The sequence below is a fragment of the Salarias fasciatus genome, chromosome 14, assembly GCF_902148845.1.
Source record: "Salarias fasciatus chromosome 14, fSalaFa1.1, whole genome shotgun sequence".
Lineage (NCBI taxonomy): Eukaryota > Metazoa > Chordata > Actinopteri > Blenniiformes > Blenniidae > Salarias > Salarias fasciatus.
In genome coordinates this window covers 19,997,586-20,056,947 of record NC_043758.1, presented here as the reverse complement: position 1 = coordinate 20,056,947, position 59,362 = coordinate 19,997,586, and the positions used below count along the sequence as shown (strand labels likewise).

At 42.7% G+C, this 59,362-nt stretch overlaps 4 protein-coding genes and 1 long non-coding RNA gene across 12 annotated transcripts in view; 1 reads left to right on the top strand and 4 right to left on the bottom strand.

Annotated features, from left to right (window-relative positions):
* Positions 1–10,390: 10,390 nt before the first annotated feature.
* Positions 10,391–24,698, bottom strand: LOC115400796 (uncharacterized). Its single transcript, XR_003932821.1, has 2 exons — positions 24,657–24,698; positions 10,391–10,746 (listed from the first exon to the last, which is right to left on the bottom strand). It is a non-coding gene; the product is annotated as an uncharacterized LOC115400796 (long non-coding RNA).
* Positions 10,391–29,339, bottom strand: slc6a4a (solute carrier family 6 member 4a). Of its 3 annotated transcripts, XM_030108826.1 has the most exons (15): positions 24,435–24,602; positions 22,098–22,630; positions 21,713–21,989; positions 20,298–20,432; positions 19,654–19,876; positions 17,555–17,693; positions 17,065–17,199; positions 16,783–16,886; positions 16,508–16,635; positions 15,937–16,049; positions 15,220–15,351; positions 14,241–14,340; positions 13,921–14,021; positions 13,653–13,820; positions 10,391–11,500 (listed from the first exon to the last, which is right to left on the bottom strand). In XM_030108826.1, the coding sequence occupies exons 2-15, from the start codon at positions 22,182–22,184 to the stop codon at positions 11,426–11,428; spliced, it is 1,917 nt and encodes a 638-aa protein (XP_029964686.1). In that variant the 5' UTR covers positions 22,185–22,630; positions 24,435–24,602; the 3' UTR covers positions 10,391–11,425. The 3 variants fall into 3 exon arrangements, with proteins under 3 accessions (XP_029964686.1, XP_029964685.1, XP_029964684.1); XM_030108825.1 differs by lacking the exon at positions 24,435–24,602 and adding an exon at positions 29,298–29,339 and having other exon boundaries at positions 21,713–22,630; XM_030108824.1 differs by having other exon boundaries at positions 21,713–22,630; positions 24,435–24,603.
* Positions 29,340–33,191: 3,852 nt separating this feature from the next.
* On the bottom strand, positions 33,192–50,016 carry blmh (bleomycin hydrolase). Its single transcript, XM_030108972.1, has 12 exons — positions 49,862–50,016; positions 47,690–47,887; positions 46,879–46,988; positions 45,856–45,997; positions 45,681–45,769; positions 45,506–45,598; positions 39,427–39,582; positions 39,166–39,324; positions 38,283–38,350; positions 37,607–37,724; positions 37,272–37,338; positions 33,192–33,495 (listed from the first exon to the last, which is right to left on the bottom strand). Exons 1-12 carry the CDS (start codon positions 49,869–49,871, stop codon positions 33,347–33,349), a joined length of 1,359 nt encoding a protein of 452 aa, XP_029964832.1. The 5' UTR covers positions 49,872–50,016; the 3' UTR covers positions 33,192–33,346.
* Positions 50,017–52,320: 2,304 nt separating this feature from the next.
* On the top strand, positions 52,321–54,677 carry LOC115400843 (uncharacterized). The gene is made up of 5 exons (XM_030108892.1): positions 52,321–52,601; positions 53,314–53,655; positions 53,745–53,978; positions 54,057–54,103; positions 54,189–54,677. The coding sequence occupies exons 1-5, from the start codon at positions 52,550–52,552 to the stop codon at positions 54,324–54,326; spliced, it is 813 nt and encodes a 270-aa protein (XP_029964752.1). The 5' UTR covers positions 52,321–52,549; the 3' UTR covers positions 54,327–54,677.
* Positions 54,678–58,463: 3,786 nt separating this feature from the next.
* Positions 58,464–59,362, bottom strand: part of rap1gap2a (RAP1 GTPase activating protein 2a) — a 90,192-nt gene continuing 89,293 nt past the window's right edge. For all 6 annotated transcript variants that reach the window (XM_030108043.1, XM_030108044.1, XM_030108041.1 and 3 more), the window contains 3 exons: positions 59,214–59,316; positions 59,012–59,085; positions 58,464–58,661 (listed from right to left, as the gene is read on the bottom strand). In XM_030108043.1, the coding sequence (XP_029963903.1) occupies positions 58,653–58,661; positions 59,012–59,085; positions 59,214–59,316 (186 nt within the window). In that variant the 3' untranslated portion in view covers positions 58,464–58,652. The remainder of the gene's footprint in view (positions 58,662–59,011; positions 59,086–59,213; positions 59,317–59,362) is intronic.

Genomic DNA, 59,362 nt, shown 5'->3' with positions numbered 1-59,362 from the left:
GTTGTGCCTTTTAGTCACATTGAAAGGATATGCTGAAATGTCCAGTTTAACTGTATCTGAAGGCTCTTGAGGGGTCAGATAGCCATTGTGACCACAATTTGCCTCATGTAGTACAATACATCTCCATCAAATTTATCAGGTTATTGATTGTGCCCTGTGGAATGTTGAGCCACCAAACAATGAACCTGTGTTCATTGTCCATGATAAACTCCAACCCAAACCATGGCCCCACTCAATTCACAACAGTGACATCTGCAGACTGCTTGCATGCATGATGCTGTACGCGTACACACTGTCTGCTATCTGGCCTGTACATTGAAAACTGGGATGCATCCATGAAGAGAAAGCCTCACAAAAGTGCCAGATGCCATCGGATGGGAGCATTTACCCACTCAAGTCAGACACGAAGATGAATGGCAGTAAGGTCAAGACCCAGATGAGAATGTCGAACATGCAGATGAGCTTCCCTGAGATGGCTTCTAATAGCTTGTGCAGAAATGTTCTTGGCTATGCAAACTGATTACTGCAGCCGCTGTGGGTGGCCGCCTGGTCTCAGACGACCTTGGAGGTGAAGATGCTGGATGTGGAGGTCATGGGTTTGTGTGGTTCCTCATAATCTGCAGAGGCCGGTTGAATTTACTGCCAAAATCTCTGGAAGTTTGGAGATGGTTTATGAAATAAACATTTAATTCATGGGCAAATGACTCTAGTGGACATTCCTGCAATCGACATGCCAATTACACACTTCTTCAGAATGTGGCATTGTGCTGTATGGTAAAACTGCACATCTTAGAGTGGCCTTTTATTGTTTCCAGCCTACATACCTTTGCAATAATCCTCCTGTCTAATCAGCATCTTGATGCCACACCTGTGATCTGCATGGATTATCTCAGTAAAGCAGGCGAGCTCATAAACACAGATTTAGACCAATTTGAGAGCAAGATTTTAGAGAAAAGAAACCTTTTGTGTCTACAGAATAAGTCTTAGATACTTGAGTTCAGCTCATGAAAAATGGGAACAAAAAAAAGTGTTGCATTTATGTTTTTCTTCAATAGAATGTCCGATGACTTACTCTGTCCACACAGGGGTGCAGTGGTTAGCCCTCTGGACTCACAGCAAGAGGATACAGGTTCATATCCTATTGCCTATTGATCTTTCAATAAGATAAAACTGAATTTGGTGATCAGTTGAATTGAAAGAAAACAGGAAGGTGAACTATGATTGGTATTTATGAGATCAGATTTTGATTAACCCATTGCTTCAATTCCCAAATAAAACAGCAGACTGATTTCCTACAGCCAGCGAGTTATTTTTCTTTGGCTATTACAAAGAGTAACAAGTAAGTTCACTCCAGGAGTCTACAGTGTTCTCCTTTTATGTTGGCAGAGACTTCCTGTTATTTCTTGCCTTAATTGCATCACTTTAACATGTGATGCTGCCTCGCATGTTTGACTCGCATGCGCAGTGATGACTGTCAAGTCTGATGAATGCTTATGCTCACACTCACCCTGAGGTCACTCCCGATTGATCAACTAAACTGAAAATAATATGCGTCAATGCTACGAGAGAAGGCGGTGCAGTTCCTGTGTGTGTGTGTGTGTGTGTGTGTGTGTGTGTGTGTGTGTGTGTGTGTGTGTGTGTGTGTGTGTGTGTGTGTGTTAAAGTATTAGATAGGTGACATATAACCTCATGAATAATGCATGTGGTTGTTCCCTCAGTTCCTCTCACAATCTGCTGCAGATGAGGACCTGGCTTTACGTGTTTCCTCTGGGAGATGGGATGTGGCATTGCGGGGGGGTTGGGGTGTGAAACCTCGATTGAAAGGAGTCGGGTCAAGATCAGGGTCATGAGGAGGGGAGGGAGCTGACAGATAAGAGAAGACGTGAAGCAGTAACTCAGCTCCACATCTCAGAGATCCTTGAAATCCCTGATGTGAAATGTCAGATCAGAGAAGCAGCGTGTTCCCTTCAGCACCTTCAGTGGCCTTTACTGAATGGACACAGGTGATCTTCAGATTGGACTCGTTCATGGATAGAGCGAATAATGGCGTTAGAAAGGGGTGAGGCCTGGATATGGGCGTGAAGCTGCAGGTTTCTACGAGAACAGGAGGCTCCTTTTTGATTCACTTCATTGCGTTATCTGGGTCATTACCTCCTCCTCCTCCTCCTCCACTTCTCCCCGTCCTCCTCTGTGCTCCCCTCCTCCATCTTTATCCCTCTTTTTTTCATTGATCGCTCAGTGATAAAAAGCACAGAAGATGGGAAACAGAAAGAGAGAAGAGAAAAGAGAGAGACTAAAACCTAATATGAGAGATTTGTTCTTCTAGTAATGGAGACGGAAAAAGAAGCAAGTGTATTACTCAGTAAACAAACTGAAGAAAGAGTGGAGGAAATGTGAGGGAAATAGAAAGCAGCAAATGGAAATAGGAAGAGTAGATGAAAGAAAATATTGCAAATAAAGGAGTGACAGATTGATTGATGACCTGCCCTACACACATACTCCCCCCTTTTCCCATAGCCCTGCATTTTGGGTGTCGCCCATTATCTGAGAGAGAGAGAAAGAAAGAGATAGAGAGAGAGAGAGCAGCTGTGTTTCCAAATCTACTTTCATTAGTCTTCGATTGTATGTTAATATCCCCTAATATCTCAAAAGAATGCAAACAGACTTGCCGTTTCTCTGTTTGTGTGTGTGTGTGTGTGTGTTTCTGTGTGTGTCCCTGCCTCAGCAGAGTTGGACGCCTGCCTTATCAGCACTCTAGCAAATTAGTCAGCAGTTTGACGAACATACATGTCCATCGATCGACGCAGATAACCACGGTTTGCAGAGGAACCGCATTCATGCAGGCACAGAACAAATAACAGGAAATCTAAACAGAAAATGCTCCGCACAGAAACAAATGTCAGTATTCTTGCTGCATGGCAACATAACAACCAACTGAACCACTGTGCCACACCAAATTAAATTAATTAAAAAAAAAACTACACAGTGATAAACTATGGAAATAACTACAGTACATGAAATAGTAGTTCAGGAAGAAATCTGAGTAAAGGTGAAGCCAGAGGGACAAATAGATCCTCAGCGGTCAAACGCTGCAGGCTCAGAGGCTGGGAGAGTGAGTGTGTTGGGGAAAACAAGATTAGGATTAGAAGAGAGGATGATTCTACTTCAGGGACTTACTGTCAACACAGAGGCAATGACACTAAAGACAATCCTCCTTGTAATTAAAGTGCTGCTCTCCAGAAAAGATTGGATCAGAGACCAGTGAGGGAGAAATGTAATTGTTTCCTCATGATTCTTTTTCTGGACAAGTAAGTAAGAAGTCCAATTTAGACTCAATTTTTGCTTTAGGTGAGGATATGCAGCAGTAAAGCAGAACAACGACTTTAAAATATACATAAGTCCACACCAAAAGCCTAAACCAACAGACTCAAACAGCGATACGATCAATGTGAGGCGGGGTCCACTACACCAACATGCTGCCCAGAGTGAAAGTACATCCCTTTTTTCTTATTTAAAAACGTGCAATGTGCATTCCATTGACTTTTTCTTTCTTTCTTTTTTTCTTTAGTCAAATCATGTGAAATGAAAGCCTTCTTCTTCTCTCTGGCAAATACATATCGGTCTCCGATTATTGTTTTTCCCTTGCATCCATGCTCTGGTCTTACTCTTCATCACTCCAGCCCTTCTCCTTCCCCTCTAGCCGTGAGCTTCCACCTCAATGAGCGGCTCCCATCCTCGATACTCTGTAAAGCCAACAGGGGGGGATGTGACCCTGCTGAAAAGCAGTGGTTTCAGTGGAGAGCTCAGAGTCTGGTGAGAAAGCCTTAAACTGAAAAAAAAAAAACATGACCATGCACCCACACAATGCTGCACATATCTTGTCATCTGTTTATCTGTATACTAGTTTTGTTCTGAAACTTTCACACATGCAGAAGAAAACACTGATTTGAGCAAAACAAGGCGATATCTCTGTGTACATCACATTAGATGAGCCAGAACAAATAATCTCTTCCACAATCTCAGAGGCAGCCTCTCACCTTCAGGTCATTAATTTCACCAAAGCATCAAAATCATCTCGGCAACGCTGCTAATATCAGTTTTTCTCACTTCTTTCTTCCATGTTATTGCTTGCGATAACTCTTCCATCTATGAACTACCTGTTATTAATCATATTAGTCACAGTGGGGCTGCTGCTCCAACCTGTGATTTGCATATTCTTTCACCATGAACAGCATTCGCCGACAGAGTGGGGTTTTGTCAATATTGTGCAGTGAGTGGATTAATGTTCAAAGAGGGAGTCGACGCTGAATACTAACAGAGCAACATCAAACAAGTTTAAATTGAAAATAGAAACCCTTCAAAATCAGGAATTTAAAGAAAGTCTTTCGGGTTAATTGAGGCCTGCATGCTTGCTTGATGCTCTGTTTTCCAGGAAATCAGTGAAAGTGAAGAAAAACAGTTGTGTTATTTTTCTTCTCTATGAAAAACTGCACAATATGAACAAGGTTTCCTATTTGATGGTGTTCATACGCATGACTGTGTAAGCAGCGTTGCAGTTGTGTTGCTTCTTTATAAAAGTAGTGAAGTTGATTCACTTATGACTACAAACGGAAATATCATTAGTTACTTAATGAAGTAAGCTGCGCTCTACTGTCGAATGTCTGTTCAATGAAATCAGAATGTCCTAAGACTGTGCAGATCATTATCAAATACCTGAAAATCAAATAGTGGTGCTCACAGGATGTCTTGTATATCGCAACATAACAACAGGTCTTTCAGGGGTAGTCTGGTAGTTGTTGTTTTTTTAAGTAACCACCGATTCCTAGATACAGCAGTGAATGCTAAGTTCATGATCACCAGGCATTATTCTCCCTTTTTCTTGTCATTAGTAATGCTACCCCACACATTTTCAAAAAAATGACCAGTAAATGTGTTTAAGTTATACTTTGTTGAACTTACCCAACATGGCTCAGACGTACATTTTTATCCCCAATTTTCCCACCTCCCAGTAACTCATGAATGCACCCAAAAGTAAACAGATTTTGAAGAGTAGTAACACTGATTTACCACCGTAGGATGCAAACAGCACACAAAATAGGACATTTGCATTCAATAGATTTTCTTTTCTCTTGTAACAATCAAAAATTATTGGAGAATCTGGAAAACGAGAGTCCACACCGACAGCAAACAGAAGCTATTTGTTGGCAAAAGCAAGAAATATGTTCATCCCACAAATGCATGACCCAACAAAATGTAACACAATTGCAGGAGGTAATCTGGTAATCAGATTATTCAAATGAATAGAATTTATTGCCGAGAAGCTTTATTACAACTAAGATGACAAACAAACATCTTCTCGTTTTATTCATAGTTGATTTAAAAATGCTACACTATTTCTCTTCATATTCATTTGGTGCAAATTTGAGCTAATTTGAAAACTACACACCTGAAATCCTTATTATCCTTTAAAGTGTTTCTTGTTGGGTCTTAACGAGTTTCTCAAATTGAGTTCAGCGTCACATCTGTTGCATTTGAGCAGAAATAATAATTTTACAGTGGCAGAATTTTTAAAAGTGAGAAAATCAGGCTTCAGCTGACCTCTGTACTCCTGAGCCCCCAGCAGGCCGCCAGGTGCAGCCTGACACTGCGTGGCTTCCTCCTGCAATCTAAATATACAGAGAGTAAACTTGCATTTTGGCTCGTGTCCTCCATCTGCACAACATGAACCGGCTCAGAGAACTGACAAATCTGAGGAGACCACACATGCTGGGATGTTTAAATCAACAAAAATATTTATTTGTCCAATATTATTGAACCAAAAATAAACCCAAAGATTCCTATCAGTGGTTTATTGTGTGCAGCGGTGAGTAAATGTTGTACATACAACAGGAAAAACTTGTTATCCAACTTCATCTAATCCAGCTTTCAAGTAAAAAGCCGTCAAATAGGAAGAGCAGAGAACTGATGTCTTCAGTTGTTATATCAGGTCAGAGTTGTGGCTACACCTGGACACTCAGCACAGCAGGGCTATATGATCACACATCTTCGCTTCAACAGTCGCCGCCCACTTCACATAGTGTCTTTTATTCATTCGTTCACATAATCGAACAGACCAGGTGGGAACAGGGAGAGGTCAAGAGGTTAATATGAAAATATATCCTACCCTTCTATTATTTCCAAATGACTTTGAAGTGTTTGAGTGTAAACCAGGCACGCACCTCACGGTCAAAACATTTTTGGATTGAGTCCAGTTGAAGGTCTTTCTGTGCGGAGTTTGCATGTTTTCCTCATGCATCAGTAGTTTTTCTCAAGTTTTATTCCCAAGCTCAAAAACATAAAACCTTGAAGGTTAATTGGTGACTAGATGTAGATGTGAATGACTGATTGAATTTGTATTTGAACCTTTATACCTAATTCCTGCTTTATAACAGTACAGCTACCTTAAGCAGAGAGGAGCAGTTTGTACATTTGCTTTACCAGCAGTATTTTAACAGAGAACAAGAGATTTAGTCACTCCGACGCTCCGTCATTTCCACCAATGGGCACCTATTAAACCCAGAATGTGTGAAACTCCACTTACCGTCCTGTAAAAAGGCCCAGCCGGGACACACTTTTTGTTGCGTGCTCATCATTGCGCCACTGCGAGCCCTTCCATTATGAAGTATCACCATTTGCGTGTGTGCTACTTGAATAAAGTGTAACACAAGTCAACAAAAATTGCTGCGTTCTCGTTGAAAACCCATTTCACAGACTCTAATTTCAGTGTTTGTCCAGTCTGCCGTGTTTTTTTCATCCATGATTGCTTTTATCATTTGACTTGTCGCCCATACATTATTGTGATTCATAAACAATGAGGATTTGAGAGAGACTGCGAACGCTTCCCTCCCAGCATCTCCCTCATCTGCTCACCTATAATGAGAAGACAACGGATCAAGGACCTCACAGCGTATCTTGGCAACAATTATATGAACTAAGAGATTGGAGAGGCGAGTGATGGAGAAAAGAGAGAGAGAGGGGGAGAGTGTGTCAGAGGGAGAAGAGGCCTCGGTGGGCAGAGATAAGGTGGTATTCTCCCTTCGTGCAAAATGAGTTCATTAGGGGAGTGAGAGACAGTCATTGCGGGGACGGGAGGCTCTGTGTGATAAAGAGAGGTAGCGGAGGGAAAAAAAGAGTTTCATTTCCTGTTCTTCAGAGGCAGCGGCAGTATCAGCGGATCAGCGGAGGGGATCTGCAAAGGGAGGGGTAATGTAGGCCTGACGGGACAGAAGGCCCAAGTTAGAGAGGTAAATGCCAGGTTTCTCAGCCACGAAAAAGAGGAGTGACCCTCTGGACTGCGGTCAGAAAGTATTCAAATGCAGAAATTGAGTGAAGGTGGACAAAAAAAAAAGAGTTGAAAGATATGTCAAACTCAGCTGTGCTCTGAAAAACGGGACGATAAAGCGAGCCGCTAAAAGCCATGAAGTCCTTGGGTTATCACTTTGCGCCTCTGTGTGGGAGTCCTCAAACTGACGGCGTATCTGAGAACAGAGACGCCGGCGCGGAGTCCGCCTGGGTTGCCCAAATTAATATCAGAAAGAAGAAAATACCAGCGATATGAAAGCTGGGGAAAAGAGATGAAATGAGTAGGAGGTCTTGATAGACACCTGATAGTGGGGGGAGCTGGCAAGAAAGCAGCGCCGAGCTGATGGCGAGATGACAGGTACAGCAGAGGTGGAGGGACACGCCGGCTCTGCGCGCTCTTTAATATAGATCTGTGGCGATAAGAGCCGGCACGGAGCGCAGGATGTGTCCATCAGTCAGGGGAAGGGAGTTCAGAGGAAATTGCCACATTAAAGCATGCACACACACACACACACCACACACACATATCCTTTCACCTTTATTTTCTGTGAATGACTCGAGTGGCAAAACAGGCTGTACAATACTTTATTTAAAAAAAAATGTTTTTTTTTCCTGTCAATGTTTTGAGAGCCGGGAGCTCGTTACACAGCTAAATATAGCTCAAAAACCTGCAAACATTCACACGAAGCAGAGTCACAAAGATTGCAACTTTCCACAGAGGTCCTCAAGCTTGCTGTGAAGCTGATATGGTCTATTAAAAACACCAAAGTTTGAGTGAAAGTGCAAGTTGTTTCCAGAAGATGAGTTGTGTGTGTTGCACAATTTAGGTTGAGAAGTGTTATTAGATGGTGAATATTTCTAAAGCCAAGAGTCTGCAGTGTTAATTCTGCATGTGGAACACTTCCACAAGGCTAACCAAAGATCTTAAAAATCCTACAATAAGCAGTTCTTGAAATTTTTGGCCATTTCTGTGAAAAAAAGGTTGTCAGGCCTGTTGAGAGATGAATACTTTGAAGGCCCTTTGGCGGCCAGCGCTCTGAGTCTTCTCGGATAAGCTCCGTACACCTGGATCTGTGGGGTTTTCATCTTATTATTCCCAGCAAATCCTCAAAAGCGCCAGCAGATTGGAGGGGCAGGATCTGTGAACTGCGGGCTTTAAGTCTCTCCACAGATGTTCTTTGGAGTTATTGTTAGGGCTTCCTCTGGGCCTCTGAGCAATAACTCTAACATTTTTCAGACTTTCTGCACAAGAACAGCTTCTTGGTTGAAAGTATCGACAGGCCTTGATTGGCCGTCCTTCAATTCGTATTTTAACACTTCACTTTTTATTCCTGGAAAAGCTGTTCCACTGAAATGGTCGAGTCAATGATCAACAATTCAGTTGGGATGCAGGCTGATCCAACACTGCAGCTACTGCAGAAATGAATGCTAGTTCATTAACCACACAAGGCACACGTGCACCAATAGGAGCAATGGAAGAAGGTGATGTGGTCTAATTACCATCTTTTTTTTTTCCAGATTATGTGGATGACCATTTTCATGCATCTCTTACCTGGGAACAAGTGTGGCACAATAAAAAAAAAACCTAAAAAACAGCAAGCTAGCAGACGAGTTGTGTTGCTTCGGCTGTATTCAGCTGGTTCTTGGATCCGGCAACCTTCCTATGTCATGGTTTATTTTGAGATCCTGATTCTGTCTCTCCTTTCAGCCCCCTTGACGTCCCGTCGTTGGGGTTATTGCTGTTCTCTGCAGCGATAGCTTTCACCTGTGCCCGAATGCGTGCTTGTCTTCACCTGGTGGCTTTGGGATGATTTGTGCGTCTTCTGTGTGTTCCTGTGTGAACAGAGCTCCAACGACTCTCTGTTTCTGGGTTCCTGTTTTGAACTTTCCAGCATCTCATGGACTTAATTTTTGATCATTGCAATTCAGTATTTTTGCAATTTTGAAATAAGGATGAGCTTTTGTTCCACCTTTGACAGTGTCCGGCATACTGAGGCCTCTCCTGAGGCAAATCTAACCTGAGCATCGTACAGAAAAACCATGTACTGTTAGCTCTTTCTGTGACGACAGTGGCGTCTTTCAGCATGCCAGTGCACTCCACCACAAAGCAAAATGACCCAGGAACAGTTTGGGGCATCAAGTTTTTGGAATCTGGGACTTTCTCTAAGGTTACTGGGTTATAGAAGGGGCTACTTAAATACTTCCTGAATTTCAATCCTTTTTATTTTTCTTTCTTGAACAATTATTGTTGCTGTGGGGTACATTACGTTAAAAGTATGTATGCAGCAATAAAAAAAAAAAAAAAAAGCTTTCTAGACTTCGGGCTTGTTGCGTGCAGTGTTGGTATTCTCCCTGAGTGTGTGAGCTTCAAGCTTACGGTCCTGAAACATGCAAAATTTCAACATTTATTTGTTCGGGAATGAGAATGAATGAATGACAAGAGTTGTGCTTTATTTCCATATATCTTTATTATCTGTTATTTCCCATATATATTTTTTTTATATCTTCATACTTTACAGGTGTATTTCTCAATACAGTCTTTTATTGACATACATAGATCTTACATAAAATTCAGAGGTACGAGCAAAAGAGAGAGGCAAGAGGAATCTTTTTTTTTTACTTTCTTCATAAGATATTTTGGCCTTTGACGAGACAACAGGAGATTACATCACAGACACACACACACACACACACACACACACACTCACACGTCCACACAAACAGGCACGCAGACAATCGAAGTACAATATACCCACATCATCTCATGCATGCATCAAGGGGTTAATCACCTCAAAACCACACGCACACCAGCCCATCACTCATGCTCACGCTCACTCTTTCTCACACATACACACACACACACACACACACACACGGAAGGAGGAGACAGGTATTCACAGGATAGATTACACACCAATACCAGACTGACCAGTAAATACACATGTAGATGTACAGTACTTGCCATGTTTTAAATCCTGTCCCTACACACACACACACGTATACATTCTCACAAAATCACGCACACACATGCATACACTCACTGTAATCATTTTTTTGGTTGAAATTAAAGAGCAGTAATGTTGATTTTTCAGACTGTCATACTGATAATGGTATTAGCTCTGGTCCGTATTTGGCTTGTATTACTGACAGTAATGCAGAACGACAGAGTGCAGGACATCGCTGCAAACAAACAAAGACCATCAGACGGGACGCAGATCAACACTAAAACTGAGATAAAAAAAATAAAACAAAACAGCATGGCTGGATGGTAAAATAAATACATATCTCATATTGCAGGAGGAATATGCATCGGTCCTGTCTGTGGTTCAGTTCCCACGGCGCGTTGTAACAGTCTGTTAAACACATACACAGTCTCACACACACACACACACACACACACACACACTCATGTCACTACTGGACAACGTTTCACAGTGTAGGGACCTCATTGCAAATCTGGCGTTCGTCCAAGATGCCATTAACAAAAAAAAAAGCTGGTGACAGCAACAAAATTGAAAAACCTTTTAAAGTATGAACTGAACATACATCATTTATTTGGCTTCAGTGACAGATTTATTTTTTTTTTAAGATACCTGAATTTTGCTACATATTAAAATGCATAACTTAACAGCTTGATGATGAGAGAATAAAGAATGAGTGTGGAGTGGTCTCCATTTATCTGGCCTTGTTTAACTGAGTTCACTGAGCAGTATCTCCAGTTTGAGTGCATGTTTTATTGTTTACGCCTACATAGATTGTTATCACACTTTATAGAAATACAGAAAATATCTTCTACAGCTACGTAACCTGAAGTTGCTCACCACATAACTTGGGGTATTCAGATCTGGACTTTTGCACTGCAGAGAGTGAACAGGCATAAGGAACCAATCCAAACCAAGATGAAAACAAAGGAACTGGCTCCCAAAGCTCGATTTCTGGTTTCTGGTGGCCGAGCAGATGTATGAGATGAGAGAAAAGAGGCAAAGACGGTGAGAAGTAGCCCCCTTGTCCTGTAGTTTTGCAGTATGGCCAGAAGAGGGTGCTCCAGGCAGTTTGAGGCACCGTCTTGGAGGTGCGGGATTGTTCAGACTGCATTGGTCACAATGAAGTTTCTGTGGTTGTCGCTGCTTGGCTCTGGAGTGATGCTTTTTAACAGGCGCTGCAGAGACAGAGAGACAGAGGCAAAAAGAAACAAGATAAACCCCACGAATACATGAATTACCAATAGGTGATAGAGTACCGAAATATTTTTTTTAAATACATCAAAATAGTCAATAATGCCTTATTTTAATTGCGCGTTTACATTAGCAACAACATATAGAAAAATATAGATCACAATTTCCAGAGAAAATTGCAGCAAAAAAAAAAACTTGTTTGGTCAATTATCCAAAAAGATAAAGGTTTCAAGGTAAGACAAGGAACCAGAATGCTCTGGCCATGCTCTGTATGGAGAAAAAAACCCTGTTAGAAACATTTTCAACTTCGGCAAAAGGGTCATCAAGAGTTTTGCCACTCAGAAGGACAGAAGGGCAAAATTCCTGTACAAATAAGATAAATGGTAGAGAGACGCACGCATCCCTCTGACCTTTGTATAGAGTTGACCTTAGTACAACACTTCAGAAATATGTTGCACTTCAGAAATTTCTGACATTTTATCGAAATAGTGTTTTCTGATATGACTATATATCTGATCACATTAGTAACATCTAGCCTGATCTTTACGTACTGTGCATTTATTTACATAAATAAAACTGTGTAAATTTTATACAGATACTTTTGGAGGGTCTTTAGAATTTCATGTTGTTGTATACAGTCCGTTTTACACTCCATTCTGGTGGTTGCCTAGTTCATGTGCCGTTATGTGTGCTCTGCTTTGATATTTCTGCCACAAGGGGGCACTCCTGTAGCAAGCAACAGCTTTGTGTGGAAAAATGTTGTGAACCTGTTAAATTCTGCTTCCAGTTTCCTCCTAAACTTGTTTTTTTGCAATATGCTATTTACGTTCTGTATTAGAATGCCTCACGTTTTTATTACTGGCATTAAATAATTACTATTTCACATAGCATTGGTCTCCAGCCATCAAGCTGAATGGTTGTTTACAGGTGTATTGAAATATTCATGCATCGATTAAATCCTGACATTGTAACACTTTAATGTTCAACTTGGGAAACGGCAAGTCTGACAATTGTGTTTTTGAAAGTCAATTCATTGTCAGGCTAGTTGAATACTGAAGAAAGTTTAAAATTTTACTGTTAGATGCAAAAAACTTTTAAAGCATTTTCAAAATTTCATTTTCAGGATTTAAGAAAAGCATGAGTGCTTACATTCTGTTGTTCATGTTTGCTTTGAACGACGATTTACGAAGAAAAATTAATTTTTTAATACATCCTTATGAGCTTTAATCCTAAAAAGATCTGATTTCATCAAATTATCGTGTAATATAAAAAAGAGCAAAAAGAGCAATAATTTTATTGAGACCTTCATGAAAACGTCAACAAAAACGCTCGCCTGCACAGTTACAAAGACACATCCTGACCCTGCTCGGCCTCATCTGTTCTGTGGGGGCTGCTGTCTGCTTTCATCCTGATATGTACATAAACACACACACACACACTTACACGACCTGTGTGTGTACATGTATGTCAGTGTCATTGTGCATTTTGGCAGCAGAGTCAATACTGGGCAGCAGCCAGAGGGGCTCGTCTGCCGGCCTCTTTGATGTCCTCCTGCCTTCTGTCAACCCCGCCACAGACTCCGCCAGATAATGTAACAGTGATGATGATTGGGATGAAGATGCTCTTGTTTGTATTCATTATGTAAGTTCAAAGTCTTTGACAACACATTGTGAAGAGCAGTGTCACGTCACCATGCACGGCCCCCCCCAAACGGTAACGTGCTGTGTGAATTCATTGCTGATGATGATGATGATAATGACGATGATGGTGCAGCTTTTCTCTTTTGACTCTTCGCCTTTAAATCTGACAACAGGGACCGTCTGCATTTTGTGTCTGAGTGAGCGAGCGGCGCACGTGTCAGCGCTCATTTCAGTCTTCCTTCTTGCCAATCTTTGGCCTGGGCCTCCTCGCTCCTTTGATCCTAATCTCCTGGATCTCCTGTCATGTGCTCGCAGAAGAGGGTAGACCCTGACTGTGCACGGAAAGACGAGAGCCAGAGTGGATCTGTGCTTTTGGAGACGTGTCAGAGAACAAAGGTCAGCCGAGGATACGGGACAGGACAGCGAAAGAGATGTGTGTGCAAAGAACGAGAGACTGAAAAAGAAGAAGAAAAGGTCAAATAAGACAATTCCATACCTGTTTGAAGGTCCCTTTAGCATTGAGCAAGTGGTAGAACATGTAGGCAGGCACACAGATGAACGAGGACACGCCGATGCAGTAGCCCAGGACAGTGGTCCACGGTGGGTAGTGGTAGTTAAACAACCTGACCTCAGGAGGGAAGGCCAGGAAGCTTATGATGATGAACTGAGGAGGGAAGCAAATCCCACATCAGACGAGAGGAGCTTCGATATGGATGAATTAAGAGCTTCTCAGACTGTTGTGTGAACGTGTCGATGAGGCTAACCAGCAGAAAGCAGGGGCAGATGGCCACCCAGCAAACCCTCCAGAAGCAGCCCGGGTAGAAACCGAGCATGACCTGGATGTCATTACAGAATCGCTGGGTACCTAGAACACATGCAAACACGGTTAAGTTAAAAATCCTTTGAATGTCTCTCACACAAGTCAAATCTGAAACAAAGACGAGAGGAAGATGTTATTGAAATATAACAACACAGGAATATTTACACTCTACATTTCAACAGGTCTTAATGGTAACTAAAAAAGGGAAAAAAAACATGCAGCATCATGTTAAAGCAGTGAATGTGGCAGTTTGGGTTCACTCACCGTAGAACCAGGAAACAGCGATGACTTCGAGCAGCACCACGGTGATGACTGCAGGGCCAGTGGCGTACTCCTCAAACAGCTTCACCACGAAGGCGCCGCCCTGCCACGTCAAAGCAACACGCAAGTTTCTTCAGAAAAAGATGTTTACAGGCGACGTGTGATTGGCCTGGCATCATGGAGGAGTCTAAAACGCCTCTGTTTTATTATTTCTACAGAAGGGGGATAAAATATATCTCTCTTCATTGTGATTAAAGCTGATCGGTCAAATGAGGATGAATAAATGTATTTTAAAATCAAAGTAAAGCCGAACCTCTTCGATTAAAACTTCTGAAATTTACACTAAACTCTACTTCTTCATATTAGGTAATATATTTTGTGCTTAAATTCTAAATTCCCTGTGTTTTTAAGTGAAAATACGTTGCAGTGGCTTTTTCAAGGTTAGAGAAGCTGACTTGGGATCAGAAGCTTGCAGGTTTGTGTGTCATGTCGACAAACCTCAGCGACCTCGGAATGGAAATGGATTAAAATCAAAGTGATAGAAAGAGCAAGAGGGTAAAACTATAGGAGTAAAGGTTATGGAAGAGAATCTAAAGACCCGGCACAACAGCAGTTACCATCTAAACTTCACAGTGATTAAAAGTTGAGAGTTTTAATTTGAATTCAGAAGGTGTGAAAGTTTTTTGGCAACACATGTTAAGGTTGCATAAAGGGCTTTTTGTGAAAGGTTCGGATATATTGCACTGTTTCTAAATTATTGCATTTTCTATTTGTTTTCAATGTGTCAGTCTGTTTTATTATCTCTGTTTGTGAATTTTCTTTTTAGTGTGTCGTTTTAAAACACTTTGAACTGCGCCTGCTTGCCGGTGCTGCGCAAATAAACCTGTCTTGTCTAAATAATCCAACAATAAAACTTCAAAGACAGTAACGCTGGGACGGGCAGGCTTGCTTGTGACAGGTATGTAGCGCATATTCAACTTACGTATGTGAGTGTGGAGAGAGCCCCAAGGTAGCAAACACACACCAGGCCAAAGACAAACCACTCCCGCCTCTTGGCCAGGACGTGAGGGAACTCATCCAGCATGGCTGTGATGACCCCCTCCAAACCTGCAAACTGGACAGAAGAGAAGAACCTAAAGCATCAGCATGAGAACATTTAAAGAAAGTCACAAGCAGTATTTATTTACTGCATTTGGTAAACTATGTACTTGATCACTCATCTGCATGTTTAGTTAAGTTACTGAAGCCGACAGCAGTGTGGACCTCTATGGCCGGCCGGCCGTACCCGAGCCGCCTGATTTTTGCAAAAGGAGACATGTAAGGGAGTTCACGACCGATTCAAGCACACTGACATGTTTTGCCGTAATATCCTCAGTCATTAAATCGAAGAGCGCAGCAGCCTCAGTGTTGATCCGTCAATGATTATCAGTGTGTGATAAGAACCTTCCAGGTCTCTCCAGCTGGCTGCTTCAGAACAGATAAACAAAGGCCGACGGCGACTAGACCACCACACAACAGCGATATCAAACTCCTATCACATTGTTGTCTTCGGAAGAGAGAAAATGGATAATATCCCTCATTTTCATAGAAACACAGGAACAAGTGGCACATACGAGTCAAAGGTTATCAGGGTTAGAGAAAAGGTCTGGGAAAAACTGGAGTGAGTGGATTAAAGGTGGAGGAAAGGGAGCGAACTAACTGTGCTGTCCAGGCCCAACATGATGATCATGAGGAAGAAGATGATGGCGAAGAAAGTGGCGGCGGGCATGTTCGCTATGGCTTCTGCATAAATGATGAACAGCAGACTGGGACCTGGAGGGGCAAGAGAAGAAGCAGGTCAAACAGCAGCAGCTGCTTTGATTCAGTGGAGCAGGTTGTCTTTTGTTCACGGAGTTAAGATCAATCCCTGCATCTGAACATACATCACTGTCTATCCTGTGACATGTCAGTCTGCTAGATGATCTAAATCCTCCTCATATCCAGACAGAATCTGTGCTTAATTTATTCCGTCTTTAAGATAATTATATTGAAACTGGCTCTAAAAATGTGGATTTTAATTAAAATGACTGTTTTTTCAATCCACTTGGGTTTATGAATGGGTTAATGTGATCAAAGCTGTCCAGTGCTTTGAGATCCAGTGCTGTGTGTTAAAATTAGCCTGAACCAACGATCAGATGGAATAAAACTGATCTTCGGTTCATCCAGTCATACTTTTTATTTTCAAACAAAGTGATTTCGTCTGGTGCTCTGCGGGTGTTTTAATGTCCAACCTGCATCTTTGGCCACAGCGTCCACAGACTGCTGCCTCATCTCAGCCATGTAGCCCAGCACGGTGAAGATGACGAACCCAGACAGGAAGCTGGTCAGACAGTTCACGGAGCTGGTGACCAAAGCGTCTCTGAGAGGGACAGAAGTTTGCACGACAAAGTTAGATATTCTCTGCACAAAGTGAGCAACTGGCAATGCTCAATATTAGGTATTTCCATTAAAGTGAAGTCTCTATTTTTTTGTTAGTGATGTGAAAAAGTGAGTTCTGTGCTCTTACTTGTAGCAGTTGTTGTGAAATGGGTTGTAGCTGGCGAAAGCCAGGAGCACGCCAAACCCCGGACCCAGAGAGAAGAAGATCTGAGCTGCAGCATCAATCCACACCTGGGAGAGATTGACAGATTAATGAAGGCGACATGTGGAGACATTAATAAAAATATGGAGGAGATAAAGAGAGCGACGGCAGGATATGAGCTGGTAAGGTGGGTTAAGGATGCTAGAGAGATAATGGACAGTGAGCACCAGGAGGGGGTTGAAGATCTCCTGGTTCTATTTCACTCACTGTCGTGCTGAGCAGCTTCTCCCAGTCCGGTTTGAGGTAAAAGACGACGCCCCTCCAGGCGCCGGGCAGAGTGGCGCCGCGAACCAGCAACACCAGGAGGACCAGGTAGGGAAACGTGGCCGTCACCCAAACTACCTGATGAGACAGAAAGAGCACAGGCAACATAGTTTACAATGATTTTATATTAAAAAAGGTGCAAATGCTAGTCAGTTATTTGTAAATGTTTTGTAGTGCTTTATAACATTCTTACGCAGGTAAGTTTAATTTTTAAAATGTAAACCACAAAGCATTTAACGTGAAGAAAGCTCTGCTAACCAACATTATGCACATGAAAGACGATGATGAAGGCATCGACAAGTGACAGGAGACCCGCTGATGTTTTTTGTTGTTGTTGTTGTTGTTGTTGTCGTCTCACGCCAACCGCCGGTTCATTCATCCGTCCACTCTGACTGACCCCCCCCATCAGCCATGCAGGCGCCTCTTCAGTTACCTTCCCAGACGTCTTGACTCCCTTCCAGATGCTGAAGTAGACGATGGTGAAGATGAAGAGCAGACAGAGGGCCAGTTGCCAGCTGACAGAGCCCAGCTGGTGCAGACCCGGGGAGCGGTGGACCTGCAGCACCTGCCGCCTGAGGAGAGGAGGAGGACAGGAAGTGGTGCACGTTTAGAACTGAGGTAGAACAAGGCGCAAGAAGACCAAGAAGAAAACGGGAAGGTAGAAGGAAGAAAATAAATTCAACCCAACCCAGTAAAGCTGTAATTTGTTGAATCGCAGATTCATAAGACAGTGTGTTTGTAACTTTTCTCCAGTGATTTACCTCCAGGAAGGTATCTATTATCCCCTAACCATTACAGCTGCCTCCATAAGATCTGAAATATCTACTGACCAGACAACGCCACAATTGAGGAACTGTATAAGAAGACGTAGGGCATGAAAATGTCTCTAGAAAAAGTCAAAGCTCAGGCATGTATCTCTGGCAGGGTGAAAAGATCGAGCAAGTAATCAGAAAAAAATTTTTTTAATGGATAAAGCACAGATTGTATCAGTTTGATTGAACTGAGTAAATAAACTTTGTAACTGAGCACAAATATGCAACATATTGCAAACAAAATATCCCTTAAAAAATAGTTACTTGTGCCAAGATGCAATAATCGACAAAAAATGTTTAGTTTTCGGTTCATCAAGTTTTTTTAAACTCAATGCAAAAACAAACACAAAATTTTAACAAAAGTATATAAGGATGAGAATAAAAACTGAAGAACTCTTCATCTGCGCATAAGATGGTTTTTTTTAGAATCTGTAACTGTTGCAACTGTTTTTTTTCCAAAACTAATTCTTTTTTTTTTTACTTGCAGTGACTTAAGTACGGTAAATGTGAGTTATACTAAAATAACAATTGTACCCTCCACTCATTTCCGCCTAGCATGGTTTCGCCTCAAAAACAAAACCAAAAAAAAAAAAAAGATCAAATTGTGAAAAGTGATCTCGTTCTCTCCGAGTTTCTCTCTCTGGCTCCACCTAGAGGAACATCCACTCCCCACTCCAGGCCACTTTGAAAATGTCTGATGTAAAAAAAAAAAAAGAAAAAAGAAAACAAAAAGAATGACAGAGACGATGAGACTGATTTTACAACCCAGAGTGAAACAGAGGAAAAGGACAGACTGTAAGGAAAGAGATATGATACAAAAAAAGGAACAGTCGGGAATACAAATACCTCAAGAGATAAGGAAAAGGAAACTTAAGAGGCAACAAAAGGGTAACAAGACAGTAACAAGAAAGTCACTAAACAAGCCACGAATTAAAAGCAACTTTCAGAAAAATTGCTTCCTCCTCACTGAAATTAAAACTTAGGCAGAACGTACGAGGAAAGTGTCAGTCTGTAATGAGCAGCAGGGTCAACGTCTGGTCACAGGTTAAGCACACAGAGCTCGGATGATAAAACAGGGATGTGATTTATGTTGAAAACAGGAAATTCTGGCGCCAGGCTACATTGTGGAATTTGTTACTTTTAAAACCTTTATTAGGAAAAGTCAACTGTGGATAAATCCTGAATGTGTCTCCGCTGGACAGATGCAGCGTCGAGGGCGGCTGATAAGGCCGAGCCAGTCGACTGTCGAGGCCCAAAGCAGTCAAGAATAATAAAGACATTGTTCTGAAAGGGGTCGGCCTCGAGATACGTGAAAAAGAAGAAGAAGAAGAAAAAAAAAAGAAAAAGCTGACAGCTTAGAATGAGTCTGGGCTGTTGCTCTGAAAAGCTGATGAATAGCAGCAAATGTAAGGCAAACGTTTAAATTCCTCCCAACTACTCTTGGAACTGATACTTGAAAAATATCCAGAGTTTATAATAATATTGACTCCTTTTATCGTTTTCCCTTGGATTAGTTAATTCACCCTGAAATGCTTTCCTTACTGTCCTCCATGCAGTGTTTTTTTTTCTTCTGAAATATACATTTTACTGGATATTCCAGTAAATCTGCCAAGGTTCGGAAACACGACGACAAACTGTTATCGCCCTCCAGAAGTCATCCTCCCTCCGTCCACCTGACATCTCTCCCCTCGCCCTCTACATCCCACTTACATGCACTTACGTATAGAACTCCTCGGCGGGGGACGTGGACCAGTTGGACCACGTCACGTTGTGATCGGACGACATGTAGCGGTGGCAGTTGGCCGTGTTCCAGCTGTTGCTGCAGGTGGTCCAGGGCAGGGTGGGCCGGAACGAGGACAGCAGGTAGTACAAGGCCCAGGCCATGATGGTGTTGTAGTAGAAGGCGATGTAGAGGGCTATGATGCAGATGGCAAAGCCGATCCCTGGATGAGTGAGAAAACAAACCACTGTGACACCGGCGAGCACGTCCCAGGATTGCGTTGAGAAAGCGGTGGTGGTTTCAAGCTAATTCAATTTTTTTCCCCATTTTTCCGATGAAGTGGTTGACATTTCCAGACAACAACAATTTACATACCATTAAAATTCTGAGCATCTGGCATTTGGCATTGAAATGTGACAATTTCCATAACAGAGAGCCAGTCCACCTCACTTAAATGTGCAAAAAAAAAAAACTTTGGATGATCTTCAAGGGAACTACACCGAGGTGAGATGGGGAAGTTAAATGAGCTGTCCGTCATGTTGCACTGACATCCTCATCTCCACTGTTTGTTTTCCTCCATTCGTCTGCTTGAGTTTGTAGGTCGGACTTTCTCTTTACTCCCTGCACCCCCAACCGTCATTTACCTTTGAAGATGGGGCAGATGTGTTTCCAGATGGAGATGCAGCCGCTGCGGTGGAACTGGCCGAGAGCCAGCTCCATGTAGAACAGGGGCACGCCTCCAAACACCGCCATCAACAGGTAGGGCAGCAAAAAGGCACCTGGACAGACGCAGCGACCGGGTGGTGGTGGGGGGGGGGGGGGGGGGGGGGGGGGGGGGGGGTGGGGGTGGGGGGGGGGGGGGGTTTATTGTGGGAAGGATGGGAGGAGGTTAGAGGTGCAATCGGATTCAAGAGTGAAAATGAAAATTACAGTGGTAAAAAGCAACAAAAAATAGAGGGATAATTGGAAGTGAGAAAGAGTTATGGGAGAACGATAAAAAGGCAAGTGCACTCGTGAGAAATGCTTCGAACTCACACACCAGCTATAATCTCTGTGGTCCTCTCAATAGCACACAATCACTGGGAGAGCTCTCTGTAAAAATCATCAAATGCTGCAGGAGCCCCATCATTTACATGACTGCAGTCCGTTCAAAAACAACAGGGTGTGTTTTCCCACTTTTATATATCACTTTGGATTTCATGTGTGCACTGGGAACACAGTAACAAAGTCATTTTCCTTCAAGTCCATGATAAATTACAGCTACTTTAGTGCTGGCTTTGTCACTGCCAAGTTAAGAAAGAAAGAAGAAGCCAGAATTAAAAGCCATATGAACGGAGGAGAAGCCGGACGGACGCCAGATCTTTGGACTCTCCAGTGTCACGTGCAGTTTGATAACACATCTCTGCTTCCTTTTCCCCCCAATCTGATGATAAACTTATTTTATGCGCACATGTTGCTTTTGTGCATGCATACGGGACGGCGCGCTCCGCACGTGCACGCCTCTTTGTGACATGAAAGCAGAGATAAGGGTTGATTGAGCAGCTGCCTGGGGGACAGGTTATTAAGCAAAGCACAGAGGGACTGAAGGCGTTCTCATAAAAAAAAAGCACAATTAATACTGTTGCCTCTATCAAGTGCCTCCCAGTCTCAATCTCTACCTCGCTCTGCGACACACACACACAGAACACAGGAAATTGCAAAGATTTTATTATTGCAAATTCAATATAAAGGGAGGACCCGTTTCACCGCTGGGCGAGGTTTATGTAGGAGCCCAGCAGGTCGGACGACACCGACTTTGTGAAGGCACAAGATCACCTTCGTGCGATAAACAAGCAAAATTCAGTTGCTGGATGTGAACGCCTTAGTTTTCTAATGCTGACTGTTTTAACAACAAAATGATGAAATCCCAGAATGCAGGAACATTCATGATGTTAAAGCTACAGGGCAGGGAAGTAACTTAGTTTCTCTACATCTCTAGATTTTGAAATATAAACGGTACATTACAGCTGAAAGCTGAAAGCTATCTTCTCATGACCTCCCCCCTCCGCTCCCCCCTCACCTCCTCCGTTCTGGTAGCAGATGTATGGGAAGCGCCAGACGTTTCCCAGATCCACGGCGTAGCCAATCACAGACAGAAGGAAGTCCATCTTCTTGCTCCAGGTCTCTCGGGGCCTTTCCAGGCTGGTTTGCTGAACCACAAGAGTCCTGAGGCCTCCCAGTGGGGCTAAGGACCCGGTGCCCCCTCCGGGTCCCGGAGCCGTGCCCGCGGCGCAGGCCGCGGTCCCCGGTCCCTCCCTGGGACTCTGCGGGGTGGATGTGGTAAAGCCATTGGACACCTGTTGACCAGAACTGGAGGTCAGGCTCTTGGGTCCTCGGTCCGCCAGACCGTCAGCCAGCATCGGTTGACTGTCTTGCTGCTGCGTCCCCTCCTCGTCTCCCCCCACCTCCACGCTGCCTTTGTCCTTCTCTCCCTCGTTCTCCCCTTGGTCCACTGTCAGCATGCTCGTCATCATCATGTCTTGCTTCTCCATTGGGTTGCGGCGTCGGTGTCGGCGAAGGCGGTTAGGGGTGGAGAGAGGCTCTCAGCGACGACAAAGGGAATGTGGCGTTGCTCTCTGATATGGTGCCCATCAGGGGAACGGGGGGTTAGGAGGGCAAAGGAATGGCGGGGCGAGGAGCGGGGGACACGTCCGGAGAGAAGTGGAGGTCGTCCCGCTCGGACAGGTAGAAGAGACGGGGGAAGAGCAGGAGAGCGGAGCTAAAAGTGGAGAATGGGGCCAGAATGAGGGGAGGTGTGCATGTGGGAGAGGACTGAAATGTGTAAAGAGTCTGTTGAGCAAGAAGGAATAAGAGCAGGCTGCTAAGAGACAGAGGAGGGCATACGAGAGAAGCGATGTGTTTGAACAGGATGTGGCTAGCAGAAAAGTTACAAGAATCTTGGATCTTCTCCACGAGCGGCTCGTCCTGATGGAGCGAACTGCAACACAGAGGGAAAACACACCGATAATCCAGAGGAAAAGACCAAATCCGTCTTTTATTGCTTGTCAGTAAACTTACACAAAATAAATATGAGGTAGCATAAATGTTTGGAATACGACGATGGGAAAACAGTTTGGAAGAACAAAATCAGGTCCTGTCTAACATGATTTTATCCACTGTATTTTAAATTAAAAACCTAAACCTGAGGAAGAGTGCAAACCAGGATGTTCCGGGACTAAAACCTTTTCCTCATGGTTCTTATTTTACTCAGTTGCATAACATGTTTTGATGCATATCTAATCAAAGCCGCGTAATGGGGGGAAATTAAGGGATACAAGTACACAAAGACCAGGATGAACACACAAGTAGAGAAAAGCTCGGTTGTGTGAGGACAACTTTATGGACAAAAGACTCACATTCTGCTCAACAGGTTGTCGGTCAACCGTCTTTTTAAACTATACGCTCACGGCAAAGACAAATCTGAAGCCTAATTTAAAATAAAAATAAAATAAACTAACTAAATAACTAATATAATAACTAAATATAGAGAAGAGAAACCTCTATTTCCAAGTCATTTTTCACTTCATTTTAATGATTTTGATATAGATAAGACTATTTTTGCACAAGTGCGGAAAAAAAAAAATTAACGGAGGAATTCTGCAAAGGGTGAAGTTACTGGACATGACAAGTGAATGAATTTATTTATAACTTATATTTACATGTAATTACAAACATTGTTACATTGGCATGTAATTTGATTTTCAAACTATATAAAGACAATTTAGATGAGAAAATATCAATACTGCCCTCTAAGAATCTATTACAAGTAATAACTCAAACTCAGATGGAGTTTAAGAAGGATTAGATGGTTTATAATATTAAATCAATTATTCTTGGATGTCGGAGTCACTTTGCATGAAATGTCATTATCTTCACGGAGGACGAGTGTCCAGCAGTTCCACACAGAACGACATGTTACTGCAGACTCTCATCTAACGGCCACGCCACTACGAGCCCGTCATGTACTTGAATGTCAGCGCAAAACAAACACGGAGCACAAACTTCTCTTCTGCTCTCACACAAACACTCCCGATGTAATCAAACACATTTTGTATACACTGCCGCAATCATCTGAATCCTCGGGCTCACATCAGCACTTGATTCTGACACGAAAGGTTTAGGACGCTTTATAGGGCGTAAATGGAAAGAATCCCTTCTGAGAATCCCCCTTTGAACTGTGATGAACGTTTCATTTCAGTTTATTGAATAAATGTTAGACTATCTTCAGAGGTAAATGCTCCACAAAGTGTCAGATGTTGCGCTGACATCGAGCTGCAGGTCAAGAAAAACTGCGACTAATGACTGTATTTGAGCTGCATCTGCAGACACACTCATCACCTGAAATAATTACAAAAAGCTGCATATTTTAATACAATTTTAACCACATTAAACATGACAGAATACATCTGTGGAGCCAGCTTTAAATCATTTTAATCCAACAAGGAACTTTTTAAAAAAAAAAAAATTATAATTTCCTCCACTAAGCAGGATTTAATAATAATTAAAAAAAAGAAAGCTTTGTAGGATAACGTCGAGATTCAAGCAATGATAAACTGAGACAAATAAAGACGGCTCACATTAGAACAGTATTAATTAAAAGTAGAAACACTGTTTCATTTTAAAATTCAGAATTCCTCGAAGCAAATATTTTGATTTTATACTGATGTCAAAGAAAATCCCTAAAACAAGCAGAAAAATCAAACTTTCATTCACCTTCTTTGTAACTCATATGGATACTTTACCTTTGGAGCGGACGAAGAGGTGGTCAAAGAGCAGCAGCCACAACTCCTGCACAAAACTTAACGCAATCCTGACCCGAAACCACAAACTTGCCGGAGAAACAATGTGCGCTAGCACATCAGGACACCGTGTTTGCCCATTGAGCTCTCAAACCCCTCTCCTTTCTCTCTCCCTCGCTCTCTCTCTCTCTCCCTCCCTTGTTGTCCCTCTCTCTCAATTGCAACCACACACACACACACACACACACACACACACACACACCACACACACACACTGTGCAGGCATATGCACAGATGGATGCATGGATGCATGCACTCAGACAGTAGATAATGAAGACGCATTACACAAGCACAGACCTGCACATTATTGCAACAAGTTCGCCTTGATGTAGTAATGATACAGAAAATAATGAAGTGCAGCACGGCTCGAACGGAGATTTTTCATGGCACAACTCTCATTAAAGCACAAGCACACAATCACAAAGCACAGACAGGGGGGGAAGTCCAACCCTGCAGAAGTTGTTTTTACAATGTGGGGCTCTGTGTCAGGGTGCTAAACTCGCTACTGTCTTGTGGGCATGCACAAACACACTGCCAAGCACTGGTGAGTTTCCTGCTGCGCTGGAGTCCACACATACACACTAGTGTGCTTTTTCCCCATGTTTCTTTTTCTTCCTGCTCTCACCTGTCAGTCTCTGATCCCTGTTTGCATTCTTTTTGCTGCGAGCTCCTTTTGCACACCTGCTCAGAAGGAACCAGCCCGTTGCTGCTTTGGCCCTTGTTGCTGCTATATTTCTCCCCTCGACCCTCCAGTTCACAATGAATTATCCAAGAGGAGCTCGACACTTTATCTGACCGAGCTCTGCAACACATTAATACACTGTCAGTGAAGCCGACATGTTAGAAAAAGCGAATGCATTAAGGATGATTCTCAGAGTCCCTGAATCATGTCGGTGCTTCAAGCTAAGCTGTGGGAGGATTGACTGCGTAGCCAAACTTGTTCCCTTCAGCTACACTCCTCCAGGCTGTTGCCGCAATTCAAAACTTTTGCCCAGTTGAGCAACATTTCAAGAAATTAAAAATCACAATTTTACAGATGAGGTCAACATGCTAGAACAGTTACATAATGAAATAAAAAGGCCAATATAAAGAAAAACTGACAGCGTTAAAAACTTGATGCTATACTGTGGTATGATGAGAGACGTTTTTTTGTACTTCACCCACAGTCAGCTACGATCAGCTCGAGTCTCTTATGGCCACAAGTTAAAAAAAGCAGTAAAGAAGACGTACAGATGGGCGACAGTATCATAACTGCTTGGAGGCAGCAGTTCAGTGTTGTAGCGTGAACGTAGGCAGACTGGTTGTTACTGACGAGTTCGCTCAGCGGTTACATCTGATGGAGAGAGATACAACACGGAGGAAAATTTAAAAAAATGATGTCTTGCATAATTTATATTTCTTTAGGTAGTCTGTGAAATATTGGGTTCACATGTGGATTTCCTCTTTGATGGATGGCATAACAACTCATCTGACTCCTGACAAGAGCACCGGATAGGACAGGAATGGTCAGTACTGTGAGACCAGATGTCACCAAACACTTCCAAAACAAGGATGTATGAGAAATTCAACTTGTACTTTAAAGGTGCTGTAGGCAGGATTCCGCATCTCCGCCATCTTGCTTAGGGTTATGCTTAGGGTTACCTAAGTAAGATGGCGATTTGACCCATCTAAGAGGGCGATTTGAAACCCAGCACAGTCTAATCCTATCCGGTTTTCTCTGACATCACGCCCTTACGCAAGTTAAGCCCCTCCCACAAGAACGTGCGACGAACGCCCCTCGACCAATCACGGTTAGAGCCTCATGGGCTCTTCTGATTGGTCAAAGATACCTGGAGCTGTGGAGATTCCTTTTCAGCTCAGAACAGAGACAGATGGAAATGCTGCGCCCTAACGGTAGTGCAATTATGCTACACTCCTAAAGGATTATCAATGGATACTCTAACATTTAATCCAAAGAAAACACAGATAAATTAGCATTGATTAGCAAAATCCTGCCTACAGCATCTTTAATGCAAGGCGGCTGTATCTCAGCTGACAGAGTCAGTGATCTCCTGCTTGAAAGGTTGCAGGTTCTTTCCAGATTTCAGGATAAAGAGCCTATCAAAGTGTGTTTAGGAACCTCTCAGAGGTGTTTCCTTAACTTTATCGTTCAGGTTAAATCAGCAAAAAGTTTAGTCCTTTCCACTTGGCTGTCTTTTGATAAAATTTTAAAAGAATGCTTAAAATCTGAGCATTTTATTAGAATAATTTGACTATTCTGGTGGCAAGGCTAAGAAAAAATTACCTTCCGCTAAATTTTTGCATTCTGTACAGCAATTTCCTGATACCTAATGGCTGCCGCTGTCATGCATAAAGTCCTGAGATAAATTAATGTCTGCTTAAATACAAACCAGGCTAAAAATATTGATATAATTCCTGTGTGCCAGCTGTAAAATGAGTACATGATGCTCATTTGTTGGGTATAAAAAGTGTAAGGAAAGTTCAATTATAAACCTAAAAAAACCAGAAATAAACTCTCAGACTGGAAAAATGAAAAGTTTCCATAAAGAAGAAGTGTTGATATTTAGTAGCAAATAAGATCTGAATGTAATATATTTATAAATGCTTTTTAAAAACTGGGAGAGTTGCATATTAACTGTGACAATAAGCCTAACAAAGGAGAAAGGATCACTTTTAGATAATAGGTAAAAAAAACTGTTTTTGTTTATAAACTTTTTTAAAAAAGTCAATCATTCATAGTCTACATTAAAAAAAAATTGAAAAGATTTTCATCATGTATATAATCGCATCAGACATTTTGTGACAAATTAGTTCAGTGACACAAACTTCATTAAATTCCTTCCAATTCTGCATAGAAGGACAGGAAAGTGGTGAAAATGGCCGGATTAAGCCGTGTTGAGATGCACAAGACGAGTCACAGCCATTCAACCTGAAGGTGACATCTTGTTCCACTGGCTGTTTAGTCGCTTGGCAAGAAGTTGGGAAATGTGGGAATGTTATTGTTGCCGTTATTAGATTAGGGTCTATGGCTTCCAACATGACTGTGAAAAATCTGTCTGAGCAGTCAAACACCGGAGACGCCTCTCAGACGCACAAACATCGGTCAGCCCGGTCACGTTGTGACACAAACGAGGTTAAACGCAGACGAGTAAAAGAGTTTCTTCTGCATTTTCAGCTTTGAAAAACCTCGATTTGCAGCACGTACTTCTACAGTTCACTGCTGTTTTTGTTGCTTTTAATTTAAGGGTTTGTACATTGATCTTTCTTGGTTTTTAAATCAGCATTTCCCCAGAGGTTTACAAGAATATTAAAGTAACGTATTCACTCGTCCTCGACTGTACCTCTAACCTTGCCTGTGTTTGATCTTACGTAAGAAATTTGCAATCTGAATCATCCAATAGAGGTACAAGTGGTAATCCTGGAGCTCGAGATCCTGTATTAAGGGGGAATCCGTCATCCACAAGCAATTCTGGTTATGAGATTTTTTTTTTCTATTTGTACCATCGGTGTCACCTTTTTTGGTGTTCTGACTGACAGAACTGTCCTTTTAAGAAAGGTGTGTCTGAATATTGAGGATTGAATCCAACAGTGCATGGAGTACTCGAAAAAAAATCCTAGATACAACCTGGCGACTGCTATTTCACCTCAGTCTTCAGCAACGTTTGTCAGAAGACAGGAGCGATGCCTGTAGTTTGGAGATTCTTTAAAAGAATCCTGAAAAGAAACCTGCAGTAAACCTGCATGTTCAGCTGCCTGTGCAGTGTAAACCCGGCTTCGCCACATCACAGATCAGCAATTTGAAAAAAATCTCTGAAATGCATCGACATGGTGGATCAAGATTCGAAGACTACAAGTTGTAAAGTCTGAAATCCTGACGTGATGGGTTTAAAGGTGTTGCACAATGATGGAATATTAGGAAAATTGTTAAAGATGTCGACATGTCTGGTAGTACAACGTAGCAGAGCATAGTTTTGATAGTAATAATGTAATCGCATGGAGTGTGACTACCTGGTATTTTAAAAAGATTCCCTGGAAGAAAGGTTAATGAGTGAGGAAAGCGTTGGCAAGCTTATAAAAACCTTCCACTGAGTCATTTCCACAGTTCAGCTGCATGTGACTGGCTCAGGAGAGACTGGATTATCCTCCAGGTGAAATGCTGGATTTCAGGCTAATTCTTTCGGTCAGTCAGCCGAAAGTTTATGAGGCTCTAATAGAAAGAATCCTTCCCGTCTACAAGTGAGTGATCAAACTTCCATGAGGTTTCTGCATTTCTGTGTAAAGCAGATTTGGTTTATGGGCGATGCGGTGCTCATTATTGTGGGATTTCCTCACAAATGTAAACAGTACATGACCGAATTTTGCATGCTCCAGTGAACAGTGGGAGCCGACCTCTTTAGCAGTGCCAGAGTGTGGCCTTTCACAAGTTTTTCAGTCAGTGTTACCAAAATAACACAGATTGAGGACATGGAAAAAGAGCCAACAGTGGCTTTAAATCGGCAGTCCCATTTTTTGTTATTTAGTTGTATTTTTGCTCTACAAGGTGAATTTTTAAGGTAATATGAAAAAAAAAAGGAAAGTCAAACTTAAAATCTGTATCTTTTTTAAAGAAATGTTACAAACCCAAAAGCTTTGAAGCTAAATCATTCCAGATGCCTCAAAACAACCTGCAAACAAATCTCCCTCTGCGTTTCTGAATTCTTACACTAAAATCAGGGCAGGTCACACACAGCACATGTGCATCAAGCTAATGTAATGCAGTTGTGTGAAACTGCTGCTGCAAAGTCTAAGCGGTGAGTGTGGTCTTACCTGGATATTTTTAGCAGGACGGTGCTTGTTGGGAGTGTTGTGGAGCGTCTGGTCATCTACAATCCCAAGACGTTGCCTATCAACGCTGACTAAACCCAATCACACAAACCACACATGCCTGGGCTTACAGCCGGCCGTATTCTGCTCCGTGTGGCTTAAGACACAAACACACACATACTCAAGCAGGCATGCACTCTCAGACACGCGCACACACACACACACACGCACACACACACACTCCCAGTCTTTCAGAGAAGGATCCTTGCTCCTAATCCAAGACTCCTTGATGTAAATTTGTAAGAGGGCCAAAGACGAGCAAGAGAAGCGAACATATGCATAAATTAGGTGGCAAAATGTGAAAAATTGGCACGATCAAGCAAGAATTCTGACGTGAGTGGGTGTGGGAGAGATTACTAAAGTCCAAGTCTGTCTGTGCCCTGGTCTGCCTAACCCATTTACAGCCACCTGCAAGTTATTGTGCCAAAAGGCAGCGTGCCAAGTACAGTAGTACAATCTACTCAGTCTTCCTTGTGTGTGTGTGTGTGTGTGTGTGTGTGTGTATGGGTGGAGAGAGAAATGCTGAATTAAAACAATGCAAATTAAGCAGACAGAACACATATATAATTGACGTTTACTTGTAATCACTGCGCCCTTGTTTCTGTCTCGTCGGGCGTCCTTGTTGAAAGCTGGCAGTGTGTGTGTGTGTGTGTGTGTGTGTGTGTGTGTGTGTGTGTGTGTGTGTGTGTGTGTGTGTGTGTGTGTGTGTGTGTGTGTGTGTGTGTTGAATGTCATTCCAATCAGCATCAGCTGAAGTACTAGGTTAATCCTCGTTGCAACACACAAACCACAGTCAGATGAGAGCACGCACACATACACACACACACCTGAAACAGGGAAGACGGGAAGTATAAAAGAAGGTATTGATCTTTACAGGTGGTGACCAGTCCTGCCTGCTTCAACACGGGTTAATTAGTCCTCTCAGACACAAACAGCTCCGCTGGGGAATGTAAACTATGTAAAAGTCCGTTTTTAAGAATCAGGACCTGTGGCAGTTTGGTTCATCAGCCCTGCTTTGTTCCTCACCTGATGGCAACAATAAGCCTTGGTGGACTCCATTCAAGAGAGGATCCATTCAGGAAACCTCCCTGATAAGCCCGTCTGTTGCACAGCAGGTCAGATGGACCTCATCCAATGTTTACAGGTTTACAAACACAAAAAAAACCTTCCAGATTAAAATGTTTCCTGGTGGACAAAATGAACATGCAAATATGGTTTGTAGCCTCAAAACCTATAAAGACCAATCTATACTGCAACATCTAATGTGCCAGGAGAGGTAAGGAGCACATTTGTGTCCATCCTGTGTAATATTGAGAAGAACAGCACTCAGGTGAGATCACACAAGGTTTTTCTTTCAGTAATGAGGACGCTGCCAGAGACTAAAATGAAAAATTCATGTTCATATGCAAAGATTCAAACTCACAATGTGTTTCCGTTATTTCACAATCAAAACCTCGATTTTAATCCCAGTAAAGCTTCTAATCACCAAACACGAGTAATCTCTTGAGGCAAACGTGTGAAAACATTAACCATTTAACCTTTTCATCTTATTAGACACGCCCAAGAAAACCCAGCAGATTACTTTCCACAATCAAACATGATTTAATAACTAACAGTTTATCAAAAGGTCTTTACTTTAGCAATGGAGATTTAGTGTTTTTACCATTTAGTTTTAGAAGCTAACCTCGAAGTGCGAAATATGACCATTTTGAAGTTATATAAAACACGAACCTGGACTTTGGCTTCATAAACAGTTGTGTGTCTAAGATATCTATTTGATAGCGATGTATCAGCATCAATTATCGAAGATAAAAAGACAATTTAAACAATTACCTGTAAAACCAGAACACATCACGTTGTGTTCACGGTCCTCCTGAACTGCGCCGAGTTTACTAAACAGACGATCCTCAATGAGGCGCTGCTCTTTAGGGGGAAAATCAAGAAACATCGAGTTACAGGTATTTGATGAATTAAGTGCTTCGTGTGTTGGCTTCAACAACGAAACATACAGATAATATAAGTTTGGCAAACAGTTTTTCTGCGAAGGCATTTTTTTTTAAGTCTTTTATTTTTTTTTTTTATAAAATAATGGTGCATTTGGGGCAATGGGAAATTTCCAGACGGGAAATCAGTACGAATAAATGAGTTGATGCTTGCCAGGTTCATATTATATTACTTACTTACATGACTTTCAGTCCAGAAGAGTATCAGGGCCACTACACGTAAAAGTCTCTTTTTTTTTTTTTTAATTAAGACCATGAGCTGGTTTCAAAAGTTGAAGGGAAATGCATCCTCGTAAATATTATGTTTCCCCCAAATGATTTCTCATTTCTTTCTGACCTCTAATATCTTCTTAAAGAAACAAACCTGAGATGAAAGTTTCAGTATTGATTAAGCAACGCCATCTGAAATTTTCTGGTGGGAAGTTTACTTACCATTGGGAATTCGGAACATTCCCACTTCAAGAATCACTCTTGCCTAAAGAGAAGCTGAGCAGACATAGTACTGTGGAAGTTATCTGGACCAGTAAATCCACGGTGATGACTTGCATAATGTCAAACAGTCAAAGGTGAAATGTTAAAGTAACGAACTGTTTCCTCTTGAGCATCTTGAGAAATCGTGGGATTTAGCACACACACCTTCCAAATCAAACCCAGATAACGAAAATTCCATTTCTCTGAGAGATGATTTCTGAGCACGTTATCAAAGTAGTCAAATCCACCTCATCCATCTTCACATCTGTCAAAAGTGCATATTTCAGAAAGCACCTCACTGTCACTATAATTCAACAAATAAAACAGTGCTCCAAAGAGTGACGTGGCTCCAGGTGCAGCCATCTGGCAGATATGAATGAGTAAATGTAGAAAAATGCTATTCTTAAAAAAAAAAAAAAAGAAGAGAGAAGTGATTTTTGTATAAACAAAGGAAAAGCCAGGCACTAAAATGGGAAATATGAGATATTAAATGGGAGATTTAGAATATTTGATAAAGTTGCATAACATATAGAACATTTAGCATGGAGTTTAGTAACGTTATACTAACTACATACAGTGAACGCATCAAGGAAGCAATAAGGAGTCACTGAAACGACAGTGAAATAAAACTAAACACTATAAACGCTGCCATGGTCTCGGGACTCCAACAGTCAGCATGTGGTGCTGATTGGGCCGTTCTCTGTTTTAGTAGCCCACGCTGCGGAAGGTGAGAGGCAGTAACTCATCCTGGGGGTGGGGGTCAGGGGTCGGGGGTCCTCCTCACCTCCACGGGAGTGTTCTGAAGCAGAGGGACGTCACAGAGGTGCGATTGTCTGGGCCGTGCCAGGAAGCCGACGGATTTTCACCTGGCAAGGCCAGACGTGGCTGTTCTGTAGAGAAGTGAGCGAGTGCGACCTTTTCCTGCTTTTAACATTCCTGGATAAGCAATCAGGCGGAACATGGGCAGGAGATATACTGTAATAACAAATCTGTGTGCATGAACCCACATGACTCACAGAGCACATGCACACCTATGCTTCTTTTTTTTCTGGATTACATTGTGTTGAGTGCAGAGAGAGGAAGTTCGGAGAAGATTGTGAGTTACTGGAAATTCCAACAAGAACAATTCAGTTCTGTGTTGTTTCATAAACGAGACGTGAACTGAAAGAGAAATCTGCTCAGATTAAGGTTAGATAGTAAATAACACTACTGTGTTGAGTGTATTTGAGTTTCAACACAAATTGTAGTTGCTTTTGGCTTGGTTTTTTGTTTATGTAGCAAAGCAGCATCACAGTATCACAAAAGGAGTGACAACCTCGGGCCTAAGAAAGAGAAAAACAGGGAGAAACAAAATACACGGGCATCCCAGTAAAAAAGAAAACAAAATCTTTATTTTCTAGAAGAACAGGTTGTCTTGGAAGGAGGTGTCGGGGGGAGATATTGAGAGGTAAAAGCAGTCGAGGAATAGGGCGGAGTTAAAAAGACCAGAGGCTGGGGCTAAAACCTGGATATCCGCAGTTATGCCAGAGCTCCCATCGGGTCCCAGGCGGGAAGGACGACGGGCTCCTGCTGCATCACTTCCATGACCTCTGGGGAAAGGAACTTTTTGTCTACCACCACCTCGTACACGTACTCGGAGAACCAGTCGTCCGTCATGATCAGGTAGCCTGAAAAGAAACCGGAGAAGTTTGATTAGAAACAAAAACGGAGCATGTGACGAGGAGCTGGGGAGAACACGGGGCTTCCAATCAAGCAAAACCATACTTTGCAAACAGAACAACAGGATTTCATGATTTAAAAAAGCAAAGAGAAAAAAAATGAAGACAACAAAAGGGAGGATGAGAGAAAAACCAAGGCCACAGAAAGCTCCCACACACTCTAAGTGCTCCGTATCGCTGAGTTTTTTTTTTCCCCCCACACAGAAATGTGGCGGACTAGAAGGACCCCCGGCCCTCATGATTCGCAGGGCTTCTCCTTTCAGAAGTAAATGCCTTCAGCGTTTCTGCTGATCATCTCTGTCCGCATGAACAATCTCCGTCTGCTTCACCTGCTCTCTGCGGTCAGACAAGGTCCAGCCTGGGGGGGTTGAAGAGGGCTGTGGAGGACAACCCGATGATTTCTGGATGAGAACGTAGCTTCATGCTGAAGACATTAATTGGAAGCATGTTTGTGTGTTTCTCCATAAAAAGCTGGCGCCGAGCTGACTCATGTGGGAAGCCCGCTCAGAACCGGGAGCCAGGTCCCGAAGTTACGTCGTTTCACTCATCTTTTCACCCGACGCCACCTTTCACTCACTCTTTCCCCTCGTGTGTGCAGAACAAACAAGCGCATCTCCCCTGCTGTGAAGTCCTCCCGACGGCGACGTCAGGCCGACCGCAAGAACGTGCCGAGGTTCAAAACAATGCATCGGGATGGCGTGTGTGCTGCGTATCAGTGTCCTTCCAAGTACGCAAATCTCCAGTGGCACACTGCCTGGTTCTCACTGTGGTATCCATGTGTGTGTTGATGTGAGCTTCCTGGAGCCCGCGTGTTGGGTGGCATGGTGTACGTGTGTGTGTGTGTGTGGCTGTGAATTCTGGGCGTTATTTGTTTTTAGGGATAGGCTGACTGTCCTGTCTGAGAACAGATGGAGGTACTGTAAGCTAGAAGCAGGTCCAGTTCAAAGCGGTCATCTAGCGTTTGAACTGGAAGGGGACCGATACTCCTCCGGTACCGTGACGCACTGTTTGGTTTTCATGGGGAGGATGAGGACGAGTGTTTAACACTCACGTTAACGCCATGCTTAAAGGCCTTCCAAGAAGTTCCTTCATTCTGTCCCAATCCTGAAGGAGCTGTGTGCTGTGGATTTGATTTGCTCAAAAGTTCACAGCAGTAGAGATAGAGGCACGAGATTGACAAGACTGATTGAACCGCTGCTATAAAGTTTATACGATGCGCAATAAATTATGACAACTTCGGAAAAACATTAAATATGGCCAAAAATACATTTAATATTTCATTTAAAAACAAAAAAAAAAACCATCCACTTTACCACAGCGTCAAGCTGGCATCTCTTTTTACTCCGACAAACTCCTTCAGGGCTCAAACTCGTTTCAAGGAGCTGACCTCAGGCTAATATCTGTCTAACCTTCCAGGGACCTCAGAGCGCGTTGCCTGCCAAGAATTTGTTGAAAACAGTGTAAAATGTATGACTTGTGGAGTGAGCCAAGTCATAACAGCGCTTGTGTGACAGCTTAAGGATGAGGGCAACAGAAAGTTAAACCCCTCCAGAGAGAGCCTTCAGGGTTAGGAGGAAAGTTAGAGCGGTCTGCAGGGAGACGTTAAGGCTTTACAGCCCCTATAAATACAACTTGTCTTCTGGTACCTCTTACTCTGTTTCTCTTTGTAATTTTTTTCAGCATATTCTCCACTTACATTTCATTTGCCTGTTTCAACAGAATAATCAACCTGTACTACAGCTTTAGTTCTGCTTCATTGCTCGACTTGTTTTTTTTTTGTTTTTTTTTTTTAGCACTCGCTCCTTTCACCCTTTCTTTCGCCGGTGCCTTTTTTCAACCCGCCTCATCTTTTGTCAAACAAACAAAGCCTCGAGATTCCCAAGTGAACTCCACTTCTCAAAACTTTTGTTCTCCAAAGCTTTATTAATTTGGCGGCGGACGGGCTGGGGGGCGCCCGGGCCTTCCCCCATCTGCTGGTGTTTATGGAATAAGATATGCGTGAAACACATTTGACTTGACTGAGGGGGTTTTCACATGTTTTCCCAACAGTCACCAAGGTTTGTGGGTTCAAGCAAATATTGTGAGTCTGTGCGCGTCTCTTTGTGTGTGTACATCCTGTGCTGCGTATGTGTGTGCGTGCGCGCTGCCAGACGATGCGTGACTGACCTGAAATACTCTCCTATAATTTGCAGAGGAATGTCGAGTCCAGAGATGGAGAGGAGAGGGTCAGAGGAAGATGAGAAACAACGATGAAAGGATGAGAGGTAATAACAGCGGCAGTCTGGGGCAGCGGCGGAGGGTACCTGCTGTGCTCGGAGGGCCGCTCAATAAAGAAAACCGGCCTTACTTACTCTGCGGTAAACATCTGACATTTTGACTTTGATCCTTAAAAATATCTTACTGGTGGTTTGCCTTAGACCAACTTCACTTGTTGAGTTCAATCTTAAATTTCTGGTTTAAAAAACAAAACAAAAACAAGCGACCACAAGGAAAAAAGAAAAAAAAAAACCCAGAAAACGTCAGGTTCAAAAGTTCCTGTTCTTCCTTAAACAACGACTACAGTACGACTTCAATTTCTTCAATTGGTTTTTGGTCAATTTGCTAAATCATTATGAAAGGAGTATTTTAATTTCTTCACAATTTAGTTTACTGGTTGGCACTTCATCTTCATCAATGTTCTTGATGTGTGTGAGAAGCTTTCCCCACTCATACACACCAGAATTTGTGCGTATGAAATGTGCGTCTGCTCGTTTCCGATTTGGGTTGCAGGATTAATCAGAAATGATATGTCCAAGGCGGACGCTGCATTTCACTCATATTGAATCGTATAGCAGCTGGACGGATGCAAAAAACACACACCGATTTGCAGAAACCATGAATCCATCCATCCGTCTTCTATACCACCTCACTCAAGCGCTGGAGCCAATCCCAGCAGAACATGAAACGATAATATCTGACAACTGCAGAACTCAGAACCTTTTACAATGAGCAAAAAAATAAATAAATAAAACCTGGATTTCCCCTTCAAATGTGAGCAGCTTTTCACAGGACTCGAGTTGAATGAACCAAGTTTAAAATGTATCACGTGTAGCCCTTAGAACAGCAGGGGATTCAACTACAAACCTGTGAACTTACTGAGTGGAAAACCCATTGTCACGATTTCTGAGTGATAAGTCAGCAAAAAATGTAAACAATTTCATCGAAACTGTCAAAATATACACTGCTATACTAAGAATGCATCAAATAAAAGAAAAATGTGAAGAGAGAAAACGCATCATGACAGGAGACTCTATGGAATTACTGTTAGATCATTTAATAACAGAAACTGGCCCCAAAGGCAAAGAGTTTAAAAAGAGAGAGAGAGAGAGGAAAAAAAAAAGAAAAACACGATAGGGTCAAATGTGATTGTGTCTCTGTGAGCCTTTCTAAAACAGGACACAGCCAATTACAAATTCATAAACCTCTTGTTCTAACCCTGTTTTTCATTTAACAGCTCCAAACAGGAAAATTACAGTTTATAACCAAACCAGATGACTTTGTTGGGAATAGATGAGAAAGATTACTAAAACACATCCAGGTGAAAGCACCTTCTTAGAGGCCAGAATGCAGCAAATCGGAGTCGTATAGAGAAAATCAAACTACGCCTTGGCAAGTTGGTTAAAACTGCAGAGTATCAAGGAAACGTTGAGTTCGGTGAGAAATGTAGGAGTTGTGTAAGGTGTTACCTTTGTTCCCACGGTCATCCCCCCAGGAGTTTTCCACCCTCCACTTCTCGTAGCCTTCCTTCACATCCTGCGAGGGGCAACAGGAGACGGCCGATGGGGAGATAAGAGAGAGGGAATCGGACATGAGAGCAAAGAAAGTGTCCCGACAGCTGGGCTTACTTACAAGGGGGGAAATTGACAGCACAATGAAAAACTGCAGCGGATTAAAGCAGTGTAAACACTCAGCAGGACTTCCATGCAAGACACTCTGAGAAAACTCTGAATGTGTGTTTTCTGATTGTGAATGGGTCGACTGAACAGGCGAGCGCCCGGACGGAACGCCTGCAGGAACGTACCTTGTCTGTGACGGCGGTGAGGATCATGGCGTGGGTCATGAGAGAGTCGCCAAATATCAGCCTCTCTGCCTTGGAGAGATTCTTCACCGAGACACCGAACACCAGCTCATGGTTGAACCTGCGTGCGCACACACACACACACAAATCCAAACTGCTTTACTCCACATCCTACGGTGAGGAAAGCAGCTTAAGCTTTTCCCTCTGACCTCACCTGAAAGTTTGATAACTATCTGAATCATAATCCAGCGGCGCTCCAGAGTTATTTTTACATGAAGCAGTTTGGAAGAGATGACCATAAATAGCCAGATGTGCAGGCTTCATAAGTCTGGGATTTTGCGCGGGCTGAAAAACAGCTCTCCTTTTCATTTTCGTCTGATGCGTGAATGCAGAAATGAGGCTACATTATCCCTCAGTCTCGTTCCAATTATAATCTACCAGCACAAGACGGGGTCTGTCTGAGAGATGAGCTTCAGCGCAGATGATACCAGACGTTCGGCACCATGCCGCTTTGGCTCGGTCTGAAGATGTGAGGCCGGCGCCGGCGAGCTGCCGCACCTGAATTTCGAGGCCAAGTGACTTTCTCGGGTTGGGGCAGATGAGGTGCGGTGATGTGACGGCGTGGCGCTGATGAGACCGAGAACACGACAGCTCTGCTGGCTCACTCAGTCATACTCACACATTCATGTCATTGATGCCCAGCTTGCCATGAAAATGCTTCCCAACGTCGCAGCCGAACCACACCGCCTAATAAAACAGGAACAGGACGCACGTTTCAATTTGGCAAGTACTGATCGCTAAAGTACCTTCACACACACAATATGTGTCCTTATAAATTAAGAAAAAAATAATAATACACCGTTTAAAACGGGTAAATAAGTATCAGATACAAGTCCAATGGACAGACCTGGTCGAATAATCAATCAACAAAAATCTACTTTTCTAACAGTCGATCAGTTCAAAAACAAACTCCTCAGAATAAATCTTGTTTAATATTGATACGCTGAGCTTCCTGTAGTTTCCCCATGATTCAGAAGAACAGGAAGCGTGACACTATAAATTATAAATGGAGTTTTGCTTTCTCTCAGAGACATTTACACTCGCCGACTCTAAAAGAAGGCCAGCTGTATAACGGAAGTAACTCCTCACCCTGGACATCACCTCTAAACAGAAACACTCTTAAAACCCCCAAAAAGCAGAGAAATCAACCTCAGTTGGTTGAAACAGAACAAGAACTTTACACTTGAGTCTTCAGTAAACATTATTTGAAGTTTATTATTTTTGTATGTTCTCTAAACTGATGTGTAATACTTTAATTTCAACATTCATCAAGAAAGCGGTGCAGTTTGTCCTGCCAGTCACAACCAGTGGAGAACACTGCTTCCTGCATGGCTGCCACATGTTCCTCTGCCCTGCACCTGATTACTAAGTGTGGCTTCTTCTCAGACTCTGCAGCGTTTCATGATGCCACGTTCATTAAATTCAGGTGTGTAAATTTAAGCACATTCTACTTGAACTGACCGAGTGAGAAAATCCTGGTGACTTAGACGATCCCAGCTCACCTCTCCATCCTTGATGGAATCAGCTGCAGCCTTTTTCAGCAGCTGGATTGGCTGGTTGTTGTACAGAGTGCTGCGACCTCCAACCATGTTGCCCAGAAACTCAACGCTGTACAGCTTCCCGTAGGGGTTCTGGGGCCGAGGATCGTTTACAAGGCAGACCTGAGGATATGGAGTCGCCACGTAAGCCGAGACACCGTAGAGCTCTGTAAGTGAGATTTACATGTCTGTCTGCCAAGCCCGGAGGGGTCAGGGGTCACATACTTTGTCCTGAATGTTGTACAGAGGTTTGACGTGCTCCCTGTAGAATTCTTGAGGGGTGAGTGGTCCCATGCGATTGAAGTTCTTGTCCTTGTCCCTGTACTCCCAGCAGATGGTCTCAGGAGGGCTGCCTAGACAAACGCTGGCCACCCGGAACACCTGGAAACATCAGCAGGGGGATTTATCTTAAAGCTCTGCACTGAAAAATTAACAATCAGGCTATTTAAGGCCTCCAAAATGAGAGACGTTTTAAACCTGTTACGGGGGAAAAAAAGTCACCAGTGATTTTACGGTTTATATGTCCTCAGTGCACCCATTCACCATTTTGTGCAAATCCATGCATCAGTGCCTCGATTTCTCATTTTCCCCTCTCCAACTTTTCATATCTTTCTATTTGCAGTGCTCAGTCCTTCTCCCCCTCTACACCATGTGTGACTTCCTGCAGCCCAGGAGTTCAGACCGAGTCCCTGTGGGCTAAATCAAGGTTGTTTGGACTTGGCCGTCTGTCATTCTGGTCCTTCCAACCTCTGATATAGTTATCTGTGGAATTTACCCCTTTCGCTTCTCATTTCTCCCATCCGCTGTTCTCTCCCAGGACTCCACACGCGCTTTTCCTTCCAAATAGGATTAAGGAGGAACTGAGAAATTAAGATGCACTACAGACCATTGTTGGTGGTAGATAAAAGAAGCACAATTAGACAGTGACGCATCGGGCTGAGGCGAAGCAGATGCACACGCACGGTTTGTCCGGATGAACGGCGATGGATCAAACTCCAACAGCAACTAATACGGGTGTCAGAAGGTACAAATTTCAAACAGACTTTTATTCGATTTTCAGATATTTAGAGAAATTAACCTTCTGCGAGGCTGAATATAGAACTGCCTGCAGGATTATTTTTGGCCCGGACTGGAGAAACGGAGCAGCCGTCGCAGCAGCAGCTTCCCATGCTCACTCATTAAACGCCTTACGTAAAGATGACATTCTTGTTTTTAGTCGAGTAGACGTCGAGTCTACCGAGTGCGCCATTTTCACCCCAGAAATGCTTGCACAGAGACAAACACACACAAATATGCATAAATTCAGGCCTGGCTTACCCAAACAAACAAGACCCTTCTTCATTACAGAAACGCGTAAAGTCGCAGAAGTACAGACGCACACAAAAATACACACATGAGCTGAGTCAACAAAGGCATGTGTTGAAATCCCTCGCTTGTTAACCTCTGAACTGCCCTGTTCCCAATTCCACTACTGTGTTTAGACTATCGTGGGCGTGACTACAAGGTGTCCATCTCCTCGTCTGGTCTGTGTTTGCCCAGATGCCTTCGATAGCCAGAGAAGACACTGTCGCCACGGGACGGCGAACTGTTTACTTGCCATTCTTCTTTTATGTCTGTCTTCCAATAACAACGCCATTCTTTCCTGTAAATCCTTTACATTTTTTTTCCCTTTTACCAGATGCGCTGACGCATCCTGTAAAAAAAAAAAAAAAACGGCCCTTGATGCTGGATCAGCCTTGTGCCCACTCCTCATGCCTGGCAATGCAAACAGAGTAGGTGTGAGAGGCTGGGCTCGCACACACAGACCTCAGTCAGACAATAAACAGCCACAGCGACATAAGAGGAGGATCAATATTGAAACACCTGCAGACGAGTCGACAGATTTACATGAGGGACGGTAAAGAGATGCAGCGACAGAGAGAGCTGTAGACTTGACTTATGTGAATTTTCTAGTTAAAAAGTTTCAGAGTATAATAAATATTTCAGTGCAGGTATGCAACTGATTCACAGTGTTTAAAATATTAAATGTAAAATACAACTCGTGATTTTCATTTCATCATTAAAACAACTTGAGATGATTGTACAAAAAAAAAATCTATGAACTGGAAGAACATGCAAACTCCACATAAGAGGAAACCCCGCAGAAAAAGGAATATAACCCAGGATGAAGCCAGAATGCGAACCGCTACAGCCATTATTCCAAACATCTGTATCTGTATGTGTTTCTATGATTTTCCCCTGGCGTTAATCAAGTATTTCTATTCTATAAATGACGTCATGTTTGGATTCTAATTTCAGCACCGTTTTCTTTCACACCCCAAAAATCCAAACAAAATCTGAACTGTTAACAGCTTTCAGAACCGGCCGTTACAGCCGATTATATACAGTACGTGATGGAGCTCGGCTTTCTCATCGGTCTCTAGAATAGAGCGGACTTCGTGTCAGTGACCTGGTGAGTCTGCATGTCTTCCTCTAGACAATCTGCTGCCTAACTGCACATTTATTGAGGCTGAAGCCATCTTGCTTGTGAAAATAATGTTATAAGGAGTCCACTCATTGTTATTTGATCAACCCTGTTCATACTCAAAGCATGCCTGCTCCCGTGTCGCTTTTTCTTTCTGGACATTCAGCTTGGACTGATTAAAACATGTTAGCAATGGGGGCGTTTTGGTGGTGCTGTTGCAGCGACATCGAGTGGTCCCAGATTGATAAGTAAGTTGTTTCTGAATATAAGTTACATGATAAGCCAAAGCACTAAAACAAAGTGAGACTTTTAAATCTAGAAATGTTGTTTTGCCCTGAATCCAGCTAGATTTACAGTAATAAATTAACTGACTTTAACAGGTTCACTTATGTCAAATCACAGTAAAAAAATAAATAAATTCAATGTGAGGCTAAAGCAATCAACATTTACTTACTGAAGAGCTGAAACTGGCTCTCGCCCAGCTGATGCAAAGCATGCAGCTCACTGCTACTCTGAAGTAAATTCATAACTATAGTGTAGAAGCTGGACTTGTGAGTGTAAGCAAATGACACCATGCTAACAGTTTGGATAAAAATGAGTGAGGTTTTGATTAAACCTCCATGTTTTGTAAACATGCAACACATGTGCTCATAGTTACATTCTAACAATTGTAAAAAGAAATTCAAGAAATGTGAGCGGACAGAACAGGCTATTTTGAGGCTTTTCCTGAAAAACCTTGAACAATGACCCAGACCCAGGAACCCACCCACAGCGAACAACAAGCCGACGGCCTGGGAGCTGCAGCGAGAGGAGGCTGACGGCCGCCTCATAAATTAGACTTGTCTGAGGAGCCGCTCTGTGAATTCAGAGCCAAGACCAGAGCCGCACACGGCGTTTCTGATTCCATGACGCAATGGAGCTACAGCGGTGGCGTGAGGGACACCATCTGTGTACGTTTCGTGCGTGAACTTCTGGATTTACAGTTTCCGGTGATTGTGCCTTTTCTAGAGGAGCGGTGACACACACACACACACCTGAGACGGCATGAAAGCAGCGTTAGTTTACTCACTGTTACTGCAGGAGCAGGTTGAAGTAGGTTAAGTCTCCTAAAGAAAAATGTGACACTACGCTCTCCGGGCACTGCTCGGAGAACACAAGCAAAGGCGCCAGTCCCTGCTCCCTGTCATGGGTGTGCACGTGGGGCCCAGCGTGATGAAGACCAGGGTGCAGTCTCAGCCGTCACGTCGGGCGGGTGGACAGCGTCACATCAACACACACTCAAGTAGGACTGACACGGCGCTTTGATCCCCCTCAAAAAAAACCCCACATGTGCACACGTGGATGCAAATGCACGAGAGCATGTAGAGGAAACGCCGGTTCCCCAGTTTGTGGGAGTCCAAGAAAACCAACGTACGTAAGCCCACAAACACTCAGCGCGCTCGAGTCCACAAACAAACTTTGAAATGAGGACAAGTATTTGATGGTCTGTGAAATCGCCGGTTCTTTTGAGAACTTAATCTGCACAAACAGATGAAAAGTAGCTTTCCAGAACCAAATGAAAAGAAAGCCACAACATGGATACACTCAATACACACTCCGCTCTTGATTGACTACTGCTCATTCTGTGATGGCTTCAGGTTGTAATCATAAATCTGAAGTTAATAATCCCAATTTAGTCATAATTTACAGTGCTAATGTGTAACAGTGCTGTTGTTCTGAGTGAAACAACTTGTCATGTTGATGGGGAAGGACCACACAGCTCACAGCCTGTGTGCCAAAGTGCAATAAAAAAAGGGGACAGACAAGAACCAGCACTCCTGTTTTTATTCAGCTCTACTGAAAATACACACAAAGACACATTATGAGCATGAAGAGCATTACAATACATGTAATATCTCCTTAACCAGATCCGAACCATCAGCACCGAATGTCTCATCCCAAACTTAAACTAATTAAAAACCTCATCATGTGAAACATTGTCAGATTCAGCTTTTCTGGGTCAAACTCCAAAACATGAGATGATCAGACCACAAACTGAGTTCAACTTTGACAAAAACACACAAGGCGATCTGATTTTCTATTTTTAAAGGTCTTCGCTTAAGTTGTCTTTCTCTCTCTCTTTTTTCGATCTTTGTTTTCCTTTATGCCACTTTATCCAATATAGTTCACCACTGAGTTTCCCATACAGAGGTTATTATTTCACTACTTTAAAATAATCAACTGTTCTGTTTACTCAGTTAAATTAGTCTGGGTGTCTGGATTTATATGCAGTCGTATACATGTGTCCACTTCCCTGTGAAAAACTTTGAACTGCACTGTCTGAAAAACTACATAAAGATTGAATTATGATCGATTGTATATACTGACAGAATCTTAACTTTTTTTTGAAAAAAATTTTTTTTAACCAATAACGTATGATCAGTTAATCAATTTCATAAGTGAAAGATGTCTTTTGTTTGTTTTATAGATTTCATAGCATAACCCCTGTGTGGACACACGTCACACATCTACTGTTATTTTCTCGATTCATTGAAATTTGGGGGGAAAAAAAAAAATTCTACTGAGCATTTTCAGTGATCACTGAAATAAAATTAAAAAAAAAAACTGACTGAACCTTCCATCGTCACAGGCCGTGACAGAGCGATGTTACACATAACAAAACGCTTCCAGGTGGACAAACAAACACGCTGACTGTCCGTCGCCCCTCGGCCGCCAAACCACCGTGCGCTGCACTCAGAGCTGTTTTCACTGTTGTATGTGTTTGTACGAGTTTTGTGTGTGTACCTGTGCGTGCGTGGAGGCGTAGTGCGATACAAGTGACTGTTTAAACAAGCAACCCGCCGTCAGCACAATACAACCTAACAGCTGATAACAACGTCTGCTTAACCAGACCTCTGCTGTGGGTAACGGACTCAATGGGGATTGATTGACTAGGTTGCGGGTCACGCACACACATACACACACACTAACAAAGATGCATACCACAGTGCACACGGCCGCGTTGAGCTGCACACGTACAGGCGCACATGATCTAATTGTTTCGGTGTCTGTCTGTTGACATGAGCTGGCTCACCTATCGGGTTCAGGTGGATTACATTGTATTTTTTGTTGTGGGGGTCGATACTCCGTCCCCTGATGTCACACCGCTGAAGATAGCGATCTTGTTTATGGAACGGGCCAACATTTGACGCTGGAGAGCGACGAGTGTGCACGTGATTTCTTTAATCTGTTGACTTTTTCCTAATCGGTGACAGAGACACTCATTTTGGAAGCACAGGTGTAGAGGATGCCTTTTTCTTTTTAAATGCACAAGATGCTACTTGTGTACCCTGTGCTTTTAAAGAACGAATAGCATGGCTTTCATCCTCGGGTAGAAACAAAAGATTATGTCTCCAACTTATTAGAATTTTGAAAGACAATGTCTACAGGTGAATATTAAACAAGCCATGATATTGTTACCATAAGTGGAAGCTCTACTAAAGTTAATAAGAGCCTTTCTAACCAACTCAAACAGTGAATGCATGCAGGCTGCTTCAGCATTTGCTTCTGCTCATTGCAGGTTTGGATTATTTGACAGCTCCCTCTTCTGGTAAAATCAGAAACATCTCACTAAGTGAAACTCGGTCTCATCTGCCATTTGTTCATGCACAGTTTCTGGATGCAGCAGTGAGAAGACGTGTCAGTCACTTGTCATCTCAATCAGGAGTCAGTGAGCAACAATCCTGATTCCTTTCATTTACCCCTGATTATTGAGAAGAAAAAGTGCACTGAATTTTTCCAGACAGTACAAAACGTTCTAAGTGGGAAACAAAGCAGATGGGATTTCTGTTTCAGCCTCACCTCCTCGATCATCGTGTCCACAGCCTCAGACAGCTCAGCTTTAGTAGCATCACTGGCCACCATGTTCCTCAGTCTTAGGCAGTATTCTCTCAGCTGGAACACAGCGGGAGGCAGAAAACAACAGTCAGCGGTCGCTCATCGATGCCTCGATCCGTCTTCTAACCTGTGAACGAACCTTATGATTGAGGATGTCATTCATTCTGCGTGAAGCCTCTGAGCTGTGCGACTCTGGGAAGCATTTCTTTGGAATGACGCCATATTTTTCTGGAAACAGGAAGAGCGTAAAGGAATATTATTGTAACTACTTATTGTAAAACTGATTGTTCTTGATGTCTTTGTTAAGAACTAACCGATGAGATTGACCAGCATGTCCCACTGGCCTCCATCATTGGTTGGGTTCGACAGAAGGAACTGGACCAGGCGCCCGTCTACTGGCTCCTTCCTCTGTGCCGTCTCCACACAGGCCTGGAGGAAGTAATAGCAGCGCTCCACCTACAGATGAGAGAACAACACAACAAGGAGACGCTGTGAATAAACTGAGAAAACAGACAGCGTCTCATTATGTACACTTCTTGATCTGCACAAGTTGTAAAACTCAGCACTTGATTGAATTGGATTTTGATCTTTCAAACTTGGTTTTATCTTGTTTTAACATCCCATGTCTTGTGTTTGTTGTTGTCCTGAAAGTGACTTTTAAATTACATGTATTCATATTTTTTAAATCAAGCATGAGCTGTCAGACAAATAAACGAAGTCTTGAAAACTCCAAGCTCAAGAGGAGTCTATCAAGTCTTTACATGGAAGTTAAAGCATAATGTAGAGTGTTAAATACATCTTTACCAGACTGACATTTATACAAAAGGATATAAAACATGATTCATTGTGTCATTCAGTATTCAGGGGCCCAAAAGATTTGAGAACATGATTAACGGGGTCTGAGATTTGACCCAACTCAACACCTTGGATATAATGTCAAACAACTGTCTCAGAGGGGATATACTTAGAGCGTGACCTTTTCTATGTTTAGTGCAACAACGACAGTCAGTCGGAATCTCCAAAGCGTGCATTTAACGCGGCAAACGACAAAAACATGTGGCGAGGTGTCACTCTGACGTCAACCCGGGAAGAGCACTAACCACAGCAGCACAAAAGAGGGTTTTAGGAGAACAAAGCCTGTTTAGGACCGGAGCGCTGCATAATGACTCTGCACCAATGCGCCATGCATGCTCTCACACACATATGCATGCACACAAACACACACAGGCCTGACTGCAAAACAAAAACACCTCCCACCCCTGCAATAAAACGCAAAAACACGCCAGAAACCAACAAATATCTCAATGAGAAGTTCAAAATCAGGTTTTACATCTCACCTTGTCCCAGAAAAATAGATAGGACTGACTAAACTCAAACTCCTCTATGTTAAACTTCTTCATGAAGGGGAGTCGCATGACGTTGAGGCACGAAAAGATCCAACATCTCCCTGGGAAGAGAAAAAGATGACATTTTTAGAGAAACGTTCAGGTTACTGAGGCTTTGATATAAGAGTGGAGGATCAACAGCACTCATACACTGAACTGGAAATTCAAGAACCGCTTGTTTATTAGGTCGTTACAGTTAATAACAAGGCTGGTCCAATATTGTTAGCGCGAGATCCAATTTGCTGTCTGAATAATTGCTGTGTTGTAACTGGGACACACACGCAACAAACAGTTTTAGTTCATCAGTAATGGAGCTGAAAACAATGGGCAAGAATAGCTGCGTGAAGGCGAGAGATTATTCTTCAGATTCCAGCGTACAGTACACCGGGCACTGCGGCCAACATTGTTATTGTTCAAACTGAAACCACCTGTACATCTTTTGAGAAACAGTCGACGCATTTTTGAGCCAGAACAAACTTAAGCAGCTCACACCGGATCCACCTGGCTGGACCGTTCATTGTGCGAGAAAAACATTAAACCCAAAACCTCTCGGTGGGAATTGCTGCCAAAGTTTTTATACACCGCAGACAAACTCGGATTCAAATAAATGAACATTATCATCATGAGGCGCGAGTCTACGTGGCATCTTATTTCAAAAACCGGCTTTACTAATCTTATGCTAATTTCACACAGTTACAATGTAAATTCATTCATTTGAGAACATAAAACTTTCTGTCAACTCCTACGATGCGTCATGTCCGACCTGAGTTTTTCTGGTTGGTGATTGGTTTGCCCTCTGTTGGGATAGAGTGCTGGAAGATGTGCACGGTATCCTGGACAGTCTGCCGGTGCAGACAAACCTCCAGCGGGTCGATGCATGTGGACACGTTCTGAGCCAACAGGTAACGTGGCTCGGCCCGCAGCCGCTTGAGGAAGGTGGCTACCTTCTCCTGACTCAAACCTGCAGGAGCGAGCGAGAAAAGGAGAAACAGAAGAAAAGAAATACCACAAGCGTTTAAAATTCTAACATAGTTCAAGAATATTCCCCATTTTCAAAATCAAGTATACTGTATGTCCACGTTGAAAGGGGAAGTAGGTATTCCCTACCGTCCCAATTCCCATGACTCATTTGTGCACTTTAGACATGTACATTTCCCACTTAGGATCTGACTTACGAGCACTCACATGCTCAGATGTTACAATAATGCCTGGAAAACACCCAATCAATAGTCATAAACCAACAGCGTATCCTTCTTTACAATACAGATGTCTGGCGCTTGCTTTTTTCCAACCTGCACAGAGAGATTATCCAGGCAAATGGTCAATTAGGGATATTGAACACAATTATGACTGTAGCTCAGATGAAGCATGATGATGATACTGGAAAACAAAGAGGCTGTTGAAGGCAAACAAGAATAAAGTCGTGATAACTCTCTTATAGTACTGTGAGTGCAGGAGCTGAGTGCTGATCAGAGGTAGCTGGCATCAATCACCTGGGGAACACACTGGAAAGCTTGTCTAGTCCCACTTTATGGGGGAATGAGGGGTACACACACTCTCCGACAGAATCGAACTGGCACCGCTGTGTGGTTTGTAATTCACTCAAATAATAGTGCAGCGCAATTAAACATTGAGAGGGACATTGCCCAGTCATGCATGATGCCTGGAGTTCGACCCGTCTCTCTCGACCGCGTTCTGTTATTTTCCACCGACGCAGAGCTGAAATGAACTGAGCGCTGCAGATTAGGACCGTGTCAAACTCCATTAACTGTCATGCTCATGTTATGAGAAAGAAAAGGAGATGCGAGCCCACGGCAGAGAATATTTCAAGAACAAGGCCTATGTGGGGGTCTGTTTTCCTTAGAGTGGAACAGCTGAGGTTTTCTTGATGATGCTGATGAACACTGACACAGAATAAATAGGAAATAGAAAGTGACAAAAGCTGATTCAAAGTTTTTCCTCGCAGCAGTGTGTATAAGCAACGCATTAATTGAGTTGGTAGGCATAATAGGTGAGCCACTCAAAAAAGGAATTGCAAACTGTAAGTTCAGAGTCATTTTTTTAACCTAAGTGGCGAGGGCGTACATTACGTTGGTTTTCTATGGAAAGGGACCAGCACAGGCAGCTAGGGTGACTTGCAAATTTACACGCCACTGGTTGGACGACTAGGTTTATAATAGCTAAACATGTTATGACCTCTGCTACACGGGCAAAGAGGTGAATTAGAGTTGGATTAAAAGGTGGAGGCTCGAGATTGGTAAAATAAGATTTATATAACTCTATAAAAGATATACACTTCACCTAAGACTCTTAAATTGTGGTTAAAAAAAAAAAAAAAGAGGTGACTAAATCAAAACCATTTGAAGCCGATTCAAATATAACGACCTTTGGTTCATGACATAAAACCAAGACCGGAATTTGGAGCCATTTACTCAACTATTCAGGTTGGATTGAGGCTGATTTATATAGCACTGCTAAAACACGATAAAGAGTCACGGGACGAATAAAAGACTGATTGACTTTTCTTTTAGAAACGCCGCCTCTCACTGAAATGAGTAAATCAACAGTACTTGAAAGAGTTTGACAGCTTTTAGCATTTCTCCGTCCACCCTGGACGCGCTAGCTTCACAAGCTAACACTCACATTTCCTGGACCCGGTGAAATATTCTAACCAACAACACGGGGCGTGTTATCTTCCAGCTTGTGCGGTTTGACTGTTGGCAGCGAGGCCGGTAGTTTGTCGGCCCGAACTGTCATCTCGAGAGAGGAAAGACGGCCAGAGAGCCGTGCTAGCGGGCTGACATGCTAACGCGGCGGATGCTAACTTTAGCCATTTAGCTCGCTCCCTCAGCTGTCATTCTGAACAGCCTGCTCTCAGCCCGACGGAGACACGACCCGCCGCGACGCAAACGCGGCACGTCGGCTCTCGACCTACCAGTTTCCATGTCGCCGAGGAGCTTGAGGAGCGGAGTGTGTCGTCCTGAAAAGTCACCGGCTCTTTGTTTATCTCATTCACCGACTAGTCAGTCAGCGCGACACCAGGGTGCGCTCGATTATGGACTCCCGGTCGGTCTTTGACGTGGCGGCTGGGCGGAGTTTGCGAGCGCTTCGGATGAGTGGGACCAAACCCACAGCAGGTGATGTGACCCCCAGAGGCACCGCTGAGAGGCAGCTGTGCATCACCGGAGGAGAGATAATTATGAAGATCAACACTGTTTACATGCTAATTATGTTGCATCTTTCATAGAGTAAGATTGACAGAGACTAAAACAAACACAAACATTGCACAGTCAGTGTGTATGAGTGAACATGATGAAGGCACACTTAGAAAACACATGAAAATGAAGATTACTCAGTACCATCGCATCTATCAGTTCGGTTAAACACGAAACCAGGTATAACAAAACAAATAAAATCAGTGAAAACAGAAAGTTACTGGGGAAAGTTACTTTTTGGGAAAGTTACTTTTTAAAAAAGTAACTAGTTATAGTTACTTCTTCAAAAAAGTAGCTAGGTTATAGTATTTTAAATGTAACAAATTACCAGGCAAGCTAACTCATGCGTTACTTAAAAAATGTGTTTAAAGGAATACGCCGAAGATTCTGGACCCACGCCCTATTCCTATCATTTACAAAGTGAGACAAGCTCATCAATACCTTTTTTGTGTCTGTGCGTCCAGCGGCTGGATCCCAGCTGTTAGCATCGTAGTTAGCTTAGCTCAGCTGCTGGAGGTGAAGAGGAAACAGAGCCGGACTGACAAAAGTGGACAAAATACTCCTTCCAGTGGTCCAGGGGATGGCGTATTAGCACGTGAAGTAAATCCGAATGGTTATAAAACATTTTAAAAGATGTGTTTTCAATCCGTTAAATTAACATTTTGATGCACACTATGTCCAAGAATTTGGAACTCCCCTTAATGGAACTTTAAGATGCATGTTCAATTATTTATTATAAAACTGATTGTATGATTGATGAAAAACATGGACACTTGACAAAATTAAATTGCATACAGAAAATACCACATCAATCTAAATTATTCTGATGTTGCTGATAAAAAGAGACACCAAGCCCATTTGATTTGTAACTACAGATAGCATTTCTATATTTGTAAAAGAATAATAAAATACAATAGATGTATATAGATGTCTGCACTTCCATTTAAAAGCTGCCTTTCAATGATCATCAACACTAAGTTGATGCTCTGTTGGCTCAGCTGGACTCCAGTGGAGGAAAAACCAGCTTAAAGTGGTGACTTACAGTAACAGAAAAGCGCCTCATATTATTTTCAGTAATGGTAACAGCATTGTAACACTGGGAAAAGTAATTACTTTGATTGGTCATTATTAAAAAGAAAAAGGGAAACGCCGTTAGTAACGCTGTTTATTTTAATGCAGTTATTCCCGTCACTGCACGTAAACTGTCACTGTTTTGTGTTTGTTTTTAAACCCTTGCAACATCATACACAATTTGCATGATGATAATGATGCATTGTAGTTGCAGGACAGGTTTGCACTCTCACCTCACAGACACAGTGAAATGGGTCGAAATACCATTCAGGGTTGAAATACCATTCAGGGCCTTTCTGTGTGGAGTTTGCATTTTGCTTCTATGTGAATTTTGCTGAATTTTCAGGAAGCAGTATAAACTATTTTTAAAATAAGAAATTTGATGAACATTCACATCGAAAAAGTATAGTGTTACATGAGCTGATGGGGTATTTTCTACCTTCCACAACAACTGACAAGCCCGCATACTAACTGTTTTCACCTGCCAGTCGACCAAAGAAAATCCCTGTTAACTTTCTATATTTCATGATGATTCAAATCAGATCTTAAGCATCTTGAAAGTGTCCAGTCTACAATAAGAAACAAAACTATAAGTTTTATAAGAGAATCAGAAGATGATGTGAGACAGTGTGAAAAATTAACCCAGCTGATATGTACATTACGATGTTTTGTGAAGCACAATGTTTGACCTAAAGTTTCTTTGTTTTTAGATTCTGTCAGATTTTATTTGGGAGGTTGACAGTCTGCTGGAATACAACTTGTTGTTTGCGGTTGGAAAAATAACTTCTCTTCTTTGAACTGTCATACTTGGTCACACATTTTGACAGCTCTAACCAAAGACTAAACTGAAAATGCATTAAATTCAAAATAGGAATGATCTTCACTTTGCTTTCCTTTTCTCCATTTACATAGTAGTTCCTTGAAACTCGCACATCTCCTATCGGAAATTCTTCATAAAAACATTGCTTTCCTGTGTGTGTGTGTGTGTGTGTGTGTGTGTGTGTGTGTGTGTGTGTGTGTGTGTGTGTGGGTGTGTGTGTGTAAGGAAGAAGGAGCTGGGGGTCACTTCCTTCCTTTCCTCCTCATTTGAATGAGAGCAACAGAAAAACATAGGAACAGCAATTCAATCACAGAGAACAGGAAGTGAAAGGGAGAGAGGGAAAGCTGACAAACACACATAGATGGATTAAAGTTTCGATAAGTGCCGTGTTTTTCCAACAAATCCAGACATGTCAGAGAGCCTCCCCCCATGACAAGTAGGAACACTCAGACCTGATCTGAGGGAAGTGAAACTAACTCGGCCTGACAGCGGCCAGCAGCAGCACCATCAGCCAGACATGCGGGACTTTCTCCTGGGTATCATCAGCTGTGTTTGCATGTTCCAGGCTGGTAAGTAGTGACTCTTCAGCATCGGCATGTCTGATAACTTATGAAGAAACTAGATGAGAAGTAAACTCAGCCTGAATGATGTTTTGTTGATAGTTGACACCACACAACTACGTCGTTGTCTTTCAAGGATTTGCTTTATGTGCGCAGATATTTTTTTTCTACTTTTTTTTATATGCTATTGCAATAGATATGACACTCATAGTTATGTGTGAAAGCTTGTATTCTTCTTTTGTTTTCTTTGTCTCTATTGGTTACAATTTATTCCTTTATCAATAAACTGTTGTGAATTCTTCTTAAAAATGAAAAGGAATTATCATACCAGTTAAAGGAATCAACCTCAGCCCTGATTTTGAGTATTTTCACTGAATTTTGTTTCCAAATAAGAAGATAGAGCTTTGGGAAAATCTTTGCTACGCCTTCCAAACACAGCACGGTGAAGCTTTGCATGTGTCACAATCAGTTCATGTGACTTTCCACCTGTGGAAGATCTTTTTGAGCCAATAAACCTGTTGGTGAGCTTGTTTGACCATGGAAATAAAATTAGCATAAAGTGAGAGCTGAGATAAAATGTATCTTTTTGATGCAGGTATTTCTCCAAACCACATTGTCACAAACAAAACTGCAACAACCAGTCTTCACTGTGCATAAAAATCAAATATACAGTGTGTCCGTCTCTTGTGTGGTTATAGTAACAGCTTCCTCCCTTCTTCAGGTCTCAGTGATGAGGACTGTGACCAGGCCATTCTGGCCAGACGACAGGTCATGCCTGTCCCAGCGGGGGGCGCTCTGTCCCTCACCTGCGTGGTCAGGCATTGCGGACTCAACTGGACTGGAACCTGGCTGTGGAAAAACTCAACAGATGAGCAGTTCAGTACTGTTAAAGACACTGAAAGGCATCATTTGATCAAAGTGACGCTTTCTGCTCATGAAGCCCAACTCACGTTAAAAATCATGGGAGTCAACCCAGCCGACGAAGGCTCCTACGGATGCTTTGTTACGTGGGGCAAAGGCAACAGTGACACGGGGAATTTGATGTACGTGAACGTCACAGCAGGTCTGTAGAGTCAGAATTGCACGTTGCACATCAGTGTGAATTAAATATTGAATCTAACTTCTTGATTTTTTTCCCCTTTCCTCCTGCAGCTGAGCTCTCTCGGAGGGATTTCTTGCCCAGGATTCTCATCTGTGCTGGTGTTTTTCTGTGCCTGCCCATCATCCTGGGGTTGGCTTGTTTCCTGAGTTCAGAGGTCAAGCCTCAGCTGCTTCCCAGGGCAGAGTTCATATATTCAGCTTTGTATGGAGGTGAACTACACCTAGCTCCACGGCCTCCACCTCGACTCCCGGCACCACAGGAAAGAAGCTCTTCCTCTCACAAAGGTAATCTCATAATCTTCACCTAATTTTGTCATGTATCATGGTTGTAAAGTTATTGTGATGCTTCCTGTGTTGTCACAGTGTCGAAAAATGTTCCAGTTCCTCCCAGAAGCCACCAGAAGACCGAGGTGAATGTTCTGCTATGAAAATCTCTTTCTCAGTTTCCCTGACTTTGTGACCACAGTAATGGTGATTTCCCTTTTTTGCTTTCAGGTCGTATATGCAGACATTTCCCAGGATGCACTGCAACACCAAGGTGCAATGAAAGAGCCTGTCCAGTCTACTGTGTACTCATTACTGAAATTTCCCCTGAAAAGTGAGGAACCATTTGCAGAACTTGTTTCTGTTTGAGACTCTCTGATGTTCTTGACCTCCTGACACTGCCTGCATTTTTAACTAAAGAACATTGATACGGAATGTTTTTTTTTTTTTTTTTTGGCACTGCTTCTTCTCTTGATTACACTCAACATTGTGACTTTCAGTTAAGCAAATCAGAATCAATTATTCTTCATTTTAGTCTTCACAACTCACACCAAGTTTGGGCAGATTCAGTGAAGCTGTTGCACTTTCCAGTTGTAATGTAAGTAATCTGAGTGACGCTGCACTGATACTTTGATTCATGATTGTATTAAAAAAGATTCAGTTCTGCCTAAATGTGTCCTTGACAATGTCATACCAGTCAATGAAGATTAAAATAATTACCAGTCATTCTTTAAGCAAGTGTATTGACTTAACTAGTTTCTGCAAATATACAGTTAAACCACAAACGGAATGAAGATGAAATGGTTGCCATCAATCAGAACTCCAGAGAAAATGAGAGGATCTCTACTGATTCATTCATAAAGTTCATCTGAAGTCATGTCAGTTCATTTGAGGAAGATGCTCCACATTATGGATTTCAGCACAAGGTGAAAGAAACAGATTTGTCTTATGATTACAAAGAGGAATACGCAACAAAAAAGAAACAAACAGCTGAAATAAAGGTGCAGTCAGCAGATCCATGTCCGAGTTGGAGGCAGACTTATAACTCCGCCCCACGGCTGCGCCGTCTACTTCGTCTAGCTCCGTCTACCTCTGGCTTTGCCATCGTGAACACACCTATTACTACTCAAAGCTCGTGTCCGGAGTTTTGAAAGAGAGAGGTTTTTTTAATCCAACGTCTCGAGGTTCCGCCCTCCCTCTGCTTTCGTGAGCTCCCAAGCCACGCCCCTTTAATTGTGCTCACGCATTACCTGTGGGGTAAAAATGAGTGCCTCCGTGTAGGTGTGGTCAGCATCCTACATGTTTCCTATATACAGACAATGGATATATCCGAGGTAAGTGTAAAGTTTCTCCGGCTGCACACACACGTTGATTGACAGCATGACAAAGTGGAAGCTTGAAATCTATTGGCTGAAGGTGACCGGCGCTTTTTCGGATAACATGGGGGTCTATGAGACGAAGGCGGAGCTCATAAATAAATTTTTATATTGCTTTATGCTAATAGTATATTATAGTATCGAACCAGACTAACAGATTTAAGCTCTGTTAAAAAATGATACATACATTGGAAACGAACGGAAACTCCGGACACGAGCTTTAAAGTCAAAATTCTTTCATGTTGCTGCCAGACCAGTTTAGATTTGAAGAAATGTTTCTCTTGCGATAAGGTTGGGGAAATGGCAACAACTGTTATTCAAAATAGACAACGGCTTCGGCTAATGCTTAAGAGTTGGCTCAGCAAGTTGGACATCGATTATTACTGATTCATTTAGGTCAAAAGTAGTGCTGTTACAGTAAAAATGTCTCTTTTTAACATAAAAACCACATGTATCCTCGACGTGTCCATGTTGATTGAATAATAGAAAATCAAACGGTGTAAAATAAGCAAGAGTGAGCATATGATATGAAAAAGCACACAAATGACACAAAATACAACATTTTATTTTAGAATAAATTCTCAATGGCACATTACATAACCAAATATACATATACAGATTTGGACATCTCTTAAATTAATATATTTCCTTTAATCATTTTAAGTTATTATTCAGCGAACTCTGCAGTGACAATTTTACATGACATCAATGCAAAAGAAGTCATCTCTGAATAAATTAAGCATATTAACGAAGAAAAAGGCTGCAGGGCGTTTTAAGCGATACCTGCTACAAACTAAACATTCTCTGAACTTTTGGCCTCTGTCCAGAGGGTTTCAGTCCCTGCGTCCCTTACTCGAGGTAATTACTGGCCTATGCTATCTGAGGATAGTGTGCTTGTCAACACATCTTTTTCTCGTCGAGTTTCAAGTAGCTCCCTTGAGAACGTCTTTCGCACTCACCTAAATAACAGCAGATGTTGATAATTTGGGGAAACTGGGCTTTTGAACCTTTACACACTACGAAGCCAACTACAGGAATGGTGCCCTACATATTAAGATTACAAAGACGGTTCTCCAAAACATACCAGTTTGGTCACAATGGAAACACACACCTGTGTGTCTACAAGCTATTTCCTTAATGAACTCCAGCTTGTGCAGCTCTGGGCTTGTGCCGTGGTGTGTAGCTCAGATTAAGAGCAGACCTCTGTGTGGTCTGGTTGTGCTTCAACAACTGGCTTCGCAATCAGGTCACTTACTGTCAAATCAGAAAATTTTCACAAATTTTTTTTAAATCTAACCATGAAGGAATGTCTTGGTACCAAAAACTCATATCTTATATTGTTAAAGAGATTTGGAAAAGGCTTATTTAAGGCCTAAAACCTTCCATAAAACAATCATCTTGATCTATTCTTTGAGTCGGATTTTTTTCCTCATGAATGGATGATTTAATCATCTGAATTAGTTGGCACAAAGTGGTGTGTATGCTGACTGAAATGTAAGATTTCAGTCCCTTTTTGTGGCTTTGTGTCTTCCCACTGAATTAAATTAACACATTAGAGGAACGATTACTGGTTACACACAACGAGGAGCAAGTGAAAACAAAGTGGATCATTACCAGGCTGATTAAAAGGAGCATATTCATGGAATAGACACAGACACAAGGACCAAAATTACAAGGTTCAAAAAACAAACGACCAAAACAAATATGTGGTCACCCCAATGTACATCAATCCCTTCAAAAACGGTGAAAATTCTCTAATTCCTTCTACAACATTGACGGGATTTCTGCTTTTGGGTACAAAGGCATCATTTACATAATGGAGCAAATCCCACAGTCAGTCAGGAGAACTCTTTGATTTCACATAAAATGGCCCAATTTACCTCTAATGACAACTAACAAGGCATGAAATATAAAATACAAAAAACCAGAACAAAAAAAAACCAACAAAAAAACGAAAGCTTGAAGTTCACATTCAAAGTGTTTTTGCCAAAGGTGGTTCGAAGGTTCATCACAATTATAACCTGAAGCTTGTTTTTCAAGTCATATTCATCAGCTCACATGCTGGGAAACTTCAAACGCCCCAGAGGCTTCCCTGTCAGAACGAAACCGCTGCGCGCACAGCAAACACCGATACACCGAGCCAGCAAGCTTCAATGGGAGGTATCAAGAGCGTGAAATCTTCTCAGTGAGTGCAACGTCTATTTCCAGCAAACGTGAGTGTCGATGGGCGACCCGCAACTTCACCGTAACCAGATCCAGGAGAGACTCATCCTCTCACACGGTGAGAGAGACAGACAGTGAGAGGGGACCAGAGAGGGCACACATCTGCGGCGGAAAGGGATTCGGATAGATTGTAAGGCGCAGCTTTGGCTAAAACAAGCTTGTGGCAAACATGTGTTGGCAGTGTCTCCTACGGTTCTCCTGTTTTCCACCAACCCCTGCACTTTCAGGACGTCGCCGTGACTCTTACGCCGCCACCGGGGGACACACCGTCATGTTTACTACGCAGCAGACACAATGCAGCAGCTAGCGAGGTTACAAAAGCGTCTCTGAAATTATACGCTGTCCTTAGAAAAAGCAATTACATATGCAAAGAAAGGAGTTCAGATCCTACAGTGGAGGAAGGAGCGCTGCCGCCTCCAAGGCTCGGCTACTGTAAGCAAACTGTACATTGAATTCCTGTGCATGTGTTTCTGCTATTTATAGGGGGGGACAAAGCAGAACTCTCAGCAGACGCAGCGCTTGAGGGAAAAGGCAAAAGGAGACGTGGTGAAGTCGGACGATTCTTTCCACTGCTGGAAAGAACTCCAGCAGCTGGCTAAATAAAGAGTAACAGTTCGGCCGTAAACTCATGTGAGCGTTCCTTTACACCAGCGTGTGTTAAGATGTTGGAGAGGAAGGGGGAGGCCCAGACTCCCAGCGTAGCAGCCCTGCCCGACCTCAGTGCGATGAGAGCAAATAATAGCTGAGATGCAGCACTGGCTTCTGAAGCTGAGGGTTGGTGCTTCTCCGTACAACACACACATACACACACACACACACACACACACACACACACACACACCACACACACACACACCACACACACACACACACACACCACACACACACACACACACACACACACACGTGGGTTTACAGTATGTGTGGGGACTCTGACTCTGGTGCAGTTGGTAACCTTGTCAAGTTATCCTTGGCTTAGGAAGTGGTTCTACCAGTGGTTGTTGTGATTTTCGGGGGTGTTTTTTTTTTTTTGGCAGCTTCTTCGGCCCACGTTTTCCCATCATTGTGCAAATCCGCGTTTTCCCGTCCCTCAACGCTACTCGGGCTGCAGGAGAGAAGGATGGACAAAGTGAGAGGGACGTATTGGTTTGTCACAATGGCTGTCAGGTGAAAAGAATCAACCAAATACACAATCTCTTCAAACATTCCAACCAATCGAAGGGAATGCTATTTGTGCTAATTATTAGGACACATATTTCTGTAGTATTTCTTAGTATTTGGCCACTGATTTAAAAAACATCCTGTTACATCAGTCATGTACACAGAAAACTACTGCAATGAACATCGTCTTATTTTAAAAAGCCACCTCATAAAATTAATAAGTCGAATCATTGCACTTAAACGTTAAGACAAAAGGAAAATGTTCAGAAAACAGAGTTCAAATGTTGAACTTACAGTCGCGGACGAGTGGCTCATTTTGTCAAAGCGGAACTTCAAGTTTGACCTTGGTGACGTCTTATTTTTCCCATCTGAAGAAAATATAGGAAGGGAAAGAGGATTTCACAGGAGAATCACAAACCCTGTCACTTCCCTGCACATCACACCGTTTTAAACTGCAGACTGTATGAGACCATTGATCCAGAAAATAAAAGTTTACCTGTGGGGCTGCGGCACATGATGACGGGGGTCCCGGAGACCTGGCTGTCAACGCTGAGGGCGGAGCTGAACGCCGAGGAGGAGGCCACACACTGATGGCTGGCCTGAGGGAGGGACACAACGGAGGGACGGAGGAAAAGGGAGAGGAAG

What these genes read in the sequence shown, in the direction of transcription:
- blmh (XM_030108972.1), bottom strand. An exon ending in ATCTATTTTTCTGGGACAAG is followed by an intron (nt 45,998 to 46,878) that starts GTGAGATGTAAA and finishes TCTCATCTGTAG; the next exon opens with GTGGAGCGCTGCTATTACTT. An exon ending in ATTCCATCAAGGATGGAGAG is followed by an intron (nt 38,351 to 39,165) that starts GTGAGCTGGGAT and finishes CTGTTTTATTAG; the next exon opens with GCGGTGTGGTTCGGCTGCGA.
- LOC115400843 (XM_030108892.1), top strand. Translation starts at nt 52,550, where the DNA reads ATGCGGGACTTTCTCCTGGGTATCATCAGCTGTGTTTGCATGTTCCAG. An exon ending in AAGCTCTTCCTCTCACAAAG is followed by an intron (nt 53,979 to 54,056) that starts GTAATCTCATAA and finishes GTGTTGTCACAG; the next exon opens with TGTCGAAAAATGTTCCAGTT. An exon ending in GAAGCCACCAGAAGACCGAG is followed by an intron (nt 54,104 to 54,188) that starts GTGAATGTTCTG and finishes TTTTGCTTTCAG; the next exon opens with GTCGTATATGCAGACATTTC.
- slc6a4a (XM_030108825.1), bottom strand. Translation starts at nt 22,184, where the DNA reads ATGGAGAAGCAAGACATGATGATGACGAGCATGCTGACAGTGGACCAA. An exon ending in TGTTGGGCCTGGACAGCACA is followed by an intron (nt 15,352 to 15,936) that starts GTTAGTTCGCTC and finishes TCTTCTGTCCAG; the next exon opens with TTTGCAGGTTTGGAGGGGGT. An exon ending in CTCTCTCCACACTCACATAC is followed by an intron (nt 14,341 to 15,219) that starts GTAAGTTGAATA and finishes TTGACGTGGCAG; the next exon opens with GGCGGCGCCTTCGTGGTGAA.